Genomic DNA, 72089 nt, shown 5'->3' on the forward strand with positions numbered 1-72089 from the left:
TACATGGTGTAAGTGCCTACTCATTTAACCATACATTAGCACCACTTACTGTCATGCAAACCCATGCAAACCCACTTAAAGCTGTTCAAAACTGCCTTAACCACTCTGTATCCAACAGTCCTTGTTCTGCCTAGCAAGAAAATAAATAGCCCTTGCAGGTTTTGAACCCTGGACCCTATACACTAGCATCACAGCAATTAACCACTAAGCCATCTGAGCTGTGAAGATGGTGGTTGTTTTTCAACTATATCATTCAGTACACATACTGAATAGTAGTGAACAACTGCTTTGAATACTACAATTGTTTAGCACAACTGTAAGTGAAAATGGTGTTGAATCAGTCATGTTCTTATATGTAAATATACACATATATTAATATGGTTGGATACATCTGAGAAGGTATATACAACACTCATGCTTACACATAAAAGGATATAGATATATGTTTATACATATGTATATATCTATCTATCTATATATATATATATATATATATATATATATATATATATATATATATACATACATATTGATACATACATATTGATACATGACATGTAGTGGAGTCATATCTCAGCACCATAACTCTCAACCTGTTAGTGCAAGGGAACATAATGCATGTATTGCAGTTACAAATGTAGAATGTTGCTACAGTGACAGGGGTTGTGTCAACATACATGTTGTTCATATTGCTTCTGAAACTGACATGTACACCATCAGTTACTGACAGACATCATAAAATCATCATAGTGAAGTACCACACAAATCACAGTAATGATCCTATGGAATACAGAAGCAATATGAGCAATAAACATGGACAGTCTGAAACAATCTGGTCAATCAGGAGGTATACACAGAACATCTTACTGCAAGAAATGTGGAACAAGCCTGAAAAAGAAGATGTTTAGAGCCATGAAAATTGGGATATATTAGAAATACTGGACCAGATAAGCTCACACAGTTGATGGATTCACACCCTCCTGTCTGTCCTAACACATAATTACTGGAGGAGCAGAGATCCTAAGCCACATACTTCACACTAGTTAGTGACATACATCTTCACACCAGCCCACTGCTTTGTCAGAAATACACAACACATATGGTGGCCAGGCAACAGTACATCTGGCAAATATCTGGACATATCATCACACTAGGGTAAATACACTAAACTGCTAGGTATGTCACCAAGCACTGTCTACACTACAGGCAGACTTCCACAACACTAACCCAATTTACCTATGGGGGAATATACATGTACTTGCAAATATAGCAGACATTACAGGTATGTAACAGCATGGAGTAACACACACCAGTGTGAAAGTGCATACCCACAACCGATCTTAACACAGTCACATTCACATAATGGTAGGCCTAAGTAATAGTACAGTCTATGGCGTGTGTGAACAAAAGTCATCATCGTGTTTGCCACTCACACACTAACCCTACATATACTGGCCCAATTCACAGTGTAGTCTGATTCCTGTCTGTTGTATGGGACATGTCTCAGTCTGGCCCTACAACCATATAGACTGATAGGGTATCAGAAACTGGAGCAGCATGCACTGTTAGATAGAACAGGACCAAGAACACTGACATCTACCTCAGTCTGTACACAGGCCAAATAACATGATCACAGTACACTGCTACATATTACAGACACTCTGTCAACAATCACCATATGTACACAGACCTCACTACTGTACAGACTACCACAGAATATCCAGGTTTTGTCCTCAACTATTAGGCCTCCTATACATTACATGTCTGGCAGTCTGATATATCACTGGCTTGATATCAGGAATTATGTCAGTAAATAATGGTATACTTTATATATCCACCTCTTACTGCATGACATATGAACAAAGGGTGACACACTTGAGGGACAGAGGCATAAACACAAGGCCAATATTGACATATTGCAGTTATAAACTGAGAACATTGCTGGTGTAACAGGGTTTGTTGTGACATATCTCTTCTGAGGGATATGAAGTCAGTAACACACATGGATGTTACCATTTCCTGAGTACAGTTATCAGAGTATGCTACTGAATTTATGAAGACAGAAAATGTGTGAGTAACACAAAAACTCTCAGGCTCCAAACTCTGGCCAGTCTGCAGATAGCCCTACAGGTAAAGGTTTTCTCAACCACATAACACTGTCATGCCAGACTTTAAATCATGCAAAACAGCCATATCCACACAAACCCTGTTAAACCAACATTAATTCAAATGTAGAGCAGCAATACTTACATTCTGTCCTCATGTCTGGAACATTGACCTCAGTTCTTTGGCCTGTCTCCACAGTGTTTGATGCAAGAGGTATTTCCATTTACCCTCTGTGATGCTGTTTGCACACACCCACATGAAGTCCTGCTCACAGTGAGGGAGAAGGGCCAACACACACTTGCACTGCTTACTTATAGGAGTGTGTTTCCATGCAATTGGCTATAGAAATGATACCACAGGTGTTCCACATGCAATTAGTAAGTGGAGGACTACAATTTGTGCACAGGCCATCAGCTGATCATGAACATTACCTACTAAAGACAAGCTGCTGCTTATGCAAAACAGATGCATTTTTTCACATCTACCAGTTTGGTGGAGAGAGAAAAAGAGACAGAGGGAAAGAAAGAAAGGAAGAGAGAAAGACCAAGCATGTTTGGGTATGATCTGTGGTTAGAGAGAGGTCTCTGGGTATTATAATGGTTGCATATATATATAAATGTCTACAGCAACCTCTATGATGTTTGACAACTGTTGGCCTTGTAATGTGACATTGGGACATATGGGTCCTCAATATGAAAATGTAGCAAAACCCACGCTGCAATGGATCCTGTTAGTTACACAATCACACCACCGCCCACACAGGATACTGATGACACACACACACACACACACACACACACACACACACACACACACACACACACACACACACACACACACACACCTTTGCCAGTACTGAGTTTCAAACCCCCACATAGCTATATATTGGTACTATAGTATTGTAGTGTTATGTGGTTGAGAAAACCCTTACCTGTAGGGCTATCTGCAGACTGGCCAGAGTTTGGAGCCTGAGAGTTGGTAAGTGCCATGGCGGTTATATGGTGGAGAGCTGTCCAAAGGTATCTTTGAAGGTGAGTGACATCAGCTGCAGTGCTAAAGGAGGGGTGTGGGAAGTGCAGTAAGTGTGAATGACCAGAAAAGCAGATGTCACCAATGACTCACACACACATTTTCACAGTTGTCAGGAGCAGGATTAGAACTCCTACCTAACTAGTTTGCTATACTATGGTATTATGCAGTTATCACAAGTCCCATGGCAGTTATATGTTGGAAAGCTGTCCAAAGGTATCTTTGAAGGTGAGTGACATCAGCAGCAGTGCTAAAAGAGGGATGAGGAAGTGCAGTAAGTGTGAATGACCACAAAAGCAGGACACAACAAAGACTCACACACACATTTTCACAGTTGTCATGTCCAGAATTAGACCTCCTACCTAACTATTTTGCAACACAATGGTATTATGCAGTTATTGCAAGCACCACAGCAGTTATATGTTGGAGAGTTGTCCAAAAGTATCTTTGACGTTGAGTGACATCAGCTGCAGTGCTAAAGGAGGGATGAAGGAAGTGCAGTAAGCATGAATGACTACAAAAGCATGTGTCAACAAAGACTCACACACTCTCATAGACAAACACACATTTTCACAGTTGCCAGGGGCAGGACTAGAACATCTACCTAACTAGTTTGCAAGACTATGGCACTATGCAGTTATCACAAGCACCACTGAGCTTATAAGAGTGAGATTTGGCCAAAGGGTTATTTCAAGGTGACTGACATCAGCAGAAGTGCTAACATGGGCAATGGGAAGTGTAGTGTGTGTGAATGGGTCATAAATCATTCCTCTGGAAACACACACACACACACACACACACACATACACACACACACACACACACACACACACACACACACACACACACATACACACACACACAGTCGCACACAACCTTACATTTGACAGGACTGGGTATACAAATGCTACATGAATACTGGTTTTTACTATTGTGTTACACAGTTATCACAAGCACCAAATACACTATAGAGCTGAGGGCTACCAAAAGGAATGTCTACAGTGATTGATATCAGTACATCATGCAATATCAGCCAATTGGATGTGTAGTTGGTGGGACAGGCCTTATAATGGAATTTTGTCTGTCACTGTCTGTCTCTCTCTCTTTCCCACATCTGTGTGTGTGTATGTTTGACATATTTGAGTGTGTTGGCCTTTGATATGTGTGAGTATTCCTATCCAATGTTTGTGTGAAGCATAAATGGTGTACAATTTGGTGTGTGTGGACAGACATCTCCAAATTACAGATATGTATAGTCCACTGTGTTGTCAGACATAGGCTTCATTTCTCCACATGTAGGATCATGCCCAGTATGACCTTTTGTATTGAGTGTGTGAATCCATTCCAGTTAGGGTTGTACTCCAGTCCAGGGTTTGGTGTTCTCAACCTACAGACAGCAACCAGTTTCTGCAGGATATCTGTAGATCGGTTGACAAAATGGAGTCACAATGGGCAACATAGGGGGATACTGTAACTATTGCTGTCTGTGCTGCTTGTGTTACATGGTTGGTGTTAGCAGAGATATTCAGACATACGTACTGTTTTACACTGTGATGTATTATGTCGTCGACTACTGACAGATATAATTATTTGCTCACAGTTATTTACTGGGAAATGCAAGATGAATGAAATTGAGTCCAGAATTGGGGTCTGCAGCCTGCACATTCTTGCACACTCTTGGCATTCTGGAGGGGTAGCTACAGCCACTTACTGATGGGTCTATGTAAATGGTCCAGCACCTTGGTAGTATGGTGGCTGAGTATCCCCTTGTACATATATCAACTTAACAGAATGGCCATATCCTGTTGTGGCCATACCTCTCAGCTGTACAGATTCACCAAGTTTACCCAGAGGTAGGGCTCATATATATGGTCATTTCCCCTTCACATTGTGGTTTACGAGCAGGTTTGTAGCCACCCATTACTGGGTATGCAGGCAGGGGTAGTATGGGCACACATCAGAGTTTCAGACTTCACACACTCCATGACGTCCATGCATCTACACCCCCCCCCAATCTGTTATTCTATCCTCGTCCTAACATGCCAGCGATATCTGCGAAGTATCCCTATAGTTGGCCCTTCAGCTAGTTGTATTTATGGATTGGCCCCCAGTTCATGCAGTAGGACATCGGGAGCATGCTTCTAGGATTTGTAAATATGGCCTTGCATTTGTGTTCTGTTGACTGTGTTAGTTTATTCGGGACCCTGTGAGATACCGTACATTGGCACTACAGGTGAGGCACAGGCCTTTCACTGAGGACTGTAGGCCATTTGGTAGTGATTCAGGCCATCTGTAGCAGGCCAGTGCATTCTGTCACTCCTACATTCAAAGGCCGTGAGCCACTGGTTCCCCTGAAGTGACAGGGTAAGTGTGCGAGGTGTTAATGGCAACAGTTCCTGTACATATTGACCCATTTATCCGGATGCATGCAGGGTACTGCTTACAGCTAGGGACACACCTGCATAGGACACCTCTTCAGCATGCTGCATTCTGTGGGTATTCCCATACAAAAGTGGGGTCATACTGTATTCATTCCCAACAGTAAGGATATGACCTGTGATAAACCTGTGGCTGATGGTGGGGTGAGCTGAGTGCATGTATGATAAGGAAGCTACCTGCAGCTGACTCACAGGTATACCTTTGACATTCCACTTATGCTGCCTTGTGCAGGGACATAGGCAGTCTCTCATTACTTCATAACTGTACCTTTTGTGGTCTGCCAGTGATTGTCCAGACTACATCAGTATTCCATACTACACAGACAACTAATGTGCTGCTAACCTGTATGTACAATTCCAAAGTCATGTGCAGGTGACAGCTACATTTTATACACTCTGTCTAGGGTACGTCCACCTATGTACTTTGTGTATGTATGGGCCCACATTCATGGCATATCCATCTTTCAGACAGTGACAGATTTTGGCATTTGGACAGTGAGTATGAACGACTGCTGACATGGGTATTGCTGAGAAGCATTGTGGTTGGCACTGCAGTTGTCAGAACAAGGCCTTGTCATCCACAGTTATGCTCATAGGCCACCGAGACACAGCTCTCCATGCCTACATGCTGACCACTTCCACACAATGCTGAACACAAGACAACCTAGCAGATGGACCCCTGCATATTGTACACATGCAACAATCTATCCTGTAGATTGGCCCAGCTCTGGTAATCTGTGATCCACTGTTATTACACCTCACACTTTCATGTTACTGCATTTCTACATGGGATTATGGGGGGGGGGCACACCTGACAACTTTAAACATTTGCTATGACTGTACTGGTATTTCAGGTACTCTGCTGGCTTCCATTTCATTTTATAGTCTGATCTATCATGCAGACTGGAGGCATATCAGTCGTGTACAGGTTTTATTGACCTATATTTCAATTTCAGACTTATTTCCCTTTATAACCGACATACAACTGTCAGACCTGTTGTAGTCTGTCTGTGTAGGTTTGGAGGGGGGCTGTTAAGCATTGACATCAATTGGAGGCCTTAGCTCAGCCTTTCTTTATGGTCAGCTACACCTGTCCTGCTGGCTGGGGCTGGTGTTGGGTATGTGAGCCACACTGACAAGCATGTGTGTGTCCTATGGACACACATTTTGGCCACCACATGTACTGCAGTAGGATTTGTCACCTTGTCTAGTATCATCTAATATGTTGACAGCAGTATTTGTTATGGATTTCATGTTGCCCATATAGGTGTACATTATCTGCTGCCATCCCATTCAGCCACCCAATTCCCTTGCATGCTCACGTCCATACCATAGATACAACTATCAGAACATACTACTCCATTCAGCAATTGATAGGAAGACTGACTTACCTTGTGGCTGTGTCAGTTCTGAGGATGGTGCTGGAGGGCTGACTATGTCAGGTGCACATAGTACACTCCCTATACATGGTAAAGCATAGGTAGTGTCATGTTTGGCATCCCTTTTACTGTATGTGTGAGTTGGAGAGAGGTGCCATTCCCTGGGTCCCTACCATGTCGGTGTATGTGCTATGTGTTATCTCTTTGCCAAGTTCTGGGCCTACTGGCACACCTCCTTCTGCCTACATGGGCAAGCTCAGGTAGTTCCTCCTCTGAGTCCCTCTGTGCCTGTGATGGCCTTGGCAGTACTGGGGAGCTGTGTGGCTTTGCCCTGTGCTATTCCTGCTGCAACTGTTTCCATAGGATCATATTGTGTAGCATGGCACATACTATGAATATTTGTGTACATGTAGCTGGAGAGTACTGCAAGGCTCCACTAGATATGTCCAGGCAATGGAACCATGACTTGAGAATCCCAAGCACATGCTCTAATATGATTCTGGTTTGTGCGTGTCCCTCATTATGGAGTTCTTGTTCGAGAGTGTGTGCATTTCTGAGTGGTGTCATCAGCCACAGCTCCAGTGAGTAACCAGCATCTCCCACTAGGTGGCCATATGGGGTGTCCCCATGGCAAATGACTGGTACAGCTGTGTCATATGCCAGATGTGAGAGTCATGATAGCTTCCAGGGCTGCCAGCACACACATTCAAGATAATGTCCTGGGCATTGCCCATGACCTGGCAGTTGATGGAGGGGAAGCCCTTGCGGTTTATGTAGACCCTAGCCTGCTCACTGGGTGGTGCTTTGATGTGTATGTGAGTGCAGTGTATAGCACCCACTTCCTCAGGGTATTCTGCTATTTGATGGAAAAGATGCATATTGCTGGTCAACGCCTCACAGGTGTTGAGGAAATATATGTGCTCACCGGCATGTGCTGACATGGCATCCAGGAACTGGTGGAGTACCCTGGATGCTGATGCCTGTGATATCCCCATGATATCCTCAGTTGGCCTTTGGAAGGTACCTGTGGCTAGTATTCTTAAGCCTACACATACCTTGGTATCCACTGGGATGGGTTCCCCTCTGTTGGTTCTATGTGTGAGGCGTGGCTGGCACAGCCCAACAATTTGCTGTAGAATGTCCCTGTCTACCCTATAGTGCTCAGCTATCTCCAGCTCATGTAGACCCTGGTAGGTTACCCTGGGTCTGTACACTCTTCTCCATCTCCTCACTGTGAGTTGGTCATCAGCATTCACATCATCACCACCCTCAGCCTCTTGCACATATTCATGTATGAGAGCAACAGTAGCCACTAACATTTTGTTAGTTTTGTCAGGTAAAATTTCCCCATCTGTGTACACCGGTGGTGTAGAGTTTGTGGGAAAAAACAGACTGGAAGGTGTTTACACAGTTTATAGTAGTGTGCTAGGCAGCTCTACATGTAATTGGCTGATTCTGATACATTTCACCTGCCAGCTATGCTGGTTCTTCTTGATTGTCTTCCTACTGCTGTTTTCCCTTCCCATTGCCTTCCCTTTTAAGCCACGAGGTGCGCCATGCATTCCCAGTGCTCAGATGTGAACAGAGCTGCTATTTCCTGTTTTTTTTTTTTTTTAAACCCAGTGCACTGCTTGCACAGAGGTTTAGGCAGTGTAAACACTGCTAGGCAGTCTCAGACACACCCCCTTCCTTAGCTGTGCTTAGCTAAGAGCAAACAAGGGCCACAGAGCTCCAATAAGCTTACAGCATGCATGACACTTCCCCTTATGAGATCATCTACCTCTTATACCTATACCATGGTGTTGCTGCACCTATATGGTTTGGTGCAAGCTAACACTGAGAGGAAATCTGTGATTCAGTATCAATTCCCTCATTTGCATAAAACAGAATGCTAATTCATAGTTACCACACTCACACTGTGCTTTCCCCCTTAGCAACCACTATTCCCTGGTATTGTTGTCTTATGTATGCCATTGACTATCATGGCAAAATGCTGATTTGGGTTTAAAAGCTTATTTCCAACTTTTTTCTTATTTTCGGGCCGATCCCGTTTGCGCACTGCTGCCCTACGCTTAAACGGCCAAAATCGGCCAAAAAAAAAAAAAATTATTTTTTATAATTTTGCAACTATTTATCATGCCAATGGCCATATAGCTGGCCATTGGCATGCCTACACAATTGAATACATGCTTTCTTTCAAGCTGTCATGCCTCTAGTTTGTAATTTGCAGAAATGTATTCAGTTAGTAACCGAATACATTTCTTCAGGTTACACTATTCCTGCACAGACGCCTGCCTGCTTCCTGGATCACTAATTCACCTCATTTGCATAGTTTTTACCTGCAAATGGGGTAATTAGCATATAGCAGTGGTGTCCATGCAGGAATAGTGTAATAGCACTCGGGGACGTCCTGGGAACTTGTTCCTGGATCGCTCGTCGGCCATATTACATGCAGCAGCTCTTGCACTATTCCTGCACTTCATGCAGAGCTTGCTGAATCTGGGGGATAGTTTAGAAAGCATTTCAGGTAAGTGCAAAAAGATTGAGAAAGGAAGCAAGGAAGCATATGTGGGTACTGAACTGACACACAACTTTTTTCCTTAAAACCTATATGTTTTGCATGGTGAACTACTTTCAGAATTTTCTTCCCTATGTTACCTCTCTGAACACTTCCACAATGCAGTCCCAAAGAGACAGATCTGCATAACTGGAATATTGTTCTTCAGTATCATAACTGTAACTCAAAACAAATCATATCACTTAACTAACAATGCCTGTGAAATTTGTGGGATAATGGTGCAGTGCTTAGGTATTTGACAAACAATGCATCAATACTCTATATAATTTACATTCCTGCATAATTACAGCTTCATTATTGTAAAAAACTAATACAACCTTACTTTTATAATTTCTCCTAGTCTTTTGGGTGTCAAATACCATGACAGGAATGGATCCCATTCCGAAGTCAAAGTATGATTAAACTTCATGAAATTAGTATTGTTTCAATCTTTGTTGTTAGCCAGAAGTGCTCTTCTCAGCACCCGCAATGTGCCCAGTAATGACTCTTTCTGTGATTCATACAAAGAAACATACATCGGTAACATATCTAAGTATGATTTTAAATTCTTTTTTATAAGACCCGTTGCTCCTACTACTGTTGGAATGGTCTGGGTATCCTTCTTCCACATTGCCCTCATTTCTGCCTGCAAATCTTGGTATTGTCTGACTTTGTGTCTCTGTATGTAAGACACTATAGTCAATGGGTTTGGCAATTTTAATGATCAATGCTACTGTTGTCTTCTTTTCATTGAGTACTATATCTGGTTTACTTGCATCTAATTTATGAACTGTTGGTAATGGGTGGTCCCATATGATGTAAGCTTCATTTTTTTCCTATAATGCTTTGTGACTCATGTTTCCAGTATTTTTCAGCTACGTCAGTATTATAATGTTTGCACAATCCCGAATGCAACAGTCCTGCCATATTATTATGCCTTTCAGTATACAGTCCTTCTGTCATTAATATATCACAACCAGCAACAAAGTGTACGACTGTTTCTAATTCTGTTTTACAAAATCTAAATTTTTTCTGTTTCTCCCACAAACTCAATGAACTTTGTAAACAATGTGTACCTAGACTACTCTCTTGGGCCACCGATATTTACCTTTTGTCTTTTGGTTTAAATTTACCTCTCCTTATCCATTCTTGTGTTCCATCCTAATCAACATGAGGTCATTCCAAGAGTTTTCTAAACTTCCAACTATATTTATGCATTTTCCACATTTCTTACCTTCTTATCTGATCCTTCACCTTGTATTCTTTCATTCATTTTTGGCACATTCAGTTGCTGACTTATTTTTATCTACTTCTGGTTTGATTTCATTTGCTACTTGGCAATGATAGCCTTCTATGATACTAAGCATGGAAGTCATCTTAGACTTATTCCCCTCATGTTTCAAAACTTTAACTGAATTTGGTTTTGTGAGGTCAACAGATATGTATGCAGTCTTACGATTGCAGATCTATACATGTAATCAATTTTGAGGATGCCCATACCTATATCAGAATGGGGAATATATAATTTTGGTATACACTGTTTTTATAATTAATTTGATAAGCATGAAGCATCCTTCTTGTTTTCCTGTCCAACCAATCCAACTCCTTTTGGGACCAGTCAGTCACTCCAAAACTGTAAGTTAGGACAGGAAGATCAAATTGGTTTCTAGCTTGGACTTTGTTCCTTTATGTCAATACTGTTTTCAGTATTAACTTAAGTCTTTTAAAAATATTCCTTATTGTTGATCTATCATCAATTCCCAAATATTTATACACTCCCTTTTGCTCAAGTTCTTTTATGTCACATTGCTGTCCCAAACTGATGTTTTCTTAGTGCTGCAGCTTTCCTTCTTTAAAGGTTGATTTTGCACATTTATCAAGACCAAATGACATTCTTATATCATCTGAAAAAGTTTTGAACACTTGTAGTTGTGCTTTTAGTTCTTTATCTGATGAACTATGCAGTTTTAAATCACCCACAAAAAGATGAAAAGTCATTACACTTTGTTGTTTTCTGGGAGCCAAATTGTAGGTGTGACCTAATCTGTTAAGTAGACAGCTTAATAGGTTAACGGTAAGACAAAAGAGCAGAAGTGACAAAAGAGTCATCCTGAAATATCCTCCAAATTAATTTTTTGTCCCTGGAATAATAATTTGCCCATTATCATGGCTTAACTGCAAAGTGGTTTGACACTGTTTCATGGTTGCTGTAATGTAATCGATCAGTGTAAGGTATATCATACATTTTTATGCACTCTTTTATCCATAAATGTGGGAAACTGTCAAATTATTTTTTGTAGTCTATCCATGGCATACTTAGATTCTTGCCCTTTTTACAGTTTTTCCATTATGACTTTATTTAACAGTAAATGGTCCTTTTCTTTCATATGACTTTCTTTTGTTACCCTTTTGTTCTATTTCCATTATTGAGTTTTCTTCTAAATGACTATAAACTATGTCAGCATCAATTTCAGTATATAGTTTATACGTCATCAGAAGGCAAGTTATCGGTCTATAGTTTTAGGATAGCTTTCAGGTTCAGTCTTAAGTAAGAATATTGTTTTTTCTGTTGTTAACCAGGTTGGTTTCTGTTCGTGGTGGACATATAAATAGTCCTTACTCATGGCTAAATCTTCATGTAAAAATGTTACTACTTTTAGCCAAAAATTAGGTACAGCATCTGGGCCTGGGGTCTTCCATTTAGGAGCTGTTCTTAAATTTGTTTCAGTCTCTCTGGCCATTACTTCATCCTATTTCATATACTGTACATTTGAACTTTTTATTCTTTCTTTTACTTCCTCTATCCATTTAGCATCTTTGTTACATTCCACATGATATTAATAAATATTTCTCCAAAATATATCTATTTCGTCTTTTTTTTTTTGGTGGTGTTTCAATTCCTTTTGCCTTGTTTCCCAATTCTCTTTAAAACTTTTTTGGCTCATAAATAAATTACTTATTTTATACACAAGCATGGGAAAAATTTAAATTCAGTAAGCACCATGTAAGAAGCACACCCCCCCAAGGACATAGTTAAACGTCATGCATAAGCAACCAATTAGCATGCAAATGAAGCAGGGAAAGAGGATGAAGTGATTCAACACAGTAGGAAGCAACCATGCAGGCTTTGTGCCGGTGTTCCATCTGTATTCACAAACTTTTCAAATACAGCCACTGAACCCTGCAAGTTGCTAGAACAGGGTTTGTGTTAATATGCATTTTCTGGAGGATTTGAAGTCTGAAACTTAAATGTATGTCATTATTTAGTGACTTCAGTCCTCAGATCACACCAGTAATTTGCCATATCACAAATTTTATGCGGAACAGACCAAAAATATTAGGCAAAGATCTATCTGGATAGTTGAGAGGTATGCATGGAACAACACTACAGGGCATACCTCTCAACCCTTTAGGGCAAGACATCTGGAGAAAGCCAACAATAACAGGGTGGTAAAAGACCCAGAAATATGGACACTTAAAATATTGCTCTTACAAACTTAGAAAATTGATAGAGCCATTTTTTTTTTTTTTTTTTTAGAAAACAGCTTTGCTGTGACGCATCCCAATGTACAGAACACATCGTAAGCACTGAAGTCTTCTCATCCTCTTAGGGCAAGACAACTGGACAAAGTCATTAATAATGGGGTGGAGAAAAGGGCCAGAAATAGGGACACATTTAAAATATTCCTCTTGCAAACTTAGAAAATTGATAGAACTTGTTTTTCTTTTAAGAATGCAGCTTTACTGCAATGCTCCCCCCCAATGAACAGTACACATTGTAAGTCCTGCAGACCTCTCAGCCTCTTAGGGCAAGACATCTGGATAAAGCCATCAATCATGGGGGTGAAAGAGCCAGAAATTGTGTCAGAACATTCTGTAAAAATCTTCACAGTGCAGAGGTATGCTAGAACAAAGGCTCAAAATAGGAACAAATGTAATATACATACTGTTTTCAACATTTGGCTCCCCCTTCAGTTTACCTAGATACATGCTCCCATTTCATGTAGATTCAAGGCTGTTGACATGGTGAAGATGCAAATGAGGTCTGAACTCATTAGATTTGCTGAATTCCAAAAAGTTGGATCGCTGCAGAGATGTTCACATTGTGTAAGCACTCCCTTGGTGTTTGTGTTGGGATGGCAACTGTGATTGTTTCCAACTGGTGGGTGTGTCAGATTAGAGAGATGGAAACTGTGACTGCTTACATAAGGTGGATGTGTCAGGTTAGAGGAATGGCGACTGTGATTGCTTACATCAGGTGGGTGTGTCAGGTTAGAGGGATGGCAATTGTGATTGAGTATGTCAGGTTAGAGGGATGGCAACTGTGATAGCTTACAGCAGGTGGGAGTGTCAGGTTAGACTTACAAAGTGTTACATTTAGGTCTGTTACATTTGAAAATGCAAGTAAGCAATGCACAGTTCACATGCTCTGTTTCATTAACATCCAACCTATTCTTCATTTGTTGCCAACCTGTGTTTTCTCTGTCAGGATTTTAGCATTATTTATTATAAAACAAAACATATGACATAAAAAAGGAGAAATATTTGAAATAGGAAAAGTAATCTATGGCATATACACAGTAGAAAATGTTAGTACACATGAGATATGTCTTCATAGGTCTGGATTACAACTCTCACTCCAGTGCACCTTCAGAAAAAAGGATGGGTGCCATATCCCTCTTTGACACGCAAACAGCTTTGCACCAAAGCAATTATGTCATACTTTACACAACCAGCTACAACAGAATGTACACTGATATCAAACCATAGAACTGCTATTTTCACATGTATTATTATATTTCGACATAGTGCACTTAGTGATGGCACAACCTGTTATGGTTATCACTTGCATATTTACAGCTCTGTCTTACTTTTCTGTGTTTCCTGGTCATTCATCAGTTATCTGACCAGTACTCTGAGATGTGCAGTCTGTAAGCCATACTATATCATTGGCCTTAAAATCTGTGAGGATATTACCTGGCTATAATATGATATACATTTGCTAACAACTGAAGGCCTCCTTGGATGGCACAAACAATAAATAGACTGTTCTTTTGTGTGTGTGTTACAAGTAAGTTAATCTTATGGCACATACAAGGGTACAACTGTTATGTTGGGGGAGGAACAAAACTGAGTAACTGTTATGGTACATACAAGTATAGACTGTTGTTTTGGTGCAAGCAAAGGTAAGTTGCTTTTCTGGCACAAACAAGCATATGTTGCTCTTTGTTACTCTCCTTGTTTTTTATCCTGCCTTTTGTTTGATCATGTAAGGGTTTTGAAGTCAGAAATGGTATCATTACTTTCTAACTTCTGTCTTCAATGATTTTCTCGTACAAATCAATGTTGCTAAACTGAGGGCATGCAGTGGTCAGTACTTTTGATAGGTATGACTGAGTGAATCATTGATGCCTGTTGTCTAAAACTTACTAATGGACACATATAAGTCAAATAAGCCTGTGCTACTACATTTTACAGTAATGTTTGTACAAATCTCCCACCCTTTATTTGCTTACAGTAATAACTAATGAAAGACAAGGATATGCCATAATATTCTTAAATAATAATCTCCAGGTTCAGGACTTACCTTGTAAATGCAGCAGTTACCACAGTGCTAGTCCAGGGCTGACTCTGTCTGATAGAAGCAGTATGCAGACAATACACGGTGAGGTAAAGGTTGTGTGAGTTGCCTGGCATCAATGTTACTATATGTATTTGAGTAGGAGGAAAGTTTTAGGCCTGTAGGTGATGAGTAAGTGTGCTATGCTTTATCTCTTAGGCAATGCAAGGGAATAATGAGCACTCCTACATCTTCCTACACCCACAGCAGCTGGTGGTTCCCTCTGTAACTCCTCATTGGCCTGTGGCTGTGGTGACCTTGGCATTGGTGATGGGATGTGTGCCCCTTCCCCTTGCTGATCCTGCTGCAGCTGTTTCCTTGGGTTATGTTGTGTGTCATAACACATACTGTGAAGATTTCTGTACATGTCGATGGATTGTACTGCAGGCCTTCCCCAGATGTATCTAGACTCTAGAACTATCACTTTAGCAAGTGAAACACACACTCTATGACATTTCTGGCTTGAGCATGTGCATCATTATGGCATTCTTCCATTGGTGTGTGTGCATCTTTGATGGGTATCATCAGCAACAGTTCCAGTGCATAGCCTGCATCCCCAAGTAGATGACCCTGTGGTATATTGCCTAGCAAACATCTGATACAGTTGGGAGGTGCATCAGTTATGTGTGTCATGGTAACTGCCAGGGTTGCCCGCACACATGTTCAAGATGATTGCCTGGGCATTACACATGGTTTCTCAGTTGATAGAGTGGTTGCTCTTTCTGTTAATGTAGACCCTACCCTGTTACCCATGTGGTGCCTTCAACTCTACATGAATGTGATTGATGGCACCCAATATTGCAGGGTAGTGCACTACCTGCTACAGCTGTTGAATTTTTCTGTCCCTCTCCTCAGAACTACAGGAAAAATATATGTGCTTACTGGCCATACCTCTCAACCTCTAGAGCAAGAATTCTGAACAAAGCCACAAAAAAATGTTGGGACAAAGCCCCAAAAGTAGGGACACTTTCTAAATATTGCTCTTACAAACTTAGAAAGTTGATAGAATAACAGGATTTGCATTAGCAAAAATTTTCTGAAGGATATGAAGTCTGACACTAAAATGTATGCCATAATTTTATGACTTCAATCCTCAATAATGTACCAGTGATTTACAAGAAAACCACAGTTTTATGAGAAGCAGACAAAAAATATGAGGCAAAATCTTCACATTCTGAAAGATCTGTACAGTTGAGAGGTATGCTACTGGCAAGTTGGAGCACAGCATCCAGGACTTGCTGGAGGATCCCAGATGCTGATGCCTGTGACACCCCCAGCATGTCTCCTGTTGGTCTCTGAAACATACCTGCAGCTAATATTCTAAGGGCTAAACATACCTTATTCTCCATTGGGATGGCTTCTCCTCGGTTGGCTCTGGCTCTGAGTTGAGGGTGCCAGATGTTGCAGAGTTCCTGTAGTACATCCCAGTCCACCATGTAGCACTCTACAATTTCAATGCCATGTAGGATGTGATAAGTTGAACATGGCCTGATAACTCTTTTCCTTCTTGGGCTATGTCTGTTGGCAGCAGCAGTAGCACTGGCTTCAGCCTCTTGCGCATACAAATGGATGAAATCAGCATCAGGCCATAACATTCTGTCTGTGTAGACTTTCTATGTCTGTACTCCAAAAGTTTTGAAATCCACAGGAAAAAAACAGCACAGAGTCTACATGGATGTTTATAGCTTGTTGAATAGCTCCACCATGTTAAGATTGGTTGATTAGTATGCAATTCAGCTGCTTATCCTGTAATTTGATTCTGTGAAACACAGACAAAGACAGATGCACTCCATTAATAACCTAGACCATTATAAAAAGGCAAAGGTCTAGCTAGCCAAAATGATGGCGAGGAGAGTTGTATGTGTTTGGAAGACTGCATAAAGTGCTTTTTGGATATATCTGTACAGAGGATTACTGAACTTCAGCAGGTATGATTCCCTTTTATCACCTACATACTGCATATGATGGAATGAATTTAAGAATAATGTCAAGCACAGGGTTTTAAACTTTTATTTGTATGCATTAGTTAGAAGTGTACTGATGGCATGGGCCTGTATGTCAAGCCATTTTGGGAGGGGCAAGGATGAGTTACTGTTATGGCAGAAACAAAAATGGACTGTTCTTTGGTGGGGGGCAAAGGTGACTTAGTGTTCTGGCACAAACAAGTGTATATTGTTCTTGTTACTCTCCTTGTTTTGCATCCTGCCTGTTGTTAGTATTTCACATCTCTAGCCTGTTTTATATTTGTCCAGTGGGAAATATTGACTGGCTACCTTTTGTATTTTATCTGGAAGTAATTATTTTGTAGTTATGTGATACTTATGTGTATTATTCTTCTGTTGTCTTTTAGAATACCTACTAATATATCTCTCAGGCATGTCAATCTACAGAAGCTCCCCTTCACAGATGCTAAAAACCTAGTCATAGTTGATGGATTTCAGCAACATGGTGATTTTCTCCTGAAAAGGGTCAGGGAGATATGGCCTGTAAGATGCAAATATGACAGCTGGCTGTTCATGATGCTAATGCCATTGTTCGCCATAGCAGAACATATGAACAGGTGTGCCACTAGACCACTGACATGATAACATCTGCAAGGAGGTAAGCAGCTGCAGTAGTTCATGACCAAATGGTTACTGGCATAGGGCCTACTAGGAAGCCACCTCTAACCCCCAAAGAAGAGTTCCTGGACAATATGAAAGATCCAGACATCTCCAAGCTGAATGGGACCATAAATATATTTTCAGTAGCACATCAATCAAAGACAAGTTTAGACTTTGTGTATGCTTTTTGGATGATACGTTTATATTGTGGAAGGATGGGGATGACAGTATTAATACTTTTATTGACTACATTAATAGTACAATAGATTTTTTAGTATTTACACATGAAATTAATATTGAACGAATAGCGTACTTGGATGTATTACTTGAAAAAACAGAGAAAACCAAACTTAGATTTTTAAAACTTATAGGAAGGAAACATATTCAAATACATTTCTTTATTTCCATAGCTCCCATCCCTGTCACCAAAAAAGATCTGTGGTGAAGGGTTAACTGGTCAGAGTAGCCAGAATGGTGTCTCTGTATGAGAGTTTTTTAGAGAAATGTAAAATTATGAATGCAATGTTTATTAAAAGTGGCTACCCTGAGGGTTTATTGGAAGAGTTGAACAAAGTGCAACAAAAAAGAGTGACAGGATTTTATGTACCTATATTAAGCAGAGAAACAGACACTAATGTTACATGTGAAAATATTGATCAGACAATGAATCAAGACATGAAGGGTAACCCATGAAGGAATAATATTAATGCTGCTAATTTGATAACTACATACAGCAGCGATCATAAATGTCTTAGGTGGGTTTGAAACAAAAATTGGGTTGTGTTGGGAAGAAAACATTACATTCAGAGCTAAAATTGGAGTTAAATCAAGCATTCCATGTAGAAGGGGTAGAAATGTTAAAGATATTTTGGAGAACCCAGGAAATAAAAACGTAAATAGGGTAAAAGCTCCTAGAATGAAAAAATGTCGGTTTTGCCCACAATGCAAGTATATACAAGTAGGAGAAAGATTTATACTTACAGGGTCTCAATACAAATTGAGAGGTATATATATGACTGTAATACTAGAGGTGCATTCTGTCTAGCTTTATGTCAGTCTTGCCCATGTTTTTAAAATGAGGGAAAGAATATATGAACACGAGTACAACATCAGGAAAGTAAACACACATAGTGCACTAGATAAACATATTTTAACAAATGAAGGTCATTGCTTCGATATACTGTAATAGAAGTCATCAGGCATAGGTTTAGGGGTGGATCATGGACAGTGCAAGTTGAAAAAAGGGAGCTGTTTTGGCAAATAATATTAAATGCTTATAGTTGGCCAGGAATAAATGAAAATTGTTCTATCCACTGTTTGCTAAAATTGAAAGTCCTAGCCAGATGAAAGTTTTTAGGTAGGTTTAAAAAATTAGGTTTAAATAATATATAATCTTACATCAACATACTTAGTAACAGTATATTTTAAACAAAAAAAAATGTTGCCAAGGATTTTTATTGCTTGATTAACAAACTGGAGACACGTTGCATGGTTATTCTTATTGCTTATGGGTATGAGATTTGATGTAAGAATGATGTTTTTCAAAAATGTTTTTAAAATATTTTTAAAGCATTTTAGAAATCTTTTACCCCTTGTGGTAAAATGGTGATTTTTTTAAATGTTTTTAATGCTTTCTAATATTTATATTTGGAGGTTTAAGGTTTTGTATTTTAAATAGATTTAACAAAAAAAAAGTGGAAGGGGTTTTCAACTATTACAAAGGAGCACCTGATTTAGAAGCGGTATATTTAAACTAGTGTGAAACATTGTTTGTAATGTCTGATGAAGTTCATTTAATTATTTATGGATGAAAGCACTTATTTTTATCAATGATTGCAGTAAACTTGGTTTAATGACTGACCAGGCAATAACTTCCTTGGATAAGCCGAAGCTTGTTTGTTTCTTAAAGTTTGTTTTTGTCTGAGTGGTTTACACAGAGACATATATAGAGTGAGTGTATAAATGCTTCTATAGTTTAATTTATTTATTTTACATTTGTTGACCAGGAGTAGTCTGACTGAGCTGCAAATAGCCCTTTTTCAACAGAGGCCAGGGGAGAAAAGCTCCACAACAGGGTGCAACACACAATAAAAAGCAATTACAGAGAGAATTACAATATTTGCTGGTATTAACATTTTACAAGTTACAAATATTTAAAGGTAATCATTCATAATGCAGGTAATGTGAGATATAATTATATTCTTACAGTAAATAGAGTGTAGGTTCAATAAAAAAACATTAGTTAATTACTAGAGTTGACTGAGTGGAGGTTTGTAGGAATTAAGCTAAGGAACAGGAAAAGGTAAGTTAGACAGAAAGTGATAGGCAAGGTATGGAAATAAGTGATTAAAGCTGAGCAGAGTAAAAGCCAAAGTTAGACATAGTGGTCAAATAAAGGGCAGATTATATGGGGGATGACAGTTTATGGGGAATGTGTGCAGAGGCAGGACCAGACTGTTTTTAAGTATTCCTTTGCAGCTGATTTTAATTTTTTGGATTGAGTTATTAATCTGATTTGGAGTGGGAGATTGTTCATAGGTTCATAGGTTCATAGGTTCATACTAGGCTATCTGCCCTAGGGCATTTATAAGCCTAGCCAGAGTGTGTATGGCTTTCGCCACCCATTTTAAATGAATTTTGCTATGCCCTTTTTCGAGGTTAGTATACTGTGCCTCTGTCTAACAGTGACACAGAAGTGATACCCGGGGTAAACCTACGATCTCCCATCCACTCATCAAGATTCCTCTTGAAGAGAGTCAATGAGGGACTCTGCCTAACCTGGACTGGTATTTTATTCCAGAGTGAAGGGAGCCTCTGGGTTATGAATCTGTCCTTCCAGCATGTCCTATTTATTTGAGTGCTGAGGTTCAAGTCCCTCGAGCGCGTAGCTCGATGGGATTTGGATTTTCTGAGGTGCAGCATGTCCATTAATTCCTGGTTGGACATGGCTTTATACGTCAGGCGCAGATCACCTCTGAGCAGGCGGTATGCCACTGAGTAGAGCTGGAGTTTCTTTAACCGGGCAGCATACGGCATCTGTTTGAGCCCCTTGTTCCTCTTGGTGAGGTACTTTTGGGGTCTTTCCAGTTGCTGCAGGTGTCTGGTAAGGTACATCCCAAAAGGGGCATTGTACTCAATTATGGGCCTGATGAGGGATGAGTAAAGAGGCACGATGACCTCCCCTGATCTAGATGTGAATCCTTTCATGATTAGTTGGGCTATATAAAATGTTTTTCTAACCACTTTGGCCACGTGGTTGTCAAATGAGAGATTGCTATCAACTTGGGTCCCCAGGTCCCTAATTACTTCTTCTGTACTTAATGGATTACCACCTATGTGGTAATTTGTGGGCACTTTGTTTTTGCCAAAGGGGATGACTATACACTTTTTGGCATTTAGCTTGAGGCCATGGCTCTGGCACCAGTTGTCTGTTTCTATGAGGCCCTTTTGGAGGATGCTTGTGTCGGCTGGAGAGTCTATTATGGCACCCAGTTTGCAGTCATCTGTGAACTTGGTCAGCCACAGTCCTTCCATGTTGGCCTGTACCTCCGAGAAATATATACCGAACAAGAGACGTCCCAGGACTGAGCCTTGTGGGATGCCACTTGTAACTGGTTTGGAGTCTGACATGGCTCCAGCTATTCTAACCATGTGGGTTCTGTCCTTGAGCCAGTTTGCAACCCATCTAGTGACATAGGGGTTTATATTTAAGCTGGTGAGCTTATCTATAATGCCCGAGTGGGATATTGTATCGAAGGCTTTTGCGAGGTCCAGGTAGGCTGTGTGGACCACCTTCCCCTTGTCAACGGCCTTGGTGACTGTTTCAAAGAAATCGACCATATTTAAGAGGCAGGATCTGCCCTTAACAAAGCCGAACTGGGTAGGATCCAGTGTCTGTAGGTCCCCAATATCTTTATTTATAAGGTCCATGATGATCCTTTCCATAGCTTTGCAGACCAAGCTAGTGAGACTTATGGGGAGATAGTTTCCAGGATCCATTGAGGCACCACCTTTGTGGAGATGGACCACTGTTGCTGTACAACACTCTTTGGGTACATATCCTGTAGTAAGGCTGAGATTGAACAGTAGTTTTAGGTTTGGGTATAGCTCTTCTTGGAGTTCATGTAGGATGCAGCCCGGGACACCGTCTGGTCTCACTGATGCTGTGTTTCTTGCTTTGGAGTGGGCAGCTCTTACCTGAGCATCTGAGATGTCAGGGGGGCAGCACTCTGCTGGGATAGATATTAGCCCTTTTGGTGGGGAGTGGGGGGAGTTTGCGCTGAACCTGTCAGCTAGGATGTTGGCAATGTCTGTGGGTTTGGTGTATTTTTTGTCATTTTGGACTAATTCTGAGCATATCTGGGAATTCCCACCCAGGTTCCTAACATAACTAAAGAAAGCCTTGTGATTATCCTTAGTGTCCTGTGCAATTTTTCTCTCGAAGCTGGCCTTAGACGATTTTATGAGTGTCCGTAGTTTTTTGCTAATACTGATCAGAGATGCCTTCCCTTTTTGGGATTTTGCTCTATCATGTAGTAGCTTCCTCCTTCTATTGTATAGTTTGTTTATGGCTGGGGTTCACCAGACAGGACGTCTGCCTTTGGAGGATTGGGTCTTGGTTTTATTTGGGATTGCATGATCCATGCCTTCCTGAAGGTGTTCATAGAATGCGTTTATAAAGGATTTTGCGGTCTGGGCCATATTATCCACAGGCCCGGGGGCTTTGAATGATTCCACCTCGGTTTTGAGGAGTGTGAAATTTGCTTTAGAGAAGTTTTTCACTGTGGTTTTTCTGGGCATGGGGTGGGGTCGGGATGTGAATATCCAGTGAGATTAGTTTATGGTCTGATCTTACCAGTGAGGGATACACTTCTGGTCTGGAGCATAGAGTCCCCATGTTGGTGATGATCAGGTCCAGTATGTTTTCACCTCTTGTGAGAGTGGTAACAAGTTGTTCCATAGCATTTGAGTTTATAAATTCTAGGAACCTTTGGGCTAGGTTGTTGGAGCTAGAGTAATGCTCCCAGTCTATGGTTGGGTAGTTGAAGTCACCCAATATAATGGTGTTTGGAGAGACCTTCATATTTTCCAGTGTTGTCAGGAAGGCCGAGTGGGGTTCCTGGGTTTGGGAGGGTGATCTGTAGCAGGCTATAAACTGGAAGGCAGTTTTACCCACTGTTAGTTGCACATGGATAGTCTCTGATGCTTCGTGCTGTGCCACCAACCTGGAGGTGTGGGTATCTTTGACGAATATTGATACTCCCCCTCCTTTTGTGGTTTGGTCCAAGTTTTGAGGCCAAAAAGCATGGTATGAGGTGTAACCTGGTAGTGCTGGGGTGCTCTTGAGAGCCTTGAACCAGGTTTCTGTTACTGCACAGATATCGATGTTCTCCATGCTAAGGAGAGTTTCGAGTGTGTGCATCTTGTTCCAGGCAATGGTAGGATAATAGCTATAAAGGTTACTACCCATTTTAATCCTAGGTTTTGGGATAAATAGTAAGTCTTGGTCAGAGCTGCGAAGCGATCTAGTGGGGGAATAGTGAGATATACAGGGGGATAGGCTAGGGCAGTAGAAAGGGTAATATAATATAGAATGTATATGTGTTCACATTATCTGTGAATGTCCTTCACATAAATGCAGTGTACATGAGATGGTTTGCACATTGTAAGGCTTGGATATGATTTTTATTCCCCAAACATGTCATATGTGTTGTAATTTCCTTGCCTGATCTTCTTGGTGAGGTCCCCTTGAATGATTCATGAATATACAGTGTTATGCAGGTACTTCACTCCTGAGTGTGCTGTCTTTCAGATGAAACTTTAAACTGAGGTCCACTCTGTCTGATTTGGTGACACCTCAATAAGAGGTAAGAGACACCATAGCACTTACTGAAAAAAGAGTAGGGGAGGCCTCTCTATGTCATAGCCAAGCTGGCTTTATTAATATGAGTATCACTTGAAGTCTCCCCTGAAAATAGATCACTAGTCTAATGGGACTAAACTTGTCAACAAAGAAAAAAATAAATAAGATCAGTGTTTATTTAGTTTCCTGTAGGATATTTCTCTAACAGTAAAATTCAACATTTTCAATAAATCATGACTGAAATACTCTGGTGTCATTTCAGGGGGATCCAATGCATGACAGCCTGGGAAGATATGCTTGGCAGACCATAATACTTTGCTAGAGATGGCCTGCATCTGCCTCACTTGGGCTTCAGGCTTCAGGCTTCAGGCTTCTGGCAATGGCCCTTGCCTCCCCCATAATGCCTTTTTTAGGAAAAGTCATGAGGTCGATACTATCAACATAAAAATGTCAACAAAATGCAAATTAGAGGTCACGCTGCTAAATGCTAGGAGTCTAAGCATGAAACTGCACTCATTGCAAGCATTCTTAACCCTGGAAGATGTTGACATTTGTACAGTCACAGAAACCTGGTTCAAAGTTGCGGAAAGCACTGCGGCCTTACCTGGTTACTCATCCTAACATACATTCAGACCCCAAAATGTGGGCAGCAAAGCCAAAGGAGATGGAGTTTCAGTATATATTAAAGACACACATACCTCAGCACTGGTCAGTATGATGCACAGGAAACACTCCAGGTGCAGTTAACCATTGACAAGATCCCTGTTCAAATTATAGCTAGCTGCAGGCCCACAAATTTGACTCAAGATGCCCACTCCACCTATCTGGGCCTCTTCAAATCTATCAAGATTCAACCCTTTATGCTGATCCTGGGTGACTTTAATTACTCAACCATAGACTGGAAAAACTACTCATGCCAGAACACAAATGCCTAGAGATTCCTCAATTTTATCAATGCTAATGCATTGGAACAGCTAGTGGATACCCCCACAAGAGGTGATAATATCTTGTATTTGCTATTAACCAACATGAGGAACCACTCCAGCACCCCTATGGTATCATCCTCCCTGGTGAGATCTGACCATAAAGAGGTCATTTTAAAAGTCACCCTCTCCCCTGCCCCCCACCCCCCCAGCTAGGGTCAAACAAAGATAACTTCTCAAAAGCTGATTACAACCTCCTGAGGGATGGTATAAACAGCTTCGCATCCCCCATCCACCACTCTAGGAACTGGCACCAATGTCCAAATCTACACCAAAGTACTATACGAGCACTTATATATACGCATGGAATCAGGAATACCTGACAGGACAAAATCATCCTTCGCAAGGAAGAGTAAACCTGTCTGGTGGACATCTGCAATAAATAAACTATACAACAAAATGAAAAAAATTGCTATCCAGGACCAAGAAGGAGCAGGTGCCCAACTGGAAGTAATCTCTCCTTAGCCTGAACAACCAAATAAGAGCACTAGTGAAATCCTGTAAAGACAACTTTGAGTCCAAATTGACCACATCTACTAGAGACAATCATAAGGCCTTCTTCACATATGTCCGCAATCTCAAAGGAAGCACCCAGATCTGTTCAGAACTGGTGGTCAAGGGCACCACGTACACAAATGCTATAGATATAGCCAATCTACTGGCTGACAGATTCAGCGAAAACTTCTCCACTCTGTCCCTATCAGTAAATCAGGACATCCCCAGTACCTGCCCCCAACCCCTTTTCTCTAGGAAACAGGTCATTGCTGCCCTCTCAAAGGAAAAAAATACAGCCCCTATGGGACCAGATAACATCCCAGGCTGCATCCTACATGAACTCAGGCATGAACTTGCAGCACCATTAGGCACCCTATACAACCAAAGGCTGAGTACCGTCTTTGTCCCAGCCGAGTGGAGGACAGCCACTGTCATCCCTTTACACAGAGTTGGAGTGTCCACTGATGCAGGAAATTATAGCCACATCAGCCTAACTAGCCTGATCTGTAAGGACATGGAACGGATTATCATGGACCTCATTAACAAGGTCATTGGCGACTATCAAACACTCAACCCCACACAGTTTGGCTTTGTCAAGGGGAGACCATGTCTGTTAAATCTGGTAGACTTCTTTGAAACAGTCACCAAAGCCATAGAGAAGGGGAAGATGGTATATACCGGCTACCTTGACCTGGCCAAAGCCTTCAGCACTATTCCCCACCTAGGCATAGTAGATAAATTGTCTCAACTAGGCATCAATCCATATGTTACCAGATGGGTAGCAAAGTGGCTCACTGATAGAGCCCACCTAATCAAAGTAGGGGAAGCCACCTCAAGCAGTAAACCAGTAATGAACAGTGTACCCCAGGGATAAGTCGTGGGGCCTCTGTTATTCAGGATATACTTCTCTGAGATGCAGGACAAGGCCAGTGTGCTATGGCCTACCACATTTGCAGATGACTGCAAGCTGGGCACAGTCATCAATTGCACAAGTAATGTGGATGTCCTCCAAGAGGGTCTTACCCAAACAAATGACTGGTGCCAGAAACATGGCCTTAAGCTGAATGCAAAAAAATGCATCATCATCCCCTTTGGGGAAAGTGATGTCCTAACATATTATCACATTTATAACAATGTCCTAAGTACAAAATCACTGATGAGGGATTTGGGCACCCAGGTTGATAACAACCTGACTTTTGACCACCATGTTGCTTCAGTTGTATGGAAAGCTTTTTACATGGCCCACCTCATAAGTAAGGGTAACTCATCCAGGGACAAAGAGGTCATAACATCCCTGTATTCTTCCCTTATAAGGCCAATTAGTGAGTACAACGCCCCCTTCAGCAGGTACCTTGCAAAGCACATGTAGCAATTGGAAAGACCACAGAGGTTCTTCACCAGTAGAATCCAGGGTCTCAAACATCTACCCTACACAAATAGGCTAAAAGCCTTTTCCCACTACTCAGTTTCATACAGACTCCTCAAAGGTGACCTCTGTCTGGCATACAAACCAATCTCAGACCCTCCCTTGATGGGAATGCTGCATATCCGCAAGTCAAGCTCCACTCGAGCAACCCGTTCACGTGACCTCAATCTGGTCTGTGATATCAATAGGACTTGCTGTCAGGACAGATTTGTGTCTCAGAGACTCCCACATCTGTGGAATAGCCTCCCTCTTCATGTCAAGCAGAGTACTTCATTATCCTTTTTTAAGCACAACCTGGATAACTGGATGGGAAACAGAAAATACACCCCTGGGATTCCACCTGTGTCACTGATGGACATGAGATTTGGGTGCTGACATGTCTAAACATGGACTAAACTCTTGGCTAGGCTTATAAGGGCCTCAGCGCCAATAGCCTAGTAACCTCCTATGATCCTATGAAGCTGGTAGTACCAGCTGTTATTCTTCTACCTACTCACTAATTCATGTTCTTTGGGACCTCTCACTAATTGCTTAGCATTGTTGTCCACTTCTAGGCTTTCGTCATAGGACAAATAGTAATAAATCCAAAACATCCTCTGCAGCATCTGCTGTTCCCTTTTTTTGTCTGTAGTGCATCTTTTGGGTGATTTGTTCTTTTCTTGGCTTGAGTTGAATCACTACTAAGTTTTCAACTTTGCAACCCTTGTTCGATTCAACATTTGTGCGCATTGCTTTCTGATATCTCTTGCAATGGTTTCAGTTGGAAAATAAAAGAAATATCTTCTGACATGCCTTAGTTTAGCTTATTGAATATTCTTTGTATTTTTGGGATGTGATTGGGATTGCTTAGTATCATGGTTTGTAGCCTGCTAGTCAACAGAGACTATGAATACTGTGAACCTTTGCTGTTTTCACCACAGCGTCTTCCCAGCTAGGCTTGTTCTGCGTTATGACTTTCACTGGAGGCTGAGGTGACTGATCATTTTTTTTCCCTTTTTTGCTGACCAGAAATACAGCTTGATGCTGATTCTGTTGGCTTGTCAAGGGACAAATGAGAACTAGTCATTTTATACTGAACATGATGAGGACATGATCTATATGAATATTTTGGGTCTATATCACATAATCAAACTTTTAAAAGTTCGAACACCATATGGTCGAGGCCATATGTTCGAACTCTTATAAGTTCAAAACTCAAAAAAAAAAAACAGAAAAAACCTACCTACACACCCCAAGTGGGGGGCTGTGACCCCCACGCGCCCCGCTCTTTAAATATACCAACTTCGAGTTCACACTACAGTGCAGACAATGGAAAACTTCCATTGCCACACTGTACGAGGATCTTGGTTGAAACGTTCGAACTTTTAAAAGTTCGATCGTATGGTGTTGACTATATGACGTTCAAACTTTTAAAAGTTCGACAACGTGATAGGAAACCGAATATTTTTACATGGTTTGTTTTTTTACAAATGATTATGACTGTGCATGCTAATGATGTGTTTCATGTCTTACATGTACCTTAACATTATCATACTGCTATGGAATTTACATTTGACTGTATTCTGTTAAGTCCATATACTCAGGAACCTATAGCACATCAATCACTGTTACAAGAATGAGGTTTGGAGATTTGAAATAGTTTGGGGTTATTTTCTTATTGGTTTTTACCCATTTTGTTCTTGTGCCTTGCCAAGCCCTTTTGATATTAAGACATGTTAGGATATGAGGATGGAGTGGTACTTTGACAGACAAAGACACATGCTAAATTTATTCTGTAGTATTTTTGCAGCTTACTACTCTGTCTTCCAGACTGACAATAATTCAGCCGACAGTTGTTTAATGGAATAGTTACCAGTCATACCTTTACTTTCAGTTAGAGCCAGGAATATGTTTAAAAGTTATTTAATCACATTTGAGGAAGTAAATAGTAGACAATTTCATTTGTTTCTGTTTAAAATGTTGGTGTTGAGCTGCTGTCAAGACAGCAGTTTAAGTATACACCCCTGCTAATTAATGATATCTAATACAAACTCTTGTGTGTAAATAAGTGCTGATATTCATCATATTGATCACTGCTGCAGTAGCCTTAGCTACATGGGCATGGGTTATATCTTGTCAAGGCTGTAACAGTCAGACAACTTTCTATCAAGCTGAGCAGACCAAAAGAGAAGTCTGAGAGCAAAGTCCTTCACAGCTTTACTGCCACCGAAGAGCAGGCTCCTCTGAAGCTTTACAGGATTAACAGTCAGCCTGTGTTGTTCTTTTGCTGGGCAGATAAGTTCCCTTTTGGGGAGGGGGTGGCTTCTAATACTTTCCTCTTCAGGAGTGTTATTTTAAAGCTACAAATATATGTTTTAATGGACTGTCAAACAATGTATACGACAGCACTCTTTTTTTTTCCTGTCAGTTTAAAACTTGATTAATGCATTTAAAAGTCATTTTTTTCTGTGGAAAAAGTTTTGTTTATTTACTTTCTGGGGCTGTGAAGTGTTTAAAGTGCTTTTTACTGTGCTGTTGTGTGGAAAAAGTGACTTTTAAAGACTTTAAATTTTTACTGGCTTTGGTCCTTGTTTTCCCCAGGAAAAAGGCACCAATCTTTGCTTGACCATGGAACAGTTAATCCCAAGGTCTATCCTTCTTCTAGCCAGAAAATGAAGTTAAGCAAACAGTCTTTGCCACAACAGCAAACTAGCAATTTGCCCCACCTGCAGGTGTGTGACTCTGCTGTGGTCATTTGTAGTACCTCAGAGCATTCATCTTTTACACCGGATCCCTCTGATGTAGCACCTACAGACACTATGGAGCGGGCAAGTGAGAGACATTCTTATCAGGATCCTGGAAGAGGGAACTGTGAAGGCTTCCCTGTTGTGTCAGAATATTGTACCCATCCCTGGAGAAGCTACCATTCATGATACTGCTAGCCCCTTTTTTCTGTCAAAAGAAAAAAAAAAGAGAGAACTAAACATGTATCTCTTCCTCCTCCTCAAATTTCCTTAGGAGTAGTTCACTGGGTCTGGCTCAGAGTTTTATTCATGCTTTTTATCTTTCTTATTTATTGGTTTCTGGTAAAAGAAAGATGAATATATCCTTTCCTGAACAGATTCAACATTCTGAATCTGATCAAGAAGATGAAGGGATAGATATAGGTTTCTCATCAGTTTTCTTACTCAATCCCAGAAGAGCACTCAGTTTCTGATTCTCCCTTTGGGGTTCCTCTCTCTTTGAGACTATTTCCAGAATGTGACAGTGTTTTCAATGGAAGTACACTGAGGATTCTCAGTTCCTCAAAAAATTTTATGAGCTGTTTCAGAATCTTCACCATTTCCTCCAGTTCTGCTAGCTATTGAGGATGTGTGTGTGTGTGTCTGTTTTTGTCCTAAAAGACAGTATGCTGCCCCTAAAAATGTAGATAGAATGTATAAAATTTCTCAGTCTTTTTATGTTTTTATGAACTTTTTCCCAATCCAGAGGCAGCAGCTTTAGATTTAATTATTTCTTCTGCTACTAAACAGTTCATCAATTCCTACCCTCCCCTTTCTGATATGGATAGGAGAAATTTTGATGGGTACAGGAAAATAGTGTATGCTCTTTTTTTTTTCGTTTTGAAATATTTAGATGACTTGTTTATCTTTGCAGAGTCTTTTTCAAAGTCTCCCCTGGGTGAGAAATCTCTTACACAAGCTGGGATTCCAACAAAAAAGTCTTTTTTGACTCTTTCACACAGAATTTTATTCTTGGGGTGTCAGCTGGGCACCTCAGTTCAAAGATCTTCCACAGTACAAAATATAGATCTATATCTAGGTATGTTCATAAAATTTTCCACTCAAACATCAGTCACTGCAAGGGAATATCTCAGGACTTTGAGTCTCATGGCATCTATGATTCTCATGATAATCCTGATAAGACTGCACATGAGAAAAATACAGTGGTATCTGAACTCTCTTTGGTCCCAGCAGCAACATCCCTTATCTTTTCAAATCCCAGTGCTGTTGTTTGCCAATCGAAAAATCACTTGGTAGAAACTAAAAATGTCCCTAAATTCAGGTCTCCCTTTATCTTTCTCTTTTACAAAGCAGTCAGTCATCACGGACGTCTCATAAGTTGCTTGAGGAGCAGTTTCAGGAGGGATAATGGTGCAAGGTGTGTGGGAAACCAGGGACAGATGCTAGCACAGAAATATAAAAGATATGCTTGCTCTGATCAAGGCACTCAACTCTTTGAATTATCTGTGGTCTCTATGATGTCTTCATATTGTTTTAGACAATACCAAGTCATGTGGTACATATTCAGTCAGAAGGGAACCAGGTCATACTCCCTTTGCAAATATGCATTTTAGCTTGGGCTATAGCTTCACAGAACAATCTTATGTTAAGGCATCCCTAATTCTGTCAGAGTGATACTGTGTGGCAGAGAAGCTGAACAGGACAGGGCAGACCTTCATGTATACAAAGGGCAGTCCATCGTGTATACAAACTAGATAAGGGAGGGGGGGGTCTTCCAAGATTTGATCCATTTGTGGGGAGTTCCTCTAGCAAACCCATTCACCTCCTGTCTATATAATCAGCTGTCATGATTCTTCTCCAGGACTCTATGCTAGAAGGCATGGAATGCAGATGCCTTTTTCTTTTTCCTTAACAGGAATGTTCGTTTAGGCTACTCTATCCTTTCCACTGATATCCAGGATACTTCTGGAGATTAAAAACAATTCCTCCAAAATGTTTGTGGTGACTGCCTTTCTGACCCAGACAGCAGTGGTTCTCCCTTCTTTTGTTAATGGCCAGAGGTGATTACCACAAGCTTCCTCACAGAATGGATCTGCTCACAAGATCAGGGTGATCCAATACACCCTGACTCCAAACATCTTCAAATAACTGCTTGGATACTAGGGTCTTATTTTCTTTTAGACACAAATTTACTGATGACATGCAGTAGGTACTAGTGGAGGCAAGAAAGCTTGCTACTAGAAAATCATATATTAGCAAATGGAAAAGGTTTCCCAGTTGGTTCCAACATACACAACAACATGACCAGCACCCATTCGAGGCTAGTTCTTTTCTTATTTTACAATATTTGTGTGAGTTACTTTCCTATGGATTTCTTGCTCATCAATCAATGTTCATTTATTGCCCATTTCAGCATTTCTGCCCATGGATACCCTTCTTTCAATGCTTTCTCATACCAAAATGTTTTTGAAAGGGATTTTACTTAAGAAGCCTCCAAGAAAACCAGTTGCTCCTTGTTGTGATCTTAATTCTGTGTTACAGAAGCTAACACTTGCTCCATTTGAATCAGCTAGTCAAGCTGACTTGACATTATCAAAATGGAAATCAGTTTTATTAATTGCTCTGACCTCTGCAAGAAGATGGAGATTCAAAAATGGTGGACAGCCTGTAATCACACTGATTGTGCAGCTCCTGAAACCTTAAACTTTCATCTGACCTTAAGCTGGCATATCGCTCAAAGAAAATACTCTAAATACCAAAGGATTAACAGGAATACAAATACTTACTTTTTTCATCTATATTTTTGCCGGATTCCTTTCTTTTTGAATAAAAATACTACTTAGTGGAAGCTGAGCCTTAAACCGCACAGTGTGGATTCTTCCAGTTACACAGGCCTAAAACAAGAAAAATAAGGAAAAAGCATCTCTCAGAACAGGATCTACAAAATAAAAACTTCTTCTTTATTACCAAGCATCTAACTTTGGGCACCAAATGGAGAACCAACCAGATCAAATGGAAACTTTAACCAAGAAAGCCAAACTATCTAGGATTTCTACTACTGAGAAAGACACCACTTCCAAAAGGCAAAAAAACTAACAAGCTACAACAAGAGGCTGCTAAGATGACTCTCAGATCAAAACACGAACAATCTTTAACATTGGAGGACCTTAAAATGCACTGCAACAAACAGAAGTGCGAGGTTTTTCACATAAACTAACCACATTTGGCTCTAGCCTGGACCAAATTATGCTTAGACTTGAACAGAATGAAGGCAAAGCTATGAACAATTAACTAAAATAAATGAACTCAAGCAAAAGCTTCTGACCAGCAACAGCACTATTAAAGAATTACAACAAAAAATGGTAGACTTAGAAGCCAGAAGCCGGTACAATAACTTAATTATAAGAGGAATTCCAGAGACCTTTGAATATGCACAACTCAATCCAATAATCAAAGAAATACTAAGCTCTCTCTTGAACAATAAAGACCTGCTGAATGACATAGTAATAGAAAGAGCCCACAGAGCTATAAGGCGTGTACAACCAAATGAATATCCAAGGCAAATATATATCAGACTATTAAACTCATCACATGTTCAACAAATATTAGCAGCATATAAAGCTAAGAAGAACTTCACATAGAGAGCACATAAAATCATTATAACTCAAGATCTCCCTTTTGAAATTAAGCAAAACCACCAGAAACTTAGTATATATTGCACTTACCTTATAGAAAACAAGATTTGTTTTCAAATGAAATACCCTGCTACCTTAATTTTCTATCACAAAGATGAAAAAATATGCCTTGAAACCACTGAGGAGGCAAAATCCACTTTTCTGCATCTCTTCAAAGTTAATCCAGCTTGAAACAACCCAATTCACTTTCTTTGAGGCCAAGAACAATGCTAGGAGAGTTTTAGCAAGGTATTCTGCATGTTTCTGTCTTGGAATCATCTAGAAACAAAACCTCCATTTTAATTTGCAGGCCTGGAGGTCTGTTTAGCATTTTGGTGTTCCATTTCCCATAATCCTCTTCAAAACCAGGATGTTTCTTGACCCGTTCATCTTTCAACTCTATGATGTCATCACTGACTTGTTTCCTGCCCCACTGCATGTTTGGGAATGGATTATATGCTAAAAATGGGTCGGGAAAGCTGGAAAAAGAATTCTTAACTATTTTCTAATACAGCATCCCTTTTCTCATCAAAGGAACCTCATATAGATTATTTCAAGCCACTACACTGTTCTAAATGGCAAGAAGAAAGTTCTAGAAGAAGTTACCTGTCGTCTACAAAATCCCAGAAAAGAAAATTTTGTAACTGGCTTTAGTAATGCTGCCTTCCTTCTTGCACTACTGCAAGACCTTCTACTACACAGGATAACTAAAGGTACTGTTTGTTAGCAACTGCTTACACTTATGAATGATGAAAAGCTCCTTTTTCTGGGCGCATGCTTAAATGGCTCAAAGGTGCCTTCCTTTATGTCACTGCAGCTGTGAAGAAATAAGGAGTTTAATGGCATCTGGAACAAGGGTTTCAAATATCCTGTCATGTCTTAAACACTGCTCAATGATTATAATTGACCTCTGCAAAATGACTATCTGAGTTGCAAGCTCTAATGAGTCAGTCATATCTCAGTTTCCACAGAGATAGGGTTTCTTTGAGAACTAATCTGTATTTTATGCCTAATATGGTATCCAAGTTTACCTTAAGACAAACTATCCATTTCCCCATTTTCTTTACTCATCTGAAAATGAGTGAGAAAGAATAATCCATACCTTAGATGTCCACTGACAACTCGGTTGCTATCTTGACAGAACTAAACATTTCAGACCGTTGCACCTGCAGTTCATTTCTTATTAAAGTAAGAAGAAGGGACAACCTGTGTCAGTACAAATGGTTTGCAGATGGCTGTCTAATGATACTACCTGTTATTATACTCACCACAATAAATTTTTTCCAGACAAGGTCAATGTCCACTCTTGCTGGCTTCATCTATGACTTTTTGAGGATTCTTGAAGTATTCTAAAAACTGCAATGTGGTCCTCTGTACATACTTTTACAAAGCACTATAAGCTTCATTTATTCTCTAGGTCTAGATCAGACTTTGCAAGGGCTATTCTCCAGGGGTTTCTGAACTTTTCTCCTTCCACCTCCCAAATTTAGTAAGCTAGGATAATCTTCCTATAAAGCTAAGGCTGCTGCAGTAATGATCAATGTGATGAACATTAGTACCATTATGTAGGTAAACTTAGCATAACAATAGGTGTTTGAAAGGTCATTGTTGCAGTAGTCACTCCATCCCTCTATCCCCCTTATTTGTGTATTTGTTTGGGTGTACATTTTCAGTCAGGGTGTGTTTGTTTAATTTTGGTTCTTCCTAGTATTGTCCTTTTAGGGTTAGTCTCCATCTCCCTGTTGGCAGGAAAGCTCTGGAGGGCATGGTGCTCAAACTTCTCTTTTAGTCAGCTCAGCTCAAGCAGCCTAACAGAATGGGAATGTGGAAGGTGCCCTGAAGCTTTGGAAGTTGGCCAGCTGTTATATACTTGGAAGGATATAACCCATATATCTAAAGCTACTGCAGCAGTGATCATTGGAACATCTACTGTTATGGTACGTTTACTTATACAACTGCACATTTTGCTGTCCTGTTGACAAGACAGTATTTTAAGCCTAGAACCCTGCTAAATTCAGCCATTTAGCATTGAAGTAGTGTATTTAAATATTACTCTTTAGTGAATACATCCTGTTTAAATACCTTTTTCAGTTGTTGCACATTCCTTGTTCTCTTTTTTTGCTGCATAGTAGAGCATTATGTTATTTTATTTATTTTTGTAGACTTACAACCTCCGTGGCATGCTTATTTTATGAATTGCGATATAAACAGATTTTTACCTTTCACTATTACTCTCAAGTGACATTCAAACTAACTCAGTAGCTGTAACAAAATGTTATCCTCATTTCCTAACAGCACTCATACTTTAATACAATTGTCATGTCTCAGCATAGGCCTTCTTAATTGTGATGGTTTAAACAATAAATTTGAATATGTATACTCGCTGATTCAAAAAAAACCTCTATCTCTCTCTCTCTCTCTGTTTATATATGTGTGTGTGTGTGTATATATATATATATATATATAAATATATATATATGGGATCACTACATAATCTCAAAGGTTTGAAATACCGAATTTCAAACTTTTGAGACTATATAGCTGAAACCCTTAATTACCGAAAGACCAGAAGCACGAATTTCAAAATCCCGATCATCGGGAGTCTGACATTCATGCTTCTGGTGTTGCGGTATGGTGGAAGATCATGTAAGTATCTATGTTTAAATGTGTTGGTTAGGGTTTAGTGTGTAAGTGTGTGTTGTGACTGTGATGTGTGTGAGCGAGGGGAATGTAGGTGTTTGGTGGTGTTTCATGTGTTTGTGTATGTAGTGCGAACTTGGAGTTAGAATATTTAAGTAGGGTGGGTGTGGGGGGTGCAGACCCTCATGGGGCGGTACAGGGGGTTTGCCCCCCTGCTTGTCTGTAGTTTATGTTTGTGTGTTTGTGTTGTGGGGGGGGCGGTGTGTGTATGTGTATGTGTGTGGTATATGTTGAGTGTAGTTTTCGGTAGTTTGAATTTCGCAGTTTTGATGTTTCGGTATTTTAGTGTTTCGGGTATTTGGTCTCGGGATTTTGGGTTTTCAGGATTTAGTAGTGATTCCATATATATATATATATATATATATATATATATATATATATATATATATATATAAATATCTAAGTACTGTCTGCAAATCTTGGTTAAACCATCAACATGTAACACTTAAATCTCTTTCCCACCTGCAGCATAATGTATCTTCATTATCCAGGAACATGACCACGAGGACTGGGCATGAGTCTCACTAAGCACTACATAGCCAAAGGTGTACCAGCAATTTCTGTTTATACTAATAAATGCGTCCCTAGTTGGATAATAGTTGATTTCAGCCTCCCTAACAAGGAAGACAGTGGGCCAGATTCCACAAGAGTTGCTCTCAGTGCAAGTCTGCCATGATTTACTTCAGTGTAAAGCCTGTCTATAAACAGGCTTAACATCTACTTTCAGTGTTAAGTCATCACTTACAGTGAGAGCAAGATTTTTGGAATCGGGCCAATTATTTTGGTCAATGTTCATAAACCTCCTCCTGCTTCCGATTCAGCATTTTCTGATCCCCTAAGCACTATATGTATGACTACTAATGCAAAAAGAATACTTTCATGCTATATGATTTCAGATCAGTTTTCCTTCCAAAACCACTCATAGCCTAAACATTTTCTTATTATAACTCAGTCTCAACCAATTAGAGGACCACATGTGGCAAACATAAAAATTGTCATCTTGACTTCCTAATCACAAGCCAGTTAGATGAAGTTTCATTAGTTCATATTAACACTCTGAACAATAGAAATTGTTTTGCAACTACATTTAAGTGACTTAAAAAATACACCTCTCCCATACTATGCCATGTCTTATGTATCTCATCGAATAATCTACAATTTCTCCTTAATGCTTTGGATCCCTACAACTGGATTAAATGTTACTAGACCCCATGTGTTAATCTTGCAACTTCAGTATTAACTACAGCCTACTATAGCTCCATTATCAATATATTATTAAGGAACAAATAGTTTATTTAAAACAATGCATTTGCCATAGACATTAAGTGAACCTTGTGACTGCTCAAAATTTAAAACTCTGCCTGGACCTTTTAGTGAAAAGTACTCCTTTAAGGACTACAGCATATGCATTGTCCTATTAAATCAAACAAAAAAATCGCATCAGAAAACTGAAGGCTTTTTTCTTTCATCACAAACCTCTACCTTTATAAATCAAAGAAAACTTTGGAAGGGAGTTAACTGCCTGTGTGACTGCTCTGTGTCAAATAATCCACTTTTCTCTTTTATTCTAGTTGTTTTAGCAAACTAATTTGCTACCTCTTCTCAAACATACCCAGCTAATATCTCTTAAATGACCCCTCCTCTAGCTTATTACCTTTCTGCACTCTTCCTTAAAGAGATCCAATTACTTCTCAGATACAATATTACTTCAGTCTCTCCATCACTCAACAATCCTTCCCCACTGAGTAAAAGAAATGGGTAAAAGCTATATCCATTCCAATGTGTAGCAAACCAAATAAATCATCTAAATATGCACTAATTTTATTTCTGTTTCAATTAGAGAAATTGCTAGAAAAACAGTTCATAATAAGTCTACCAATTGCCTTCATCAGGAGAATATTCTAATCTGGCAACAACTTCAATTCCTAAAAGGAATGATTATAGAAAATGATCTATTCATGTTTACTGACACTATTAAGTAACACTAATATAGATAACTTAAACTCTATCTTATTTAATGACTTTGCTAAAGCTCTTTCTAGAGTAAACCACAAGCTAATAATAAACTCTGTTAACTCTTGCAATTTCAGTTCCTTAACAATACAGTGGTTTTCAACCTACCTTTTGGACAATTTTGTTGTCAAATCATTCAGATGAAATGATACTTTGTTATCAACTTAAAACATTTCAACAGGTATGCCTCAGAAATCAGTTGTAGACCTCATTTGATTATGCCTTTTTAGTAATCGTCTTCTATTTGATCTAGTAAATGTAACTCTGCACTCTAATGACCTTACTCTATTTGAATCTACCTCTAAACATGTAACTAGAATTAAAAAGTTTCACATAATACCTGGATACACAGCAAGCAGCTTACACTAAATGCTAGGGAAACCATATCCATGTTCTTTTGTACTCAGAATTTTAAAACCTTGTTTCCCCTTACTGTTCCCTCTTATATAAAACAATCAAAGAAACAAACAACTGTGAAAGTAACCTCCATTAAATACTTAGGTCAAAAGTCAAGATCACATTTTATGTATGCCCAGTACATCATTAATTGAAATGCAGAAATTAACTCAACCATTTATGGCTGTCCAAAATCTTACACATTCATACATTCGAAGGTAAACTTGCAGTAGGTAAAATATTTTGCAGCTTGACTACAGTATAATCTCTTTCTTCTCACCTACGCTTCAAAGAAAACTCTCAGTGGCATGCAAATGTTATTATTTCCCCCATCTCTAGACAGGACACTCCTGATTCACCCTTACATGCGCAAGCTAGCCTCTAGTACAGCACCGTATAGGCCTTCATGCACACACACACACACACACACACACACACACACACACACACACACACACACACACACACACACACACACACACGCACACACGCACACACGCACATGCACACACACACACACACACACACACACACACACACACACACACACACACACACACACACACACACACACACACACACACATAATCTTCAGCAGCTGTAACACACTCACAGCTGCAGCAACCTTTTCAACAAAACATACTCAGTACCAATAAAACCACAGTTCTAGCAATGTTACATTACTGTAGAACCACAACAATATTTAACCATACATATTTCTTCTTAAACACCAAATTGTGCACTCAACTCTCCAACAGCATTAGGAAATATCAAACGAATAAAGAATTCAGGTTAGAATTACTAGAGCTTCTGCAAAACCAGCTATGTTCATATGCTTTAGATAACCTGGAATTACATAGCTCATCACAACATTAGCCCACACTGTCACACATACATATTACATTTAAGATAAGTCTTACTTGTAGTTCTCTGCCTTAAACTATGTAAACATTCTAAATTGTAATGGAGTTGTATATTAATCTGTTTAAAAAAGAGCTGGGAAGATAGTTTTGTATCACATGACCAATATTTGTATGACAGCTAATGGTGGGTAGCCACTCTGATATGCTTAAGTTTTCTCCTGTATTAATTACAATAATGCCATTATATGAATATTCACATTAGAATTGTCAATAAGAGTTGCACATTACAGTCTAACAATGTCACAGGTTGGGCAGATAGCATGTACATCTAACCCTGGCAATGTGTTATCTTGTGTTCCAGAAGAATGCAAGGAGCTGGCCATGATGCAGGCTAATGATACAAAGGCCACTGCAGGGCTGAAGGAGCTGGATATATAGGGTAAGATATGAAGACCATGGTCAAGCAAGTAGTGTCAACCCTGTGCCAGAAAAATGTTTCCTCATAGCAGCAGATTAAGCAAACCTTCTACAACATGGCTGCAATTCATCAAGTCATCCACACTAATGGAAGAACTGAGCAGACAGAGATGGAGCTCTAATGATATGCATGAAGCCTGTGTGAATCTAGTCATGATATGTACTTGGTTTTGCTTGACAAAAGGACATTAAGAGGGGGTTGTGCATGTTATACTGTAGCCTAGCTTTTGTCAGGTTCTCCATGGGAACTTAGGCAGATGGGACCATCTTGAAGGGAAAACACACTATATATCCAGGTGATGATGTCCAGCCTGAGCCTGCCTCACTACTATCCATGTTGTGAAGGGTGTGATCTTCTCCAACGTGAAGGTATCAGCAGCAACTGGGGTCCTTAACGTATGCCCTAATTTGCTACCACTGCAGCCATTGAGGCATCTTGATGCAACCTCCTCCCACTTCACCCCCAGCAAGGGATGTGGAGGCTTGTGATAAAGGTCCACGAGGAGGATGAGGAGTTTATTTATGTTTGGTACAACAGGATTTTATGTTTCAGTTTTTTTAAATAAAAACATATTATTGTATTTAATGTGTATTGCTCATATCAAATGGTGTACTGCTCACTTGTGTGCAAAGATTGATCTGTAATTATACTTAGATATAATATATTTTGCCATAATGGATGTTATCCTATGTTTTGTAAGTTTGGTTGTACATTACATGTGTAATTACACCTGTCATGCTTTTTCTCATATGCATTAGTTAGTGTCCTACAAGATATGGTTACATACATTATATGTTTTTAACCAGGTAGCCTGTTTCACATGTCCCTGTAGAATGTTCATATATGATAAGAAATGTGTAAAATGTTTGCTTTTTATACAAGTATATACAGAGGAAATAGAAAGTTTACACACCCCTGTTAAAATGTCGGGTTTTTGTGATATAAAAAAATTAGAACACAATAAATAATTTCAAAACTTTTTCCACCTTTAATGTGACCTATAACCTGTACAATTCAATTGAAAAACAAACAAATCTCTTAGGGGAAAAAATATAAAAAATAAAAAAACATACAATACGCTGGCTATATGTGTGCATACCCTTAAACTAATACTTTGTTGTGTGTGCACACCCTTAAACTAGTACTTCGTTGAAGCACCTTTTGATTTAATTACAGCATTCAGTTTTCTTGAGTAGGAGTCTATTAGCATGGCACATCTTGACCTGGCAATATTTGCACACTCTTCCATGCAAAAGTGCTCCACATCTGTCAGATTGTAAGAACATATCTTGTGCACAGCCCTGTTCAGGTCACCCCACAGATTTTCTATTGGATTTAGGTCTGGGCCCTGGCTGGGTCATTCCAAAACTTTAATTTTCTTCTGGTAAAGCCATTCTTTTGTTGATTTGGATGTATGCTTGGGGTCATTGTCATGTTGAAACTTGAAATTCTTCTTCATCTTCAGATTTCTAGCAGATGCCTGAAGGTTTTGGGCCAAAAGTGACTGGTATTTGGAACTGTTCATAATTCCCTCCACCTTGACTAAACCACAGTTCCAGCTGAAGAAAAGCAATCCCAAAGCATGATACTGCCACCACCATGCTTCACCATGGAGACGGCGTTCTTTTGGTGATGCGAAGTGTTATTTTTGCACCAAACGCACCTTTTGGAATTGTGGCCAAAAAGTTCAACCTTGGCTTCATCAGAACATAACACATTTTTCCACATGCTTTTGGGGCACTTGATATATTGTTTTGCAAATTTTAGCCAGGCTTAGATGTTTTTCTGTGTAAGAAAATGCTTCCATTTTGCAACCTTACCCCATAGTCCAGACAGATTGTTGTCGCATGTAGTACACAACCAGTGCTTGACAGAAATTCCTGCAACTCCTTCAGTGTTGCTGTGGGTCTCTTGGCAGCCTCCCTGACCACTTTTTGTCTGTCTTTTCATCAATTTTGGAAGGATGTCGAGTTCTTTGCAATGTCACTGTTGTCCCATATTTTCTTCACTTTTTGATGACTGTCTTCATTGTGCTCCATTGTATAGCCAATGCTTTGAAAATTTGTTTGTACCCTTCTCCTGACTGATACCTTTCAACAATGAGATCATTTGATGCTTTCTAAGCTCTCTGTGAACCATTGCTTTTGCTGTAGCAGGCAACTGAGAAATGTCAGGAAAATCCTACTAGGACAGCTGAAATTTATTTGGGGTTAATCAGAGTCTCTTTAATTGATGGCAGGTGTGTTGTGTACCCAAGAAGACTGAATGCTGTAATTAAATCAAAAGGTGGTTCAACAAAGTGTTACTTTAAGGGTGTGCACACACTACAAAGTATCAGTTTAAGGGTATGCACACTTATGTAACCAGCGCATTGTACGTTTTTTTATATTTTTTCTCCTAACAGATTTGTTTGTTTTTCAATTGAAATGTACAGGTTATAGGTCACATTAAAGGTGGGAAAAGTTTTGAAATGATTTATTGTGGTATCATATTTTTATATCACAAAAACCTGGCATTTTAACAGGGGTGTGTAAACTTTTTATATCCACTGCATTATTTAAAGTGCCATGATTATTCATGACTACAGAAACATGGCCATATGTATGTTAATGCTTATCTGTTTTTGTGGAAGCATATGTATGCATGTGAACATTTGTGTGTGTGTTGATGTTGATGTACATGTGTGCGTACATGCATTTGTATGTAACTGTGTGTGTGTGTGTGTGTGTGTGTGTGTGTGTGTGTGTGTGTGTGTGTGTGTGTGTGTGTGTGTGTGTGTGTGTGTTTTATGTGCACAGTCTCTGCTGTTAGATGTTACTAAACCATTTAGTGTTTTTAAGAATTTCATTTAGGGTTGTGTTATTACAGATGCATAAGTCATATGAACTGTCATTTAAGGTAGCAGCTAGATTCCCTCAAAACAAAGCCTATGTGTAGTATGCTGCTGAGGTAGACATGCATCAGACTGTGGTACACCTTCACTTAGGTTTGGTACATGTAGGGCTTGACATTTCTAGCTGCATGATTAAGAAACATTTGTCTTTATGACCGTCCTTGAATCACACTTAAGGTTTTCATTAGACTGCTCAACTGAGGAACTCTTTTGGCGTGCATCTTGAGCCAAGTGACTGAAGCATTCCACTAATATTTTCCTGAAAAGAAAGAAATCCCCTAATATCATTGCAAATAGCTATGCACCACTTCTGTACACACCACACAAACACACACATGCACACACACAAACACACTTGTTCTGTTATTCCACATGCATACTACAGGACAAATAGCACTTCACTCAGGTACACTTACAAAAATTTTTAATGAAAGTTATAGATTTCTTTGTACGTATACATATTGAGTTTCACCTAAACAGAGCCAGTGGAGTTTTAAGATTTTTAAAGTTGCATTTAAACCATGGGCTTTGTTACTTTCTATTAATGAAGAAATATGTTAATTTTGTGCGATACAGTCAGTAGATAATGTTATAAGAAGTATTTACCAGACTGGTCTGAAAACAGTATACTGGATAAGTATCTATCCAAGTCAACAAAATGAAAGAAATAAATAAAAGAACTGGTCAAACAACTGCATATATAATACAAACTTAAATAGACATCATGTTGATTACAAGATCATTTTACATTGCTGCCTTGTGTGCAAAGAGCTTCCATGAAAGAAAGATGAAAAAAATTCTCAAGTAATATGATCAAAGGGACTACAAATTGCAAAGGTAGTGACTTATTTCCCTTTGAAACATGTCATGATGTTGTTCTGTCAGTTCTAAACTGTATCATTTTTACAGTGTGTCAATCAAAGTACAAAAAAGCTATGGGTGGGGATGGCATCTTACAATATATGGGAAATGTGCAGCACTGAATAAGCAGCTCAAGTAACATCAAATCTAATCTCCATCAGGAATCTTCACATTATGACACAACTGTTAAATAATAGTCTGTCAGTCATCAAGCTAAGAATAAAATAACTAACACTCGATATAATCAAAACAGTCTCAAAAAGAGAAGCACATAAATTATTAAAACCATCACCAATAAATCAAGTGTACCAATGACTTTATTCAGACTTTAAACTCTTATACCATTTCAGACTTAAACCAGACAGGATGTTCCAGAACTGCATGATGATACACACACACACTCACACACACACACACACACACACACACACACACACACACACACACACACACACACACACACACACACACACACACAACTCAGATCATGCATGTTAGCGTGCTGATGCTTTTGTTTTTTACAATTTTGCAGTCATTGGTTTTATTGTTGATCTACCAAAGTTTATATATATATATATATATATATATATATATATATATATATATATATATATATATATATATATATATGTACAGAGAGAGAGAAAGAGAGAGAGAGAGAGACACAAACAGTGATTTAACATATCTATAGAGATAAAGATTTGAGTCACTTCATCAAACTGACTAGATGACAAAAGGTTGTGCTACATGCATTTAACACTGAAATCACAGATCTCAGATAAATGCATGTAGCTGTTTTTTGAAGATTCAAGTATGGGTCACTATTTTCTAAGTTGTATAATCACTGATATGCAAGAAAGTCACACATTTTATGAGGAATAGAACAAGACATATGAAGTAAAAATCTGGAATTTCATAGGTTGTGGTACAACAGGGAGTGAGATGTTTCCCTCTTCCAGCTGTATCGCTATGCCGGAGTCAATACATATGTAGCAGGAGGAGTGCGGAGGTGCAGTGGAGCTTGGGCCCCTGCATAACAACTGTTTTTTATGTATGTATGTATATATGTGTGTGTTTATTTATTTATTTTTTTTAGATATTGTCCATTTTGATCTTTTGTGGTCAATATTTTGTCATTCAAAGGTTTGTATCCAATGTTAACCTAGATAAACACACACACACACAAACACACACACACACACACACACACACACACACACACACACACACACACACACACACACACACACACACAATCACTGTTAGCAAAACTGCTCCCCCTGACTATGTATATCACACATTTGAGAAATTTTCAAGTGTAAGCTAATATGGTCCACTAATATTAAATTGTTGGCATATTTGGCACCTAAATAGAAAATGTAAATTTGCACTTATTTTTATAGCACACTACACATTCATACATTCAAAAATGCTTTCCAAGAGGATGATTATTTGCATCAACAATGTAATAGCTAAAAGAGGAAACTAATTTCAATATTACATAAAGTGTTTCAGATTTTTGTACATGTAAAATAAAAAAAAAGATTGACCATCCCCTACCCTGACCTTGCAAACAGTAACATCATATAGTATTGGAGATCATGGCCCAGTTTATTCACATAAAAAATGCAAGTTAGGTAATTTGAAGTTACAAGTGTAAAATAATCTGGGACACAAATCAACAAAGTCACATAACCTTCCATAAATTGCTCATGGAGCTCCCTTTCTGCTTAGTTTTCAGTTTGCTCTCAAACAATGCCTCGACCACCTAACCTTCCTGGGCTCAGGGGACTCTGGTCCCTAACATTAGACAAACAGATGTCCTGATACCCATCCATTCTGGCTTGAAAAATTATCCTACTAGAGCACCCTGCTGAGGCTTGCTTGACTTGACACTACTCTTCCATCCTGGCTCTGGTGATGTAGATGCCACCAAGTCATCTGAACACCTCATCTACATTAGGTTTGGCCACATTACCCCCCCAATGGTAGGGAAAGAAGAAACAATGGGGGGATGGAGTTGTCTTCTCCCCTGCTCCCTCATCAGGCAGCATGACATTTTTTATTTACATTGTCAAGAGAAGATCTGCTTTATTTATTTATTTATTTATTTTTGCTGCCTTGGTCAAGTCTACTGGTAAGTGTCCCACTGGGTGAATGACCATTCATTTAACTCTACCTGGATCTGTTTCTTCCTGTTATCAATCTCTCCCATTCTCCCACTCTGTATCTGGTTGTGACAAGCTATTGGCGATACATTTTACATACAGAAAATTGCCTTTTATCCATTCCCAGCTCTGAGCTAGCAGGATATGCTATCACATAGTTTTAGAGATCATAAACCACTTTATTTATAGTTCAGACACAAGTCAGGTATTTCAAAGTTACATATCTTTAAAACTATTTTGGACACAAAACAGCACAAACATCCTTAAATGATCCATGGGTTTCATGACTGCTTAATTTTCTGTTCCTCATCAAAAAACATCCTGACTGCAGAACCTGCCTGGACTCCAGAGGCCAACATACCAAAGTGACAGGAAAAAAGATGTTATGGTGCTCATTCATCCTAGCCTGATAAGAGGGCCTATTGTGAGCTTGCTTAACTCGGTACTGCTCCCCCTGACTCTGAATATGCAGATGCTACCTGTTGGAAAAATATGTATTAATGTGTGTGCATTAGTGCTTTTTTAGAAGCCCAAAAGGGTTAATACATTTATTCTGCTTTATGCTGAACAAATCAATATTAATGGCAAATGCTTTCTGACCTTGTATTTTGTCAGTGCAGCTAAAATCTTGTTTATGTCTTAGGAAATTAACTGAGAAGCAGATGATTTTCTGCTAAGTTAGGAAAATAATGAATAGAACAATACTGCTTTCTATAATGTTATTAAACCTAGACAATTAGCCCTGTCTGTGTTATGAGAACATACACAGCTGCAGGAAGGATAGATAAAGTAGAACAAAGACCGCTTGAAGAATATGAACTATAATCTGTGATTGCTTTGTGCTTGAATGAGTAGAGTACCTTGAAATGTAACACAGCACTGTAGAAATAATTGCAACTAGCTGCTGGTCTCCAAGGCCATGTTATTTTTTTAAAAGTTTTCTCATGAATTTAGAAATGTTATGTCATGTCAGCAGAAAATCATGAGCAACATCTGCTGTGAAAAACAATATTGTAAACTTGTGATTTACTACGCAGCTTCAGTAGGCAATGTCTTGTAAGAATAGTATAAGAATGGCATCACTTCCTGATTTTAGTTAGACAAACTCTGTATTTTTGCATGCATGTTTTTGTCTCCTTGCTGCAAGAATTAAAGTGCCTTAACCTGAACCTTACGTGTATTGGTCTTTGAAGTTTTTCCTTTGACACTACCAGATCCCTGACATCCCTACTACATGGATATCAATCTTATCAGTCCTGATGTGAAGGAAAGAAGAAACTAAAGGAGGAGAGGGAAAAGACAACTGTCTTTACCCCCACCCCACCAGGAAGGTCAGACTGTCATGACTGCCTATTCCCCCCTTTATTCTTCAGGTATTAAATAGGACTAGGCTACCGTGCGATGAAAAGATCTTGGGTCAAAAACTCAACCAGCAAACTGAAAAAAAAACAGGCCTAAATCAAAAAATGGACCCCATCAGTCCTGAAATACACCTTATTTTGACCCCTGGGTCTTTATGCCTCAGTACTAACACATCAAGTTTTGGGGCTATAGTAATAATTTTCTTGTTAATGTATTTCTTTGCTCTTTCTTTAACTCAGTGATAATCACCTGTTAACAAACCAGTCAGCCTAATATCTCTGTCTAGATGATCCATTAACCTACTTAAATGCCTTTCAACTTCAGCAGGTGCTCAGTATTATAGCTATCAACCTCCTCTTTTTGATTGTTGCACAGATCACTCTAGATGAATTTATACTGCCCTTGGTCACCCAAATACCTGCAAGAATTGAAGCACTCTGTCCATGCAGATGAACCCTCAATACCATTGCAATGGAGCCCAACTAAGCCTCTCAGGGGCTAAGTATTGCTGTCTTTGCCACCCAATTCACATGGGAGTTCCTGCTCATGAAATTATATTATGTACCTCAGATGAAAGGAATATGTAGCTCAGATGAGAGGAATGTGAATATTAAACTTCAAAGCCACTGCAAATTAAAGTCTTTCTCCATTATTATTATTATTATTATTATTATTATTATTATTATTATTATTATCATTATTATTATTACTATTATTATGTACAGTTTGAATAAATTGCATTTATTTAAACGTTATATGCCTTAATATTGCTACACACTCAAGTGTGCTAGCTTGCACTGCACTTGAATTGTTTTTGGTGCTGTTCTAGTGTAAAAAAAAAAAATTCTAAGCTTATTTCCTGCCTTTCCTGTAACTTAGTCTAGTCCAGATACAGATTTGCTGTATCCAGGACTGTTTGTAAGCTTCTGAGCCTGCCAAGCTTTTCTGTGTTGGGGGGAAGCCTTCTAGCTTATCAGTGGGAGTGGTAAGCACTAGGCAGCCTATATACTACAAGAGTGGTTTCTGGCCCAGAAATTGCAGTTTATTGGTTGTTTGGGAAGTTTTTCCATCTTTTTGAACTTTCTGGTTTAGAAGCCCATGTTTGCACTTGTTTCCCGCCTTTCCTGTAACTAGTCTCACCCAGATACAAATTTGCTGCATCCAGGACTGTTTGTAACCTTCTGAGCCCCCCAAGCTTTTCTGTGTCGGAGGGAAGCCTTCTAGCTTCTCAGTGGAAGTGGTAAGCACAGGTAGCCTACCAACCACAAGAGGAGTGGTTTCTGGCCCAGAAATGGTAGTTTATTGGCTGTTGGGCATTTTCTTACATCTTTTTCAACTTCTGGTTTAAAAGGCAGCATGTACGCTTTTTTCCCACCTTTCCTGTAACTGGTCTAGTCCAGATACAGATTTGCTGTATCCAGGACTGTGTCTAATCTTCTGAGACCCCAAGCCTTTCTGTGTTGAAGGGAAGCCTTCTAGCTTGTCAGTGGGAGTGGTAAGCACTAGGTAGCCTATCTACCACAAGAGGAGTGGTTTCTAGCCCAGAAATTGTAGTGTATTGCCATTTGGGCAGTTTTTCCATTTCTTTCAAATTCCTAGTTCAAAAGCCTGCATTTGCGCTTCTGCCCTTCCTGTAACTAGTCTAGTCCAGATACAGATTTGCTGTATCCAGGACTGTTTGTAGCTTCTGAGCAGTGCCAAAGTCTGCTCTTCAATTTTTCCCTTAGACCTGCTAGTTCTCTCCTCTCCTGCACTTTTACTATCTTATCTGTCCAGCACTTTACCGGACTTCTTGTAGCAATTATTTTAGCACACAAAAGTGCTACCAGCACTAAATGTTCTACAAGGAAACAGCTCCAGTACTTATTATTAATACCCACTCATCCAGGCATGTCTAAATGTCAGTTCCCTGTCCTTTCTCCTATTAACCTGGTGAACTTGGGCATCCTGAGGCAATGTAGCGACTGCCTCATGTACACCAACAACCTTCTCCTCTTAACTCCCAACATTCAGACTTTCAAGAGATGCACTTATATATCCAAATTGGAAGCCACGCACTCTCCAACAAAGACCGGAATAGCTGGTCAAAAGGAGAAGGTCAAAACTTCCACCACACCACATGGAGCACATAGTCCTCCAGAACAACCACGAGCACTGCCTTCGCATATAAACACAAACCACACACCCACCTCTGCAAAGGCTCTCAATAAAAATCTACCCAAACAGCAGACACCTCCAAGGCAGAAATACACTCGACCACCACAACACAACACTAATCATGAGACACACAACTCTCCTAAACAGTGTGCCATGCAAACAAAGCCGCTAAGGCAGAACAGCATGCCCAACACACTAGTCATAGGTGACTCAATAGTGAGGCACACTGATGTCCCACTCACTAAGTTGAAGAGAAAGTAACAGTCAGCTGCCTGTCAGGCGCCAGGATCCACCACATAACACATGCACTCAGGTCCCTCAACATCAGGTACAAATATGACTCTGTCATTGTACATGTGGGTGTGAATGACCTGAGACATACCTCCCTGGACTACATGAAAAGAGACATTGAGGAGCTCTTGGATTATGTAGCCCAGGCTGTATGATCCTAGCCCTGAGCAGCATCCTACCATCAACCAGAATGATACCACAGTACAAGTAGAAAATGATCTATTTCAACAATTAGCAAAGTTTCTGGTGTCATTCTAAGGCTATCCGGTATCTGTCTGCCTGGGATGACATAATTAACAGACCTTGATGCTTTGCCAGAGATGGCCTACATCTGTCACCCCTGGGATTCAGGATACCGGCCAAGGATCTCGCCACCTCTATAGTGCCTCTTTTAGGTGGTGATCCAAAGACCAAATTACCACTGTAACAGCTACAAACAAATGCAATCTGAGGGTCATGCTGCTTAACACTATAAGTCTAAACCTGAAAATGCACTCACTCAAAACATTCCTTAAAATGGAGAACATCCACATTTGTGCTGTAACAGAGACCTGGTTCAAGCCAGCAGAAAGCACCCCTGCACTACCAGGCTAATACTCATTCCACACCTTTCGGCCCCAGAACTTGGACCAAAGCTCCAAAGGTGGTGGTGTTTCTATATTCATAAAGGATGTGCACACCTCCAGACTGGTAGCCTAACATAACACATCAGAGATATTTCAGGTGCAGTTAACATTGGGTAAGACAGTAATTCAGGTCGGAGCCTGCTATAGGTCCCCAACAATGTCCCAAGACTCACAATCCATGTTCCTAAGCACATTGGAGAATATTAGTGACCAACCTAACACTCTCATACTGGGAAACTTCAAATACCCCTCCATTAACTGGGAAAACTACTCATGTACCAATACACTTGCCCAACATTTCCTGGAATTCATTAATTCAAATACCCTGGGCCAGCTCATTCTTACCCCCAGTAGAGGTAGCAACATCCTTGACCTGGTCATCACTAACATAGGCAACTGTTGCTCTATATCATTAGTTAACTCCTCCCTGGTTAAATCCAACCACAAACTAATCACCCTGAAAATCCACATCCCTCCCACCCCCGGCCTCTGAAAATGTAACCACCATGAAAAACTTCTCCAAAGCTAACTTTGGGATCCTAAAAACAGAGGTGGCTAAATTCATGGCACCCATGCAAATGGAGAATAGTTGCATGACCGTCAAATCATATACCAGTGCGCTGTACAAACACGTTCACAAATGCATGGATCTTGCCATACCAAATAGAACCAAGATGCTCAACTCCAAAAAATGGAAGCCATTCTGGTGGTCCCCTAACATAAACAATAAACAGAAGGAGGAAACTGATGCGGAATAAGGTGAAGTCCCAGCACTAGAAAAACTCCCTTATCAGCCTCAACAAAAAGTTGAGATCCATCATCAAATCCTCTAAAGCTAGCTATGAAACCAAAATTGCAGCAGATAGTAAAGACAAACACAAGGCCTTCTATAGTTATGTAAAGAATCTCAATGGCAATAACCAGATTTGCTCTGAGCTACTGCACAATGGTACCTCCTATACCGAGCCAACAGATATTGCCAATATACTGGCCGACAGATTCAGTTTCAACTTTACCCCCCCCCCCCAAAGGACCAATCACAATACCAGTAGACTGCCAGGCACCCAGTATTACTACTGCATGGGTTAAAACAGCACTGTCCAAGGCCAAGAATACAGCTTCCATGGGACCTGACAATATCCCTGGCTGTGCTCTACATGCACTACAGAGTGAACTGGCTCCTCACCTGTGTGCCCCATTCATTCACAGCCTCACCTCAGGCATTGTCCCTACTGAATGGCGCACTGTTACAGTCATCCCTCTCCACAAAGGAGGAGTGACTACAGACCCTGGAAACTATCGCCCCATTAGCCTGATGAGTCTGATATGCAAAGATAAGGAACACATCATCATAGACCTAATAAACAAGGATATAGGGAATCTCCAAACACTGGATCCTACACAGTTTGGTTTTATGAAAGATAGATCATGTCTTCTCAACTTGGTCGACTTCTTTGAGTCAGTCACCAGAGCTATGGATGAAGGCAAGGTGGTTCATACAGCATACCTTGATCTGGCCTAGGCATTTGATACCATTCTCCATTCAGGAATCAGAGAAAAACTCACTAAGCTAGGCATCAACCCCTATATCACTAGATGGGTTGCAAACTGGCTTACAGATATAACCTACAGCGTGAAAGTAGCGGACTCCAAGTCAGACTGCTGACCAGTCATGAGTGGAGTACCACAGGGTTTGGTCCTGGGTTCTCTCCTGTTGGTATCTACTTCTCTGAAGTCCAGGCCAACAAAAAGGGTCTCTGGCTGACAAAGGTCACAGACGATTGCAAGTTGGGAGGTATTATTAACTCCCCAAGTGATATTGACATCCTAAAGAAAGGCCTCACTGAGACCAATGACTGGTATCAGAACCATGGCGATAAGCTCAGTGCCAAAAAATGTGTTGTCATCCCCTTTGGGAAAACCCTGGTTCCCATGAGTTACCACATCAATGGTAGTCTACAGAACACAGAAGATGTTATAAGAGATCTGGGAACACAGGTTGACAGCAGCCTCTCTTTTGACCACCACATTGCCACTGTGGTCAGAAAGCCCATCTATGTGGCACATATCATTACTAAGGGTTTTGCATCCAGTAAGAAAAATGTCATTGTCTCCCTCTACTCTTCCCTCATTAGGCCAATCATCGAGTATAATGCCTCATTTTGCATGTACCTCACTAGACAGATGCAACAACTGGAGAGGCCACAAAAGTACTTCACAAAGAGGATCATAGGCCTTAAACACTTGTCCTATATGGACAGACTCAAAACAATCCAAGTATTCTCTGTCTCATATCAGCTTCTTAGAGGTGATCTCTGTTTGGCATATAAATCCATGTCTGATCCAGCTCTGTTAGAAATGCTACATCTAAAGGACTCCCTATCCCTCTGCACCACATGCTCCAGTGACTTCAACCTCATTACCACAATCAACAGAACTTGCTGGAGGGACAGGTTCATAACCCAGAGACTGCCCTGGCTATGGAATAGACTTTCCATACACGTCAAACAGAGCACCTCACTGGCTCTCTTCAAGAGAAACATTGATGAGTGGATGGGAAATAAAAAATTCACCCTGTGGATCACTCCAGTGGGTCTACTCGACAGAGGCACTGGGAACTATGGTCAGGTGGCACAATGTCAGGGTAATCCTATGGGCTTGATTTGTAAAGGCTCCAACGCCATTAGCCTAGTACACACCTAGGAACCTATGCCTCTCTTCTCTTATTTTTATATACCCCATCTCTGTCATTTCCCCTTTTCATTTAATATACATAATCTCCTAATGTCCATGGGTGCAGCACCTATCTGCTTCACATAAGTCAAAAAGCCATTGACCTAATTTCGAGTAAGTGGCTTACAAGAGGTAGCACACACAGATGCGCACACACACACACACACACACACACACACACACACACACACACATGCACGCACGCACACATGCACACACACACAAACACACACACACACACACACACACCTTTGGTCTGAGCATCCAAGTGCTCCTGATTATGTGGAACACTCCACATTTAATGACAAGTGAAGCCACTTTTCTGCTGTTCTGCATTGAACAGCTGTGGCTCTGCTACATGCATTCTGATTGGTTTGTGTACCACAATTACTGCCAGTCGACAATGCGGTATACAAACCAGTGCATAGCTGTGTTGCCTTTCCACATTACACAACACAGGCTGTGCTCTACAGTTTTTGATTGGCTCGTATACTGCATTTACAGCCAATCGTGAATGTGGTGTATGAGCCAATCAAGTAATGCGTTTCAGGACAGGAGCCAATGAGAGCTTTACAATACAGGTCAATAACATTCTGCTGTGGATTAAAGATGTTGGGACTGGGACTCGTAACCCAGGAGAGTAATCAGCAAGCTTAAAGGACTTCAGGAGCCTTGCTTTGGTGGATTAAGATTGGTCTGATAGTTACTAGAAAGATGAGGTTTGTGTTGCTCCCTGCTGGACAAACGGGGCTGATCAGATCACCATTTTGGATTAAATTTTGTGCTGTGTGGAGACTGAGTCTGAGGATTATAGGTAGAGGTAAGTTCTTTATCAATGTAGCTGCAATGTTACCTCTGCAAGAATATCTCTCCTTGAGAACCTGTATGCTAGCAACTTTCTAAGTTTATAAGAGCAATGTTTAGTGTCTCTGTTTTTGTGCTGCTTGTCCCTGGTATGTCTGTTGTATACCAACACAGATCCTGTTATTCTAGCAATATTTCCAAGTTTATCAGAGCAAAATTTAAACCCAGCCACTGGGGATGCACAAACCAATGCATTCTTTGTGCCGGTCCCAAGCCCGGTTAAATGGGGAGGGTTGCATCAGGAAGGGTATCCGGCATAAAATTTTGTCAAATCATACATGTGGACAACAGTACAGATATATAATCCGGATCAGTCGAGGCCCGGGTTAACAACGATCACCACCAGTACAGTTGGCCAACAGGGTGCTAGCGGAAATTAGGCTACTGTTGGCCAAATGAGGAGAATAGGGGGAAGGCATGCCCGAAGGCAGGTAAAGGCTAGGACTGTGATAGTGTGGGTCGGAACTTTGAATGTTGGCAGTATGACTGGTATAGGGAGAGAGCTAGCTGATATGATGGACCAAAGGAAGGTTGGTATATTGTGTGTCCAAGAGACCAGATGGAAGCGGAGCAAGGCTAGGTGTATCGGAGGTGGGTTCAAATTGTTTTATCATGGTGTGGATGGGAGGAGAAATGGCATAGGGGTTATACTGAAGGAACAGTATGCTAAGAGTGTTTTGGAGGTCAAGAGAGTGTCGGATAGAGTGATGCTTATGAATATGGAAATTGATGGTGTAATGATGAATGTTGTTAGTGCATATTCTCCACAAGTTGGGTGTGCGATGGATGAGAAAGAAAATTTCTGGAGTGAGTTGGATGAGGTGGTGATGACTGTACCCAAGGGTGAGAGACTGGTGATTGGAGCAGATTTCAATGGGCATGTTGGTGAAGGGAATAGAGGGGATGAGGAAGTGATGGGTAGGTATGGTGTTAAGCAAAGGAATGCAGAAGGTCAGATGGTAGTGGATTTTGTGAAAAGGATGGACATGGCTGTGGTGAATACATAGTTTAACAAGAGGGAGAAGCATAGGGTGACATACAAGAGTGGAGGAAGATGCACACAGGTGGATTATATCTTATGTAGAAGGGCCAGTCTAAAGGAGATTGGAGACTGTAAAGTGGTGGCAGGGGAAAGTGTAGTTAAGCAGCATAGGATGGTGGTTTGTAGGATGACATTGGTGATCAAGAAGAGGAGGATGAGTGTGTGAGGGCAGCACCAAGGATCAAATGGTGGAAATTGGAAAAGGGTAATTGTGAGGTGGAGTTCATGGAAGAGTTAAGACAGGCACTGGGTGGCAGTGAATAGTTACCGAATAGCTGGATAACTACAGCAGAGTTAGCAAGAGAGATGGCTAGAAAAGTGCTTGATGTGACATCTGGAAAGAGGAAGGAGGACAAGGAGACCTGGTGGTGGAATGAAGAAGTACAGGAGAGTATACAGAGAAAGATGTTGACGAAGAAGAAATGGGATTGTCAGAGAGATGAAGAAAGTAGACAAGAATATAAGGAGATGAGGTGCATGGCAAAGAGAGAGGTGGCGAATGCTAAGGATAAGGTGTATGAAGAGTTGTATGAAAGGTTGGACACTAAAGAGGGAGAAAAGTACCTTTACTGATTGGCTAGACAGAGGGACCGAGCTAATAAAGATGTGCAGCAGGTAAGGGTGATAAAGGATAATGAGTGAAATGTACTCACAAGTGAGGAGAGTGTGTTGAGCAGATGGAAAGGGTACTTTGAGGAGTTGAGGAATGAAGAGAATGAGAGGGAGAGAAGGTTGGATGATGTGTGGATAGTGAATCATGAAATGCAGTGGATTAGCAAGGAGGAAGTAAGGATAGCTATGAAGAGGATGAAGAATGGAAAGGCTGTTGGTCCAGATGACACACCTATGGAAGCATGGAGGTGTTTAGGTGAAATGGCAGTGGAGTTTTTAACTAGATTGTTTAATGAAATCTTGGAAAGTGAGAGGATGTCTGAGGAATGGAGAAAAAGTGTTTTGGTACCAATTTTTAAGAATAAGGGTGATGTGCAGAGTGGCAGTAACTACAGAGGGATTAAATTGATCAGTCACAGTGTGAAGTTATGGGAAAGCGTAGTGGAAGCTAGGTTAGAAGGGAGGTAATGATTAGTGATCAGCAGTATGGTTTCATGCCAGAAAAGAGCACTACAAATGTGATGTTTGCTCTGATAGTGTTGATGGAGAAGTACAGAGAAGGTCAGAAAGAGTTGCATTGTGTCTTTGTGGACTTAGAGAAAGCATATGACAGGGTGCCTAGAGAGGAGTTGTGGTATTGTATGAGGAAGTCCAGAGTGTCAGAGAAGTGTGTAAGAGTGGTACAGGATATGTACAAGGGTAGTGTGACAGCAGTGAAGTCTGCAGTGGGAGTGACGTATGCATTTAGGGTGCAGGTGAGATTACATCAAGGATCAGCTCTGAGCCCTTTCTTATTTGCAATGGTGATGGACAGTTTGACAGACAAGATCAGACAGGAGTCCCCGTGGACTATGATGTTTGCAGATGACATTGTGATCTGTAATGAGAGTAGGGAATAGGTGGAGGAGACCCTGAAGAGGTGGAGATATGCTCTAGAGAGAAGAGGAATGAAGATCAGCAGGACTAAGACAGAATATATGTGTGTGAATGAGAGGGAGGATAGAGAAATGGTGAGGATGCAGGGAGTAGAGGTGGCGAAGGTGGATGAGTTTAAGTATTTGGGATCAACAGTTCAGAGTAATGGTGAGTGTGGAAGAGAGATGAAGAAGAGAGTACAGGCAGGGTGGAGTGGGTGGAGAAGAGTGTCAGGAGTGATTTGTGACAGACGAGTACCAGTAAGAGTGAAAAGAAGGTCTACAAGAGGGTAGTGAGACCAGCTATGTTATATGGGTTGGAGCCAGTGACATTGACAAAAAGGCAGGAGTCAGAACTTGACGTAGCAGAGTTTAAGATGTTAAGATTTGCATTGGGTGTGACGAGGATGGACAGGATTAGGAATAAGTATATTAGAGGGTCAGCCCAGGTTGCAAGGTTTGGAGACAAAGCCAGAGAGGCAAGATTACATTGGTTTGGACATGTGCTGAGGAGGGATACTGAGTATATTGGGAAAAATACGCTAAGGATGAAGCTGCCAGGTAACAGGAAAAGAGGAAGGCCTAATATAAGGTTTATGGATGTGGTGAGAGAGGACATGCAGGTGGTTGGTGTGACACAGCACAGTGCAGAGGACAGGAAGAAATGGAAACAGTTGATCCGCTGTGGTGACCCCTAACGGGAGCAGCCGAAAGAAGAAGAAGATGAGAGCAATATTTAATTAAAGTGGCTCTATTTTTATGCTGCTTGCCCCCTTATTACATTTGGCTTTGTCCACATTTCTTGCACTAAGAGGTAGAGAGATATGTCAGGATGTATGTCAAAAGTGAGCTATTTATAGTAATGATATGCTTTAAAGTAGACAGGATGCTGTTTAACTTGGTCTAACTAAAATCATTTGTGTGACTTGTAATGGTTTAGAAAATGTAGTAAATGTGATTTTATTTTTGTAAAGTGATGTTCCATTTTCTTATGGTGTGGATATGGTATTGCAGATTATAAAACAAAGGTTTTGGATTTGGGAAGTGTCTTATTGAATTTTACAGATGTTGTATCATGCTCCATGGCAATGGCATGTTTCGCGCAGTGCGAAAATAGGGTATTCCACATTTTGACTATTTGTCACACATTGTTAAGGTCTGTTTTCCACATTGGTCTCTTAAGAGGCTGAGGCCTATGCCTTTGGTAGTGGTTGACCAGAAGGATGTGGGCCCTATTCCCACTCCAGGTGACTACATTGCTGTAGTGCTGCATTAGAGGGGGTACTACACTCCAGAATGTATCATTCTTCAGATGAGACATTATACAGCATTCTGTCTGCTTAATTACTTGGTAGCTCGGGAGGATATAAAAGATCCCATGGCAGGTACTGAAAAGAGCAGCGGTTCTTTATTTATATACACAAATAATTCTCATTTACAAAATATGTACATATTTACAAATATTTGCATATTTACAAATATATAAATATACAAATCTGTTTATACATACTCATAATTTCCTTTGCAATCATGCTAAAAGTTCACCCTTATTAGATCTCATTCCTTTTTCCATAACCACCTTCTGATATTGTGACTAAAATCCATTTACCATTAAACATAATTTAATTTATTCTTTCATTCCTTATAACATATACAACATAAAATAACTTTGTATCTACTTTTTAACATATTGTTTACGTCTACCTTTATTGTTTGTTTGTTTCTTTCTTTCGGCTTTTCCCAGTTATGGGTCACCACAGCGGAACTCCGGTCTGCTAATGATTGGCAGTAGATTTTTACGTACTGGCTTGCCGGGCCTAACGCACAACCTTCAACGAAGTAATGCCCATTCACGCATGTCGCCACACAGAAGACATTCTAACTGAGAATCGAACGGGAAACGTCTAACTGTGAGGCGACAACTCTTTATAATATCCATATTTAATCATATCCATGTTTATATTATCCACTTCTTTTATATTTTCAAAAAAGTCTTCTTTACATAGTTTTCCCCAAAACATCTATACTGTTTTACTTTTCAAAACACATGTTCCATAGTTTCTTCTTCTTGATAATGTAAACATTTTCGACCACTTTTCTATTTATATGGTATATTTCCTTTTACAGGCAAATTATATATCACTAGTCTCCACAAAAAATCTTGATGTTCTGCTTTCTGATTACAGCATTTGCTTCTTATTTTAATAGCTTTATTTTTTCATCTATTTTCCCATGGCTTTACATAATAATGCATTTATCACTGAATTCTTATACCATATTTTTCTATCTTTTTCTATGTCATAATTTTTTATTTTTCACAAAATTATTTCTTCATATATATATATATATATATATATATATATATATATATATATATATATATATATACCCTCTTTTTCTCTTTACTCTTTCTTACTATATTCGAAAATTTATCATACTTATATTTATACAATTTTACTACTAATCTCTCATCTTTATCATGTATACACGTTAACACTTTGTACAAATTAATGAAGCAGCATATACAACTGGGTTAATTAACACTAAATGTACTTCTTTATTTACATACAAAAATTCTCTTTTTACTGGGTTTAATTTAGAACCTCAAATAAATGTAAAAAAGTTTTCTGCAATAATTATTTTTCAAATTTTGTTGCTAAATATTCTATTTTCCCATCAGTAGTATGTTTATCAAATATTTTTTTTCTAAATGATATGTTCTCTAGAAAAGATGTTTGCTTTATTTCTTCTATTGTTTCTTCCTGTTGAATTCTACTTACATATTTATTCCCAAATTCTAAACCAAACACAGACATTTTATTCTTTGTAAACTGCATACCCCATCTTTAGTATAATCACTTAATCATTTACTTTTTTTTTATTTAAAGCCATCCCTATCAACTCTAGATACTCATTTGTGAAAAGTATTACGTCTTGTATATAAATTTTGTGTTTTTAAATTATTATAATGTCATCGGCATATAGTTACAGAACTGAAATTCTTAAACCTTCATGTGTTATATACCCTGCCTTCTTCATATTGTAATTTATTTCAAATATTATCACATTCATAACTAATGCAAAGTGTATACAAGTCAGTAGATATCTCTGCCTTACACCACTCTTCATATGTAGCTCTTGGCTTAACCATCCATTTACAAGTATTTTTACTTTATTATTGCTATATACTGACAAACATAATTTCATAACTTTCTCACTTATATTCTTTCATTATTACCCATAAAATTTCATGTCCAGCTATGTCAAAAGCATTATTAAGGTCTCCTGTTTTGATTCTTATTTCATCTTTTCTGTTCATAGTATCATCCACAATTTCTCTATCATTAATAAGTTTTGAAAACACTTCCCCTTTATACTATATAATCTGTCTTCTATAATAATTTCCATTTTAGTTTCAAATCTATTTTGTATTATTTTCATAAAGATCTTATAATTATTATTATTCAATACTATCAATCTCCATTTTTTAATTCTCATCTTCCTCCTTCCATTCTACTACATTATTATTTTTGAATAAAATATTCATTTAACCATTCATTCACAATCTCTAAAAATATTTTTTTACCAATCCCTTACATTTTAATACATTCCATACCCTATTCCATCTGGGCGTGCAGACAAATCCATATTTACTTGCCCAAATACTTTTAAAGAAATCTCATTTTCTAACTCTATTCTCTTTTTGTATTAACATTTTTACTGTCTGTTTTTTTTTTTACTGCCTTCTTTTTTTTTCTTTAAACATTTCTAGTACATATTGTACTGTACTATTCATAATCACTTTGTGAGTTTTTTTCTATTTCTCTTTTTACATTTTTAATGTTTCTAATTACAATACAATTATCCTTTACTAATCTGCTTAACTAACTCAATACTTCTATTTTTCCTTGTAAAAATATCTTTTTTATATAACAATTCTTGTATTTTTTATTGATTTTTTTCATATATTTTTTTTTTGGTCAAAGTACTTTTTATCATTATGTTCTAAATCTTCCAATACATCTTTATATGTTCTTTTATATTTTTCATTCTCTACTTTTCCCACATCATATTGCCATTGGTAAATATATATTGTTATATCTTTTCTTAAGTAACATCCCCGGGCATGTGAAGCAGAGTTCCTTCCTAAACCAATTCAAGTGCAACTTGGACAACTGGATGGGAAACCAGAAATTCATCCCTACTTTGGCACCTGTGTCTCTAATGCAAACAGGTAACCTGTAAATGGTTTATCTCCCAGGCCCATGCTTACACTTATCAAGGGTATCAGAACTTGCCAGAGATTAGTGATGCATGGCTAGGATTAAAAAGGCCCGTGTGGTCATAGCCTAGTAAAGACCTATGAACCTATGAACCTATAAACCATTTAGACCAATTTTTATAAAATGTTCTCATAGTAATATGATATTTTCCATAACTGAATTAGTAATGTTTTTCCTTCTTCATTCCATGTTTTCTAATTTATCCTTTTTAGTCCTTTGCCTATTTTTTATGTATTCCTTGTTTTCTTTTATCTCTAGCCATACTGCAAGATGATCAGAAAATCCTGTTTCAAGTTCTTCCCCTTCTTCTATAACTAAACTGTCTGATACTATAAAATAATTTATTTCTGTTCTATACATACCCTTTTTCTAAGTTGAAGAATTTTTGTCCCAAAGTTTTAACTTACCACATCTTATAGCCTCTAACATTTTTCTTATGTCATTTCCTTCCTTTTCATGCTTGCATCTTAAATCACAATTAAAGTCTCTTGTTATTATAATATTCATATTTATCATTACTTGATCTAAAATCTGATGAGATAAGCTTTCCCTTCCTTTACAGTTAGTATAAACATATAATGTTCTAATTTGATACCCTTATCTTTCCATTTTAAGTCAATAATGGTTAATCTTCCCATATTTGATAAACTACATCTAATATATTCACTGTATTTCTAAAGAATATCCAGATTATCTTTCGTCCCCATAGTTTCTCTGTTTGTAATCTTTCTTCATTTGTTAAAAATCCTTTGTCTTCTAATATAATTATATCTGCGTCACATGAATTACACCACTCCAAAACTCCTATTCTTCTTAATATATTCTTAATACTATTCACATTTACAGAAAAGACTATAAAACTTTGATTTTTCAGTTCATAGCTAATTACCAGGCTTGCTTTCTTAATAGACAATTGTAACACTAACCAATTTCCTTTCAAAGGTGAGAACCAGACACTGTACTTTAAGTCAGACACCTTAACCATTATACCAATCCCCAATCTTTGGCTGTATATATTATTTTTCACCCATTTCCTTTCTTTTTTTTTACTTCTTACTTTAAATTACATTTTTCTATATTTTATTCTTTACCAATATATTTTTTTCCATTTCCTACAACTCAGTTTATGTCTTCATTACTTAGAACATTCTTCTATGTCTTCTTTATTTTTCTCATCTAATGTTTCTTCTATTTATACTACTTCTAAAATTTATACTCAGTTAATTCTCTTCTCTTTCTTTTTCATTGTTGTTATTTTCAATTTTTTGCAGTCGATCAATAAATGTCTAATTTTTTTACATTTACAACTATTTCAATTCACATTTTTTGCCCCATTTCCCCCAAAATATAATATTTTTATTTTGTCAGTTACTTATCAAATGTCCTTCTTTTCCTAAAAAAAAACAAACAAAAAAAAAACATGTTTTGGGTTGTCCCCAGTATTTTACAACAGCCCTATTTCCCTCCACATTTATCATTTTTCCTCTTTCTATTTTTAACACAATATTACAATCCCAGCCAGCAGTCCATAATCTTCTTTTTGTCACAAAAGTTTGCAATGTCCACTACTTCTTTACATAAAGTTTTCAAATGTCCTTTCAAAGTCTTTCTTTCTACCTGTCTTCAAAATATATGAATCTTCTTTTCTGTTTCCCTGTTAAATGCTTTTATCACATAGAGATTCTATAGATTACAGTCTTTCTTCTTTTTCATATTCTCAAAGAAAATTTTCCATTGAAAAACAGTCTCAAGTACAACGTCACAAAATGTCTTTTTGTTAAGAGTATTCATGTTGTTTTACACCAAAAGGCACTATTAAATTGTCCCACACTTCATACTTGTCCATTTCTTTGTCTTCTTTACTTTACGTTGAATCCCTACAATGTACTTTCATGTTTCATATTCTTCTGCCTTCTTTTCAGCTACCCCACTTTTGCTTTCTTTTACTTTGTCTGCATATACTTTTTTTTCCATCTCACCACTATTCTTCAGGATTGTTTCTGCATCCTATTTTGCATTTTATCCATAATGTTCCCTCAAGAAACATCTCCTTCATTTTCTGGCTCACTCTACACCACCATTTAATTAAGTAAGTCATCCCACAACCATCCCGACTGGAGGATTATAATTATATATCCATTATTTGCGGATTCAGCTCCATCAAACAGGCTTCTTTGAAACATTTAATCAGAATCCTGCCCACATTCTCCATTATCAATATTTGCTTTCTCCTTCATTTTTTTCATTACTCCATCATCTCCTTCTCTATTCACCTGCCTTCCTTTTTCTCCATGCCACCTCTGTGCCTGGAATAGAAACAGGAAGTGCTCTTCCACAATGGTCCCCACTCACAGCAATCAAGAGTATGGTAAATTCCCTGTTGCCCTGTGTGACGATTGGGGAGAGATGGGCGAAGGCTGCCAGCCAAATCAAATAGAATTTGATACATTCTATCAACTGTATAAATAAATGTAAAATACTGGCTTCTGTTTTTAAATGTAAGAAAACACTGTAAAATGTGAACTTCAAGATTGTTACAACATTGCCATCTGCTGTAAGGAAAACCAAGCCAAGTATTTCAAATATGTCTTTTTAAGTTGAAAAGCTCTTATGAATCTCTTTAATGTTTTACAATTTGGCTCCAGGGTGACTGGATGAAGATTTCATGCCCATTGTTTTAAGGCTAAAGTTTATGACTAGAATTTAGTTGTGGAAGGTGCTTTATTGCTCTGGTTTCTGCTAGCATATACATGTGAAATGTCTTCTATTGTTGTAAGTTTCTGTGCAGGTGTTAGATTGCTAAATAATGCAATTTGTTTGCCTGGGAGAACCAAAGTGTCAAAAATTATGTAATTTGGGGAGGGACCCAGCAAACATGTTTGTTAGTAATAGTAAATGACCAGCCAGTAGAAACACAGGTTTATTGAAACTTGACGTCTCGGCTTTGACAAAAGCCTTCAATGAGTGTTTGTTAGTAATGTTTAAATACTATTTCTCACAAGAGATTGAAAGCATTTTGACTTTGGATATCTAACTTTTCAGCACTCTGCCTTATGCTCACATGTAAGTTTTAGTACTGTAATTTCTTGTAGGAATAGTTAAAGCTAGTAAAGATTAATTAGGTATTTTTCTTTGAAATCAGACCTGTCCTACTGTATTATTTTAAGTTTCTGTGTGATCTGTGAACTCTTAGATATCTCTGTGGTGTAGTAGTTTTGTCTTGTGTTTTAACTATTTATTATTAAATATTTTTAAAACCTTCTACCTATGGCTGATTTATGTAGAGATAAGCTCTAGAGTACATTGCATATTTATATAGGTTATTGTAATAGGCCACTCTAAAGTAAGCCTTCATTGTTAGTCATACTACCATTGGATATTAATATTGCACAGTAATAATTGGACATCCTTTTAAGGGCCTTTTAGCAGCTGATATTATTAACTGGGTGGTGGCAGTAATTACTACCATATAGTTTGGGTAAAGAGGCACAGTTGGAGAATCTGTGTCAGCCTTTCCCAGGAGTGTCTGTGAAGTTGTATAAATACTTATCTCAAAGTGTGTTTGTGTGTGTGTGTGTGTGTGTGTGTGTGTGTGTGTGTGTGTGTGTGTGTGTGTGTGTGTGTGTGTGTGTTGTGTCAACTACTTTGTAGGGACATGAAGCACTGGTTAGACAGAGAGGGTACTGGAGGTTTTATCTTGCCCAGTTAGGCTGAGACCTGGACCCTATAGCTGTGCCAGTGGAGAGTCTTATTGGGGACCTGGTGAGCAAGAGAGCAACCAGCACCAGACTGACTGTGATATCTGTGTACACTTAAGGAAAATTGTACTTTACTGTGTGTATTAGTTATCCTTTCCTCTTCTAGGAGATGACCTCCCTGGTGCTAGTGGTGAGGATTGAGGCTCCTTGATTACTGGGCCAGGGCAAGGTCATCACAAGTGGTTTGCAGTGGTGGGATCTACTTCACAGACTAATTGGCTCGTAGTGGTGTGGGTAGAGCGAATTCCTGTAGCTTATGTACAGTGATCTCTAAAAGTATTTTGTACTCTAAAACAGCCATGCAGTGTATACTCAGAGTTCAGATCACAATTGTTGTATTTCTTTTGTTAGCTTAGTGTTAGTCAGTGTGAGCAGGCAGCATGTCAACAGAAGAGTATGGAAAGCTGACAAGGAGCCAGCTGGCGGTGATGTTCCAGGATAGGGGACTAGTGCATGGAAACCTGACTAAAGCAGACCTGATTGCAGCCTTGGTTACAGCTGCATCAGAAAACAGCAGCCTGGAGGACAATCAGACTGACAGTGGAGATACAATATCCTCGGAGAATGGACAGCTCAACCTTTCTGCAGTGGACTTAAAAATCCAGCTGGAGCTATAGAGACCTGAGTTGGAGGACAGGCATATGGAACTAGAAGCAGATGAGAAAATGAAGAGTCTACAAGCTGAGGAAAATGAACGACAGAGGAGGCATGAGAGGGAAATGCTGACTCTTTGCCAGAGTCATGGAGGTAATGGGGAAGGGAGTAACTGGACCCCAAAAGCACAAAAGGTCAGTAAATTTCTTCCACAGTTTAAAGAGGGGGATAATTTTGATAACTTCATTCATATGTTTGAGTGCTTATGTAAACAGTATGAAGTTGACCAAAGGCTCTGGGTATGGTTCCTAACCCCCTTACTACATGGTAAAGCTGTAACTTCTTTAGCAAAAATGCATGACACTGACTGTTTTGATTATACTGCTGTAAAAGACATTTATTAGAATGCTTTAAGCTAACACCTGAAATGTATAGGAAAAAGTTTTGTGAGCATAGTCGCAAGGCAGATGAAAATGCATGTGAATATGTTGCTGAACTGAGCACTTATTTTTATAGCTGGGTGAGTGGACGTTAGGTCACCACTTTTGAAGGGCTGGCAGACCTTTTGGAAAGGGAACAGGCCCCTTATCACTTTGCCTGAGGACATGAGGATCTGGTCAGCTGATAAACAGTGTGCTACTTTAGAGGAGTTGGGGAAGAAGGGAGACCTATACCTAGCAAGCAGGGCAGACCTGCAGAGGAAAGAGACCCCTAGTACTGCTCATGGGACTAAAGGAACCCATGGTGGGCAGCACAGACATCCCCAACAGAATCTGCCAGTAGCAGGGGAAGCCACTAGTCCAGGTACACGTCCAGGAGCTAAGATTAAATGTTTTGAATGCAACCAGTGAGGCCATGGGGCATACAGATGCCCATGGAGGCAAGGTGGGGAACCAAAGGTGAAAGAGCCAGTAAGTGGGAAAGACAAAATGCCAACAGTAGGTTGTCTTGAGACAACAGTGATATGGAACTACCATCCTGCAGATGTCCTGAGAGGGAAGGATTTGGATGAGGCAGTACTATGTACTTATGCAGTTACATGCAGTGAGGCTAGGAGACAAGCATTTGGGTCTGGTAGCCTGGGGGAGACCCAGACAGACTGCATGCTTGCAGCCAGGACTGCTGAGGTGGTTACTTCACGGAGTGAGCTATAGTGTAGCAGTGAGACTGAATGTGAGCCACAGCAGCTTGTGGGTACTGAAGTTCCCTTGGACAGGCTAACTGCAAAGATAGAGGTGAGTAGTAGTACCCAGGCTGAGAGTGTGGCACCGCTGTCAGAGGATGCGAGACTTCCTTTGGAAGGGGAGCTGGGAAGGGTAACAAGGAGAGACTTGAGACAGGGTCAGCTCTCAGACCCTGTATTGCAAGGCCTGAGGCAGGTAACTAGGGAGGCACCTGATCCTCAAGGTAAGGGGGAATCTGTATACTGGGACAAAGGGTTACTGTGCAGAGAGTGGACTCCTGAGAGAGGGCTAGAAGGTGAGAGAGTATAGCAGTTGGTAGTGCCCAGAGTTTACCATCTGGTGCTTCTAGCCATAGCCCATAATATTTCCTTTGCAGGTCATATGGGCATAAAATATTCAAAGAGGCATGTTATGCAAAACTTCTATTGGTCTGGAATTTCTAGAGATGTAACAGGGTACTGCAGGACCTGTGAGCAGTGCCAAAAGGTAGGCAAGGCAGGAGACAAGTTGAGAGCTTCTTTGATGCTTTTGCCCGTGATTGAGGAGCCGTTTCAGAGGGTAGCTATGGATATTGTGGGTCCTCTGAGTGCTCCAAGTTCCACAGGCAAAACGTATATCCTAGTGATTGTAGATTATGCTACACGATACCCTGAGGCAGTGGCTTTGTCCTCCATTGAGACCGAGAAGGTGGCAAATGCTTTGCTAGAGATTTTCAGCAGGGTAGGTTTCCCAAAGGAAATACTGTCTGACAGAGGTGCCAATTTTATGTCAGACCTGCTGGCTTGTCTGTGGAAGTCCTGTGGGGTGAAGCACATGAAGACCACCCCCTACCATCTCCAGACTAATGGTCTTGTTGAGAGGTTAAACTCTACAATCAAGTCCATACTATGGGCATTTGCAGATCAGTTTAAGAGGGAGTGGGACAAATATTTGCCCCATCTGTTGTTTGCTTACAGAGAGGTTCCCCAGGAATTCACAGGTTTTTCACCCTTTGAGTTGCTGTATGTGCATAGGGTGAGGGGACCTCTAGATTTAATTCGAGATGAGTGGGAAGGTGAGTGTGAGTCTCACAAGGAGTCTGTTGTGGCATATGCCCTGAACCTCAGGACAAGGCTCAGGGAACTCATGGGCCTGGCCCAGGAGAACCTGGCAGAAGTCCAATAGCAGAAAAAGGTGTGGTATGATAGGAATGCTTGTGCTAGAGAGTTTGCAGTAGGACAGCAGGTGATGGTTCTCATTCCTGTCAGACACAACAAGTTGCAGGCAGCTTAGTAGGGACCATACAAGGTGGTAAGAAAGGTAAGTGATGTTAACTACATGGTGGAAGAGCTAGGCAGATGGCAGGGGCACAAATTGTACCATGTTAACATGATGAAACCTTACCATGATAGGGAGGCCCTTGTGCTGAGCATTTGCAGTGGATTGCAAGAGGAGTCTGAGAGAGATCTTGTGACTGATCTCCTCAGTGAGACTCAGGCTGACACCTTGGTGGAAGGGGTAGCAATGTCCCAACAGCTATCTCCTACCCAGATTTGAGAAATCCGAGCAGTGTTGCTGGAGTTTGGGGGCATGTTCACTGGGAAACAAGGGAGCACCCACCTGGTGCAGCACCAGGTGGATACAGGACCCCAAAGGCCTATCAGGCAGGTCCCTTATAGGGTGCCTGAGAGAGTCAAACAGACTCTGAGGGAGGAGGTACAGGAGATGTTGGAACTAGGGGTGATTCAAGAGTCCAATAATCCCTGGGCCTCACCAGTGGTGTTGGTGCCAAAGAAGGATGGCAGCACCAGGATCTGTGTGGATTATAGGAAATTAAATAGTCACACAGAGCCAGATGTTTACTCCATGCCTAGGACAGATGAGGCCCTTAAGCAGCTGGTTGGGGCTAAGTATCTTACAACCACTGACCTGACCAAGGGTTACTGGCAGGTGCCCTTGACTCCCAGTGCTAGAGAGAAGTCAGCCTTTGTGACTCCTTTTGGCTTTTATGAGTTCACAAAGATGCCCTTTGGGATGAAGAATGCCCCAGTGACTTTCCAGAGGCTGATAGATCATATCTTAGCAGGAGCAGGTGGGTTTGCCCTTGCTTACATGGATGATAATGCTATCTACAGCCATTCCTGGCAAGAGCACCTTCAGCATGTCAGGGAGGTGCTAGGCAGACTACAGAGGGCAGGGTCGACCATTAAGCCAAGCAAATGTCAGGTGGGTATGGCAGAGGTCTCCAACCTAGGACATAGAGTGGGGAGTGGTAAGATAAGGCCAGAACCTGCCAAAGTGGAAGTTTTTCAGGCATGGCCTGCACCTGTTACCAAAAAGCAGGTGAGGGCATTCTTGTGCACAGCAGGGTACTACAGAAAGTTCATTCCCAATTATAGTACCATAGCTGCTCCCCTCACAGACCTGACAAGGAAGAACAGGCCAGATAAGGTAGTGTGGACCCCAGCATGTGAGCAGGCATTTCAGAAGCTTAAGGAAGCTTTGGGAGGACCCCCTGTGTTAGCCAGTCCAGACTACAGCAAAGACTTTGTCGTACACATGGATGCTTCCAACTATGGGGCGAGGGCTGTACTTAGCCAGATTTTTTCAGAGGGAGAAGAGCACCCAGTGGTTTATCTCAGTCATAGGCTCCAACCTAGGGAGGAATGCTATGCAGTGGTAGAAAAGGAATGTCTAAGCCATAGTGTGGGCACCAGAAAATCTTCAACCTTATTTGTATGGAAGAAACTTCACCGTGATGACAGATCACAACCCGCTAACATGGTTAAACAGAGCCAGTTAGCAAAATGCCAAGTTGCTAAGATGGAGTCTGGGGTTGTAAGCATATGATATGCCAGTGCAGCACCACAGTGGGAGTAGCAATGTCAATGCAGATGGGCTCTCAAGACAGGGAATTGGGTGAGTTACACCCAGATAGACCTGACACTCTCAAGCGATGTTTCTCAAGGGACACTTAAAAAACTTGCTTGAGTTCCCCGGGGGGGGTGTGACAATTGGGGAGAGATGGGTGAAGGCTGCCAGCCTAGTAAAATAGAATTTGATGCATAATTCTTTCAACTGTATAAATAAATGTAAAATACAGGCTTTTGTTTTTAAATGTAAGAAAACACTGTAAAATGTGAACTTCAAGATTGTTGCAACATTGCCATCTGCTGTAAGGAAAACTAAGCCAAGTATTTCAAATGTGTCTTTTTAAGTTGAAAAGATCTTATGAATCTCTTTAATGTTTTACAATTCGGCTCCAGGGTGGCTGGATGAAGATTTCATGCCCATTGTTTTAAGGCTAAAGTTTATGACTAGAATTTAGTTGTGGAAGATGCTTTATTGCTCTAGTTTCTGCTAGCATATACATGTGAAATGTCTTCTATTGTAAGTTTTTGTGCAGGTGTTAGATTGCTAAATAATACAGTTTCTTTGCCTGGGAAAACCTAAGTGTCAAAAATGATGTCATTTGGGGAGGGACCCAGCAAACATGTCTGTTAGTAATGTTTAAATACTATTTCTCATAAGAGACTGAAAGCATTTTGACTTTGGACATCTAACTTATCAGCACGCTGTCTTATGGTCACATGTAAGTTTTAGCACTGTGATTTCTTGTAGGAATAGTTAAAGCTAGTAAAGATTAATTAGGTATTTTTCTTTGAAAATCAGACTTGTCCTACTGTATTATTTTAAGTTTCTGTGTGATCTGTGAACTCTTAGATATCTCTGTGTTGTAGTAGTTTTGTCTTGTGTTTTAATTATTTATTATTAAATATTTTTAAAACCTTCTACCTGTGGATGATTTGTGTAGAGATAAGCTCTAGAGTACATTGCATATTTATAGAGGTTATTGTAATAGGCCACTCTATAGTAAGCCTCAACTGTTAGTCATAGTACCATTGGATATTAATATTGCACAGTAATAACTGAACACCCTTTTAAGGGCCTTTTAGTAGCTGATATTATTAACTGGGTGGTGGCAGTAATTACTACCGTATAGTCTGGGTAAAGGGGCACAGTTGGAGAATCTGTGTCAGCCTTTCCAAGGACTGTCTGTGAAGATGTATAAATACTTATCTCAAAGTGTGTGTGTGTTGTGTCAGCTACTTGGCAGGGACACGAAGCACTGGTTGGACAGAAAGGGTACTGGAGGTTTTATCTTGCCCAGATAGGCTGAGACCTGGATCCTATAGCTGTGCCAGTGGGGAGTCTTATTGGGGACCTGGTTAGCAAGGGAGCAACCAGCCCCAGACTGACTGTGATCTCTGTGTGCACTTAAGGGAAATTGTACTTTACTGTGTGTATTAGTTATTCTTTCCTCTTCTATGAGACGACCTCCCTGGTGTTAGTGGTGAGGATTGAGGCTCCTTGATTTCTGGGCCAGGACACAGTCGTCACACCCTGGACAAAATTTCCTCTCATAGTGTAAATGCCATCTTGCATCTCCCCTGAAAAAAGGCTACTATCCAAGTGGGACTAACCTATTTAAGAAAGGAACATAAATATTTTTTTTCACTCTCTTAATCACTTCAGTTGACGTCTCTCCACCCCATAGGTTAAATCTCCTACCTATCCAGAAGGAGGGACATCAGCAACAGGCAGTCTCCACTCCCTGACCTGTGAGTGCTAGCCTCATCTTCTTCTCAGCTTACTGCCTTGTAATGCTGCAGCCATTCTCAGTCCTGAAAACAAGCCTGTCTGGCCTAGTCTCCCTTAATAGTTTCACCAAGGTGTCTAACCAGGCCACGTTACAATATATTCACCTATCTAATTGTGTCCTGTTGGTTGATTGCCACATGGTCTTTCTTCAAAGTTCGCATGCAACTGTGAAATTATACCACCTTAGTCCCTTGTCCCATGGTGTACTTTACACCCAGTAATAAACTCCCCAATCCTAAATGTCCCATAATACATCTTGATGAACAGGCTGGCCCAAGTAGCAAAGTCCTGATAGCTGCCTGCAGCCTATAGGCCTGTTAAAAATATGAGTGAAATTCCTTTCTCAATAGTCCTTATTACATACTTGTTTATGCCCTTGATTCTCCCCAAAACTTTGAGCATCTTGCCTAGCACCAATTCTTTCATTAGATTTGAGATGCCCACATCCTTCAGCATTCTGAACTCTATTTGCCCAGGTACATGATGAATTGGGCTACTACTACTACTACTACTACTACTGCAAGGTTGTCTGGGTAGATGTAATCCTACAGCTGTGAAACTTTTTTTTCCATATTATAAGAGCTACCAAAATAGGCATAACCTCCAGTAACAATTTGAAATGTCGGGACCTACTCGACCGAGTCCTGAAATACGGAGACTGAATGGCCAAAAGAAAGGGGTGCCTGCATCAATATAAAAGCCGTCCTTGTCCTCAGCCAGTTCTATCCCCAAAGCCACAATATTATATCCTTGAATCTCTACACAGCTCCTGCCATGCCTTTTCTGGATGGTCCAATGATTTGGAAATTGTCAGGAATATGAAATCCTGCACTTCACCCTTCCTGTAACTGACAGATCCAGTGCAATGCCTAGCTGAATTTCTCAAAGCTAACACATGGTACAGTTCACCACATTGGCATGGCCTTGCAAAAATAGAACTTCATCCCCAACATCTTCTTCAATAGATGCCAGTCCTTCAGGTGCACCTGCAATAACAGAAGTGCTGACCTGATGTCCAGCTTGGGCATCAATGTCAATTGACAAAAAAGATGTCAAGCTTCAGTATGACAATTGCATTATTAAATAATACATACTGCACCCTGACATCCTTTTTGCCAATTGACTGGTTAACTGATTTTCTTTCTGGGAAGGATAGATAGTGGATCTGTTGAAATTCTCTAGGTTTCTTCTTGGGAACCAGCACAAGCAGGGAGACCTTGTACCTGGAAAATGTTTGGGTGTCATAAGATCAAACTAGCTGATCCCAACAATTTTTTTTTGTCTACTGTTTCCTGGACCAAATGATTTCTTCCCTGTTTCAATGAAAAATTTTTTTCAAGGATTGTTCAATGGCTTCAAATGGGCTTTAACTGAAAAACACCTAGAAATGCTCTTTAAGATGTCTGGCTGGATCCATATTAGGATAATCCATCAACATCTTTTGAAAGACTTTAAATTCAGACCAAGCAATGGCCTCCCTTATCCTAGGTCTGGGGCACCTGTTTCCTCCAGTCAGCTGCTTCCCAGCTAAACGCTGTGCCATGGAATCTAGAGTCACTAAGAGGACATCTATCACTCCATTAGGGCCCCCAGAGCAACTGAACATTTCTTGCCTGGAACTCACAGCAAGAGGTTCTCTTGTTTGATTCCCAGCTGGGGTGCCTTCTGTGTGGAGTCTGCATGTCCTCCCTGTGGTCGTGTGGGTTTCCTCCGCATGCTCCGGTTTCCTCCCACATCTCAAAGACATGCAGTAGGTGGAT

Source organism: Protopterus annectens, chromosome 1.part1, assembly GCF_019279795.1.
Source record: "Protopterus annectens isolate FY-2018-M chromosome 1.part1, PAN1.0, whole genome shotgun sequence".
Classification (NCBI taxonomy): domain Eukaryota; kingdom Metazoa; phylum Chordata; order Ceratodontiformes; family Protopteridae; genus Protopterus; species Protopterus annectens.